The sequence below is a fragment of the Centruroides sculpturatus genome, unplaced genomic scaffold, assembly GCF_000671375.1.
Source record: "Centruroides sculpturatus isolate CEXI.00-Female unplaced genomic scaffold, Cexi_2.0 scaffold1493, whole genome shotgun sequence".
Classification (NCBI taxonomy): Eukaryota; Metazoa; Arthropoda; class Arachnida; order Scorpiones; family Buthidae; genus Centruroides; species Centruroides sculpturatus.
In genome coordinates this window covers 26,701-98,789 of record NW_019385718.1, presented here as the reverse complement: position 1 = coordinate 98,789, position 72,089 = coordinate 26,701, and the positions used below count along the sequence as shown (strand labels likewise).

At 32.4% G+C, this 72,089-nt stretch overlaps 8 protein-coding genes and 1 long non-coding RNA gene across 10 annotated transcripts; 5 read left to right on the top strand and 4 right to left on the bottom strand.

Moving 5' to 3' along the window:
- Positions 1-7,145: 7,145 nt before the first annotated feature.
- On the bottom strand, positions 7,146-7,472 carry LOC111641505. The gene has a single exon (XM_023387678.1). It carries the CDS (start codon positions 7,470-7,472, stop codon positions 7,146-7,148), a length of 327 nt encoding a protein of 108 aa, XP_023243446.1.
- A 4,729-nt stretch (positions 7,473-12,201) lies between these two features.
- Positions 12,202-13,979, top strand: LOC111641498. Its single transcript, XR_002759416.1, has 3 exons — positions 12,202-12,270; positions 13,301-13,387; positions 13,478-13,979. It is a non-coding gene; the product is annotated as an uncharacterized LOC111641498 (long non-coding RNA).
- A 924-nt stretch (positions 13,980-14,903) lies between these two features.
- On the bottom strand, positions 14,904-15,584 carry LOC111641504 (C-reactive protein 1.4-like). The gene has a single exon (XM_023387677.1). The coding sequence runs from the start codon at positions 15,582-15,584 to the stop codon at positions 14,904-14,906; it is 681 nt and encodes a 226-aa protein (XP_023243445.1).
- A 1,770-nt stretch (positions 15,585-17,354) lies between these two features.
- Positions 17,355-18,252, bottom strand: LOC111641515 (C-reactive protein 1.1-like). Its single transcript, XM_023387686.1, has one exon. The coding sequence runs from the start codon at positions 18,133-18,135 to the stop codon at positions 17,467-17,469; it is 669 nt and encodes a 222-aa protein (XP_023243454.1). The 5' UTR covers positions 18,136-18,252; the 3' UTR covers positions 17,355-17,466.
- A 5,277-nt stretch (positions 18,253-23,529) lies between these two features.
- LOC111641509 (clotting factor B-like) lies at positions 23,530-36,662 on the top strand. The gene is made up of 6 exons (XM_023387681.1): positions 23,530-23,642; positions 35,568-35,674; positions 35,758-35,867; positions 35,943-36,181; positions 36,263-36,426; positions 36,504-36,662. The coding sequence occupies exons 1-6, from the start codon at positions 23,588-23,590 to the stop codon at positions 36,660-36,662; spliced, it is 834 nt and encodes a 277-aa protein (XP_023243449.1). The 5' UTR covers positions 23,530-23,587.
- LOC111641510 (lactosylceramide 4-alpha-galactosyltransferase-like) lies at positions 29,347-30,498 on the top strand. The gene has a single exon (XM_023387682.1). It carries the CDS (start codon positions 29,682-29,684, stop codon positions 30,399-30,401), a length of 720 nt encoding a protein of 239 aa, XP_023243450.1. The 5' UTR covers positions 29,347-29,681; the 3' UTR covers positions 30,402-30,498.
- Positions 36,663-38,897: 2,235 nt separating the features above from the next.
- Positions 38,898-41,175, bottom strand: LOC111641500 (clotting factor B-like). The gene is made up of 6 exons (XM_023387674.1): positions 41,034-41,175; positions 40,006-40,100; positions 39,802-39,893; positions 39,474-39,604; positions 39,235-39,398; positions 38,898-39,162 (listed from the first exon to the last, which is right to left on the bottom strand). Exons 1-6 carry the CDS (start codon positions 41,089-41,091, stop codon positions 39,007-39,009), a joined length of 696 nt encoding a protein of 231 aa, XP_023243442.1. The 5' UTR covers positions 41,092-41,175; the 3' UTR covers positions 38,898-39,006.
- Positions 41,176-42,060: 885 nt separating this feature from the next.
- Positions 42,061-54,062, top strand: LOC111641499 (clotting factor B-like). 2 transcript variants are annotated; one of them, XM_023387673.1, is made up of 6 exons: positions 42,061-42,103; positions 52,973-53,061; positions 53,181-53,290; positions 53,360-53,598; positions 53,671-53,834; positions 53,907-54,062. In XM_023387673.1, the coding sequence occupies exons 1-6, from the start codon at positions 42,091-42,093 to the stop codon at positions 54,060-54,062; spliced, it is 771 nt and encodes a 256-aa protein (XP_023243441.1). In that variant the 5' UTR covers positions 42,061-42,090. The 2 variants fall into 2 exon arrangements, with proteins under 2 accessions (XP_023243441.1, XP_023243439.1); XM_023387671.1 differs by lacking the exon at positions 42,061-42,103 and adding an exon at positions 50,263-50,325.
- Positions 54,063-55,749: 1,687 nt separating this feature from the next.
- LOC111641503 (transmembrane protease serine 9-like) lies at positions 55,750-68,791 on the top strand. Its single transcript, XM_023387676.1, has 13 exons — positions 55,750-55,871; positions 56,436-56,651; positions 58,936-59,042; positions 59,155-59,264; positions 59,334-59,572; positions 59,651-59,814; positions 60,128-60,275; positions 61,347-62,105; positions 65,930-66,048; positions 66,124-66,218; positions 68,070-68,326; positions 68,389-68,531; positions 68,609-68,791. Exons 1-13 carry the CDS (start codon positions 55,817-55,819, stop codon positions 68,789-68,791), a joined length of 2,595 nt encoding a protein of 864 aa, XP_023243444.1. The 5' UTR covers positions 55,750-55,816.
- The last annotated feature ends 3,298 nt before the right edge of the window (positions 68,792-72,089 follow it).

The window sequence follows — 72,089 nt, the reverse complement described above, 5'->3', positions numbered from 1 at the left end:
TCCCTTAGTAGCGATACGAAGAACATGACGACACAGCAGTACATTCAGGAAATTCCGTTGCCTTTCGTATCAGGACCCCAAACAACCATTATCGTTGGTATTAGGCACTCGTTCTGGATGGCAATGTAAAGTTTTAGGAAGTTTCTTCATGTGTTAAACAACTAAATGAGGGCATTTCCTACAAAACGTCTTGCCGTAAAAACTCCACTTCTGCTTCAATTATTTTCCTCTAAGCTGTTATTGTTTCACAAAGACAATAAGTTCCTTAAAACAATCTTTGTTACATCACGTCGCATTCGTTTTCTGCAAATTGGATTCACAAACGTCTGGTTGTACTGTAAATTATAATTATATTTCTAATCATATCACTAACAATGCACGTGTAACAAGACGTGCCAATTATTTCAGTAATATACATAACTACGGTATAAGTATACCACGTTCATTATTGTAAAATATCCAGCATTTATTCACACATTACTGTTGAAACGACTAAAGTGATTTTATTCACTTGCAAATCTTTGGTTTCCTCGCATCTTGTATACCTTTCAAACTAGAAAAGAAAGAAATTCCACTATCCAGCATCTGAAAAAACATTTTATTTTATCACAAACTTTATAGAATATAAATTTTCTGACATTTTAAAAGAATATATAAAGGATTTATCTATACTTACGCGAAGAAAAGATGCCTTCGTAAATACAAAATCTAAACATTCTAATCCGATTTGAGGTCCATCAAGTAATTTTAACGAACAAATTAACTAGAAATAATAAATCATTGTAAAGCTAAGGGGTGTAAAGCTAGTTCGCCTCCTCGTGGTGCACCCTGGATAACGTCTATTCGTGAACTAAATGAGCTAGCAACTTTTGGCGTCCAAATAATCCATAGGATCTCCTGGACAATACACNTTTTGAATTTGTTCAAAAAATAATTGATAATTAAATTTAATCTGGAACAGTTCTTAATCACAGAAACATAACTGATTTGAAAAAGTAAAAATACTTCAATAGAAACATTGTGTTTCTAAATGAGCGAAGAATAATTATATATAATAATTATATATAATTATTATATATAATTATTATAAGAATCTTAAAGAGAGATATTCGTTGTTCTTTGTTTATATCTTGAAATATTGTAAATCTGGATTCTTTGTAAAATATAAGCATCAGCAATCGGCTTATAAGAACGAAGAGAATTTAAAATGTTTCATTTCGGATTTGATTTACACGTAAAACATTATTTACAGAGAAAAACGTTAAGATAAAAACTCATTTTAGTATTCTCTCAGTAAAAGAAATATTGTGTTCGGATGAAAACAAAATAATATTCTTCTAGCTAATGTGACTTCTATAACTAAAGAATCAAAGTGTTGGAATCATTGAAGAGACATTAGCGATAAAACTTCTTTTCTGCATTTTACATTTCCAATAAGTAGAGATACTCAGTACACTAGAGATGCATTAAAAGGACTTCAATTAAAGGTGTAATTTATATGGTCGTTTAAACAAGGAGTGTAAACGACACCGCTATCAATAAATTTCTAAAATATATCGCATAATTAAACAAAGCAAAGTAAATTATATCTTTCCACTTTCCAATAAAAGGCCCTTTTTTATATAATGTAGAAACGAGCAATTATTTATTGTGACGTTGTCACAATGTCTGGCTGCAATTTTTAATCATATTTTTAATTTATTTTATTTAAAATATATGCTCTCCACCTCAAATTAGTACTGTAGTATCTTGCCCCTGTACATTATACTTTTCCGTTATTAATGGAGTCGTGCCGGTGATCTATTAACAGTTTTTAGGGGAAAGGTTTTAAATTAAAATAACTNATGACATTCGATAAACCGAACTTTGTTCAGTTTTATTGAGTCTCTGACACAGAGCCTTCGAAATGGAGATGCTAGAGAATTTATCTCGTACTCGAATGAAATTTGGGGATCCTTAACCGTTCTTATCCCTAAAAATATAATTGATTTTTACTAAAAAAAAAATAGGCCTAACAATGGCCAAGCGGTTCCGTTCCCTGAACACTGGGAGTCTGGTCGTGGGTTAGCCAGGAAACTCAACGGGGCTGGCCACGTTGAGTTTCCTGGATTTTTGCACGACTGTGATCACCCAGAAGACATCCCCTAGGCAGATCGCCCAAGTGTTGCGTTGCCATAACTTAACAAAGTAACAAAAATAAAATCTTTAACTCTACACTTCATTAATACAGAAATATTCAATTCATATTTTAGAAGAAAGCATTGCAAAAGGAATCCGCAACGAGAGAATGGGGCCCACTGTATTCTGGCTTTTAACAAACGCTCGAACGCCTGTTTCGATGTAACTACATGCACTTTAAACTAAATGCATTTTCTGCGTTTAACAGCATATTTCGCATATGTATTGCATATTGAGTATGCACAATTGCATACAGGGTTACTTGACATTCTTAGCGCTTGCCAAGCTTTGGCAAACAACTACAAAATAAGTGAGGACATTCTTCCATAAAATAATAAATCGCCAAAAAAATTGGCTAATTAAATATTCTTTAGAAATTTTTGGAAAACACAAAAGACTAAATCAAAATGTTTCCCAATGAATCAGCAGATTGAATATATTGTCTTGCAAAAAGCAACGGACATCAGCGTCAAACACTCGTAACAGACTTCTTAAGTGCTAATGAATGTTTCATAACTTTGTAAGTTTGTATGTACGAGTCTAACAAAGTATTTAAAACCATATAGTTTATATATACATTGAGTAAAACTACGCTGTTTTTATCGAGATATTCATGATCTCATTAACATACAGTAATTTATTCAACAAGAGTATTCAATCTTTCTGTTCTTTCTACTTTCGGCTAATGAGTGTAAACTACTAGTGGTATCGCATTTCTGATCAGAATACTCGGATCAAATTTCAGTTCAATTCCCTGAATTTATTACAAAAATGACTTTGATCTTGTTTTACGGCTTCCAAATGAAATTTTGGTTCGGCCAGGTCTTATCCTGGTCTATTCCGATATGAGGAGCACAATCGTTCTTCATCCATTGTCAAAGACTGGAATCTTCCTCGTTGGGTTTTTGTCAACTCGGGCTGAATCAAAGTTAGCTGAAGCCGTAAAAGGATCAAGTCATCTTTATAAATCAGTGTAAAATATAGGCGAAAGTACAAATTATACTTTACTTTTTCAGCGCTGCATTTGTAATTTTTGTGTAATTATTAGTATTAAACTAGGCAAAAGGTTTCAAGCTACTTACAGACTCTGAAACAGCTGCTGCAGACGACGTTATTATCAAAGTAACCAAAATACCTATGGATATAAGAAAAATTAACGTTAAAAGATGGTGAACGTCTTTAACAAAATACATAATGACATATAGAAGAACACATATAACTCCAATTGCAGAACAGTATGAAATGGTAAGTATTCCAGTACATATAGAGTTAATGTTTGCCATCTGACGACGGCATTCGTTGTAGCTCTCACGAAAGTATTTAAGAAACTGCTTCAAATCACACGTAGCTAATCGAAAATTAAACACTTCTTCCGATAAATTGTCAAATTTCATTTTTATGATAATTGTATTCAACACCATTACTTTTGCAAGTAATAATCCAATTCCGTCAATGAGAATATAATTAATGTTGATGAAAAAATAACAAAGCCCAGCATTGTATATATTCGTTGATTTTGCTACAATGGGCAATAATTTAAATGTGTGGAAAATACTCAAGTACACACAAATGCCCAAGAACGTTGTGAAAAAGTAATCAATTGCCGACATTTGCAATCTTTGTACCGAGCGCATCGTTTCATTGTAGAAATAGCCGAAATTAATTTTGTATTTTTCGACAAACAACATGTTTAAGTATATACATAAAATGAGATATTGGTAAATAATGTGGGCAATTGCAGCTGTTGCGTTGTCCTTTCCAAATAAATCTAAATGATTTGAACATATGTAAACCGATTGCGATTTTGGAAGATATAACATCAAATGTAATATAATATTCCAAGCCACAATGATGATTACACTTATACTTTGTTGAAATTTCACCCGAAAAGATTTTCTGCATTCATTATGATGTCGGCATTTATAAATGTTTTGTATTCCGAATAATTTCAGGAAATTTATAGTCGGAGAAAGAATTTGACACGAACAACTTCTGATGGTTCCTTCTTCGAAACACCGTTCCATGTTAAATAATCTAAGTGTGTGACACTAAACAAATAAAATTAAAATCTAATGGGCTCAAACAATAAAGAAGGAAAAGATAAAAGAGTGGCAAAATTAAATACGTTTCGTTTTCAAATATATTTTCTATTAACTTAGGAAAAGGCCTGTGAAAATGGAGCAAATTTCTGAAAGATATTCACATAGAGTCGCACAGATAAACTATTCTATTTGTTCGAAGTGTTTCGCTACAGATATAATTTCATTTTACCTGTTTTCTCTTTCAATGCACAAATCCTTCCTTTTATGTCTTAATATTGCATTATTTTTTTATGCATAGNCATTTCGTTGTAATAATATTAAATGGGTGTTGGATTTGTATTTCTTTGTTTTAATAGTGAATTCCAACTTATACATTGTTAATAACATAATTTTATATACGTGCCTATCTTGCCCCATTACTGTTGCCCCTATACCAGGGGCAACTTTAATAAAAATAATTAAAATAATTACAACTTTACAAAAAGAGAGAAGTTGCCGATCTTGCCCCTATACCCGGGGCAACTTCGTCAATTTCTCTCTTCTTGTAAAGTTGTAATTATTTTTATTATTTTTATTTCCAAACTGATTTTAACCAGTTCTATAGTAAGGTAACATTCCAATAGACAATATGCAAAGCTTTTTTTTCAGTTTACAGCAGTATTTATTACACAAAATTTAAGTAAAGCTTAACATGCCGATCTTGCCCCGATCTCCCCTACATAAAATGAGATATTGGTAAATAATGTGGGCAATTGCAGCTGTTGCGTTATCCTTTCCAAATAAATCTAAAACATTTGAATATATGTAAACTGATTGCGATTTTGGAAGATCAAATGTAATAATATATTCCACGCCACAATGATGATTATACTTATACTTTGTTGAAATTTCACCTGAAAAGATTTTCTGCATTCATTATGATGTCGGCATTTATAAATGTTTTGTATTCCGAATAATTTCAGGAAATTTATAGTCGGAGAAAGAATTTGACACGAACAACTTCTGATGATTCTTTCTTCGAAACACTGTTCCATGTTAAATAATCTAAGTGTGTGACAAATGAAATGAAAATCTAATGGGCTCAATCAATAAAGAAGTAAAAGATAAAAGAATGGCAAAATTAAATACGTTTCTAGTACTTCGTTTTCGAATATATTTTTTATTAACTTAGAGACAGGCCAGTGAAAATGGGGCAAATTTCTGAAAGATATTCACATAGAGTCGCACAGATAAACTATTCTATTTGTTCGAAGTGTTTCGCTATAGATATAATTTCATTTTACCTGTTTTCTCTTTCAATGCACAAATCCTTCCTTTTATGTCTTAATATTGCATTATTTTTTTATGCATAGAAACTATATCCATCAAATTTGGTCCTCAGCACACTAAAAATAACATTTTTAATCTCCAACTTCTGATATTTTGGGAGTTACTGTTCTGAAATTGATGTACAGAAATATGATTCACTCGTTTCATTCAATTATAATAAGTGGTTTGGTAGTAGCTGTAAGGCATTTCTGATATATTATTCTGTGTAATTTATTATTGCCTCAATTTTATACTATAAGAATATATTATTTGCAAAGGACGATTAATAATAGCTTACAAATTCATTTATTTGAATGTTATTCTGATATTTTATATTGTATCGTTTATCTATTTTAATTTATTGTCTGAATGGATAGTATAATACAAAATATCTATTGATATAATGCATTCATTTGACTTTTATACTGACATTTATACAATAATGGATAACATAAATTCTTTTTTTATTTTTGTCTGATAGTACACACTTCCAATTATGTAATTCCATTTGCAAATGCAATATCATTGCTAATGATTCACTCGTTTTATTCAATTATAATAAGTGACATTTGCCAGAAAACTTCAAATATAATAAATGACATTTGCCAGAAAACTTTTATTCTTTATAAGTAATTTGTTTCCAAGATAATACAATGGAATTAAATTTAATTAATTGAACTGATGTCGATTACTTGAATTAGATGATAAATTGATAAAATTATTAATAAATTCAATTGTAAAACTGCTTATGATAGCAATTAGCAAATAACTTGAAAATATTTCACGGATATTTCTTCACTTAAGTGGTTAATTAATCATTATCTATTTCATAAATAGTATTGTGTGGCATTCAGTTCTTATGTTCTTTGTGTTGTTTCACTTTGAAATAATGCCTTATATTCTTTTCTAATAATCCATGAACTAGACCATGATTCACAATTTTTTAAATAAAATTCATTGCTATTCTTAAAATTAAGCTTTATTCATTTTATAATAATTAATAATATAAAAAAAGTTATTTTAATAAAATGTCATAACAGATGGCGCCACACGCAGTTTTAAAGGTCCCGAGAAAGTTAAGCAACTCTTCGCTGGAACGACTTTAAGAACAATGCCCGAAGATCGAAGGTTTTTTTGTAATTATGCTTTATTTTCGTGATGTATTGTCATAGTGACACTGATTTATCTAACACTTCCGTAGTTGTCTGTCTAATGTGCACTTTATTTTCATCTTGAGTCATATTGTCAAATCTGCTTCCAGTATTCTTGTCACAGCTTTCAAAAGTTTCTTTTATTTAGACGAATTTTTTGAGTTTTACTATTAACCTGGTTCCATCAAATTTTTATAGGATTTAAGTATTTTTCACTCATTAATCCTTCTTTATCCTCGTCTTTTCCCATGTTTATATATGGTCGGCGTTTCTTCTCTAATACGTCTCTTCCATTTCTCCCTATCAAGGGTTTATTCTCTCTTAAGTCCCCCTGGTTCAAGTCTTCTTCCATCTTATCTTTCAAACGTATCTTTGGTCTCCTCTTTTTCTCTTTCCTTTTATTACCAGTTTTTCGATCCTCTTTCAACATAATTGTGGCTTTTTCGCTCTACGTGGCCAAACCACCTCAACTACATTCTTGCATCTTTTTGCTCAAGGGGCCCATCTTAACAGAACCTCTAATAAAATCATTCCTTATTCTATCCTTCCTTGACAATCCACACATCCATCGCAACATTCTCATCTCCGCCACCTCCATCTTTCTTTCTTGGGCTCTTGTTATTGCCCATGTCTCCGCTCCATATAACATTGCAGGTCTAACAACTGATTTATCCAATTTTCCTTTCAGATTGCAGCTAACTTTCATGTCGCATAACCCACCGCTCGGCTTCCTCCAGTTCATCCATTCACGTTGAATTCTATGCTGCACCTCCGAGTTCAATTTTCCTCTCATCTCGACAAATGTCCCAAGATATTTAAAACTCGGGACCAAAGGGAGCGGCACGTTTAATATTACACTCGTCTCTACCATTCAGAGTCATATAAGCTGTTTTTAGTTCTGTTAGTCTTCATGCCCTTTCTTCCAAAACTTTCCTCCAATCTTCCAGTTTCTTCTCAGCCTTGTTCCAGTTTCGTAAATAATCGTATTGTATACGATTATTTACGAACAAGAACAAATCGGCAAAAGGTGGCAGTTTGTTCTAGCGCCGTACTTTTCTTAAATCTACGTTTGTTTGGTGCAATTTTGGAAAAAAAATATAACATCATGGATGCCATAGGGAATATCGACTTGGCTTGGCAAGAATTAACTGATAAATGCAAGAACGAAGTGTGGAAGAAGATATGGCTGAAGGTATACAAAAGTTCTCAACGATAAGAGCCTATCGTTGACCAAATTGTTAACCTAATCGATACAGCAGGACTAGGAGATGTAGACGAGCAGGATATTGAAGACTTACTGCAGGTTTCTGCAGGTTTACCACGACGACCTTCAAGAACATCGTTGATCAAATTGTTGCGAATTGTCCAGATTTAAAAGGAGTGCAAAAGCAAGACGAAGCATTTTGGATGCGATTTCCTGCTACCGACATTTGCTTAAGAAAAGAAAAAGAAAGCGACAAATAAAACTACACGGCTTGATCACAAAATACAAGAATTTCACAAAAGCCGGGGCATTTCATCACAAAAAATGTACTTTATATTTTGTGTGCATATATTTGTGTTATTTAACGTGTATTATTATGCAAATGAATATAAAAATAACTTAAAATTGAAGTAAAATCTGTTTATTTTTGGTCGCATGTAGAAAATCCCGTCTTACTTATTGCAGACAACCATTCAACACATTGTTTTCTTCCTGGAATTTTATACAGCCGAGAGAATTTTTAACATTTCCGCCTCATGCAAGCCATGTCATTCAGCTTTTAGACAGGAGATTTTACGGTCTTCTGAAAACTGCGTATGTAGCTAAAGCAGAGAAGTGGCTAGTTCAACATCCAGGTCAGATAATTAAGCGCACAGATCTAGCAGGAATTATTAAATAAGCCTATTCTGCTACAGCAAAAGTGAAGCTTGCGGAAAAAGCTTTTGAAGTTACAGGAATTGAGCCATTTGATCCTTATGTCCTAGACGATGAACTTTTTGTCTCTTCATTAGTGACCGATCAACCACTAAATGAAGCTCCAGCTGAATCTGAAGACCATAGAACAGAAATCGACAAATCTTCACGTCTATCAGGAATAGAATTGATTTCTTCGGAAAATAAGACTTCGAGTAGCCTACCACTAGACCTATTGTAGATAATCGCAAAATTTTTCCACTTTCACAAATCAATGTAGGATAAAAAGAGGATGAGACCCGCACGAAAATAAGAAATAATTAACCATGCCCATTAGCTTCAATAACAGCATAACGCCGGGTTATGCAAATTGAGCGAGGATACAAACGAGTACGAAGTATGCAAGTATGAAGTTTTTCTTTATAAACCTGATTATTATAGCCAAACGAACTGCCGAATTATTGGGGTATAAGCTCAATGCCGATATTAAAACACCGAGATAGACAAATCAAAAATACTAGATGACAAAAGAAAACTAGAACTAGAAATCTTCCAGGCTACAGATGAAAAACACATAACATCTGTCTTCTCCTAAATGCATTAAAAGACAATTGAATCGATAAGGGCAATTCTCAACTTTAATAAATTTTTTTAATGAGAAACCCTAATTAATACACAATAATTTATATTATTGTACCGTTAATACTAGTGCTACAATGGTCTTAGTATATATATATATTTTTGATAATATTTTTTACATACACTAAAATTTACATTTAATAAAATTTAAATTGTATTATCTTAGAAAAAATTACTTACAAAGTATGAAAGTTTCAGGCAAATCGCATTTGCAGTGATATTACATTTGCAAATGGAATTAGGCCTACACAACTAGAAATATGTATTATCAAATAAAAATAATAAACGATGTTATCTATGTATATATGTTATCCATTATTGTCTAAATATAAAAGTCAAATGAATGCATTATAGATATTTTGTATTATATCATCCATTCAGACAATAAATTAAAATAGACAAACGATACAACATAAAATATCAGAATAACATTCAAATAAATGAATTTGTAAGCTATTATTAATCGTCCTTTGCAAATAATATATTCTTATAGTATAAAATTGAGGCAATAATAAATTACACGTAATAATATCAAAAATGCCTTACAGCTACTACCAAACCACTTATTATAATTGAATGGAACGAGTGAATCATATTTCTGTACATCAATTTCAGAACAGTAACTCCCAAAATATCAGAAGTTGGAGATTAAAAATGTTATTTTTAGTGTGCTGAGGACCAAATTTGATGGATATAGTTTCTATGCATAAAAAAATAATGCAATATTAAGACATAAAAGGAAGGATTTGTGCATTGAAAGAGAAAACAGGTAAAATGAAATTATATCTATAGCGAAACACTTCGAACAAATAGAATAGTTTATCTGTGCGACTCTATGTGAATATCTTTCAGAAATTTGTTCCATTTTCACTGGCCTGTCTCTAAGTTAATAAAAAATATATTCGAAAACGAAGTACTAGAAACGTATTTAATTTTGCCATTCTTTTATCTTTTACTTCTTTATTGATTGAGCCCATTAGATTTTCATTTCATTTGTCACACACTTAGATTATTTAACATGGAACAGTGTTTCGAAGAAAGAATCATCAGAAGTTGTTCGTGTCAAATTCTTTCTCCGACTATAAATTTCCTGAAATTATTCGGAATACAAAACATTTATAAATGCCGACATCATAATGAATGCAGAAAATCTTTTCGGGTGAAATTTCAACAAAGTATAAGTGTAATCATCATTGTGGCTTGGAATATTATATTACATTTGATGTTATATCTTCCAAAATCGCAATCGGTTTACATATGTTCAAATCATTTAGATTTATTTGGAAAGGACAACGCAACAGCTGCAATTGCCCACATTATTTACCAATATCTCATTTTATGTATATACTTAAACATGTTGTTTGTCGAAAAATACAAAATTAATTTCGGATATTTCTACAATGAAACGATGCGCTCCGTACAAAGATTGCAAATGTCGGCAATTGATTACTTTTTCACAACGTTCTTGGGCATTTGTGTGTACTTGAGTATTTTCCACACATTTAAATTATTGCCCATTGTAGCAAAATCAACGAATATATACAATGCTGGGCTTTGTTATTTTTTCATCAACATTAATTATATTCTCATTGGTGGAATTGGATTATTACTTGCAAAAGTAATGGTTTTGAATATAATTATCATAAAAATGAAATTTGACAATTTATCGGAAAAAGTGTTTAATTTTCGATTAGCTACGTGCGATTTGAAGCAGTTTCTTAAATACTTTCGTGAGAGCTACAACGAATGCCGTCGTCAGATGGCAAACATTAACTCTATATGTACTGGAATACTTACCATTTCATACTGTTCTGCAATTGGAGTTATATGTGTTCTTCTGTATGTCATTATGTATTTTGTTAAAGACGTTTACCATCTTTTAACGTTAATTTTTCTTATATCCTTAGCTATTTTGGTTACTTTGATAATAACGTTGTCTGCTGCAGTGCTTTCAGTGTCTGTAAGTAGTTTGAAACGTTTTGCCTAATTTAATATTAATAATTACACAAAAATTACAAAGTAAAGCATAATTTGTACTTTCGCCTATATTTTACACTGATTTATAAAGATGACTTGAACCTTTTGGGCTTCTGTCAATTTTGGTTTAGCCAGAGTTGACAAAAACCCAACGAGAATGTTTCCACTCCTTGACAATGGATAACAAAGGATTTTCATATCCGGGATAGATTAAGGTAGGATTTGGCCGAACTCAAATTTTTCTCGAAAGCCGTAAAACTAGGTCAAAGTCGACTTTGTAATAAATTCAGGGGATTTCACAGCCGGATTTGATTCGGGATTACCTAGTTGTAGTTTACATTCATTAGCCAGAAGTGAAAGTCTGTTACGAGTGTTTGACGCTGATGTCCATTGCTTCTTGCAAAATAATATCTTTAATCTGCTGATTCATTGGGAAACATTTTGATTCAGTCTTTCGTGGCTTTCAGAAAGTTCTGAAGGAAATCTAATTATCCAATTTCCTTCGATAATTCCTTACGTTAGTCGAGAAATCTCCTCACTAATTTTGTAGTAGTTTGTCAAGGCTTGGCTAGTGCTAACAATAGCAAGTAACTTTGTACACAATTGTGTATACCCAATATAGGCTACATAATTAAATGTTTGTTTTTATTTTAAGTCTGACTATACGTGGTTTGTTTCCTTGAAAATATAACTTAAATCATAGAAAATTAGAAATTAATTAATCACCGTAGCGAGTTTCTTTTGCCATGCTTCCTCTTAAAATATGAAATACGTTAAACGTGTCTGTGTTAATTAATTGTGGTCTTAAAGATTTTATTTTTTGTTGGTAAAAATATCATTAATATTTTAGGGGTAAGAGCCACTAACGTTTCCGAATTTCATGCGAAAACGAGGAAAAATCCCTAGGTTTAAAGTTCGGTTCTTTTGATATCGCTGGAATAATTTATATTAATTTATATTTAATATTAATTTCATATTAAGTTTTAAGCATTTCTTTTTTTAATTTTAGGTGATAACACCGCTAATCAATCTAAGGAAATTTTGTTTTTATAACATGACAGCCATGGAGAGATTAAAAGTAAGTGTCGATAATATAAAAACTACCTTAATTAAATTGTTCGTAATTTAATTAAATTACTAAATTATTTTTTCTGCTTTTTGTTAAATGACGGCAATTTTAAGTTGTTTTTGCCTTGTGGGCGCTAAAAATGGTTTTTTTATACTCATCGTGAGCCCTGAAAGAGGACGATTCCATCTATCTCAGACTCACCGCCGTTAAAAGTTTTCGGGGAGTTGATAATATTCACGAACATTATTTTATGTACAGTAATTTCTTCAGAGTAGAGTAATTTAAATTATGAACATTGAAGCAATACGCAAAACTAATCACTACATTTGTAATCCACAAATATCTTCTATAAACTGAAGATCTGACATCTCACTACCACACTGTCAATTTCAATTATATTATGAAACAAATATATCAGATATTTTAAATGAAAAATTATGAATTAAAATCCGGAAAACTCCACGTAACCAGCGCATAGGTTAGTGGCGAACGCACCACAAATGTTAGTGCTTCCGAATTCGCTTCAAACCGCAATCGGCTAGTGTTCATTTTCATACAATGGTTTTATCTATTCGATCACGGTGTGATTTAATTTATTAATGACAACGCAACACGTGTGTTATATGCAGAAGGGATTGCTTCCCGGGACAACTTTCTATTGGAATCTGATTTATTTCGATGTTACAAACTCGAAGAAAATCAGGAAAACTTGGCCAACCCGTTGGCGAGATGCGAACCCACGAACTACCAGTGTTCTGCGGTTTTTTATCAATTAGGCTATTGGTGGGTAAAGAACATATCATCAAATTGATTATATGTTATGTTAACAAATAATAACAAATACGTCAGATTAAATATTAATTTTGAAGTGTTTATTTAACGAAATTGTTATATTAAGCGATTGTTATATATTTGATATAGTGTATATTTAAAATTATTCAAACTGTATTTTTGCCTTTAATTCTTGAACGTATTAATTTCATTAAAATGTCTTTAAAATTTATTAATTAAATTAATTTAATTATAATGATATTTCTAGTTAATTTGTTCGTTAAAATTACTTGATGGACCTCAAATCGGATTAGAATGTTTAGATTTTGTATTTACAAAAGCATCTTTTCTTCGCGTAAGTATAGATAAATCCTTTATATATTGTTATAAAATGTCAGAAAATTTATATTCTATAAAGTTTGTGATAAAATAAATTGTTTTTCAGATGCTGGATAGTGGAATTTCTTTCTTTTCTAGTTTGAAAGGTATACAAGATGCGAGGAAACCAAAGATTTGCAAGTGAATAAAATCACTTTAGTCATTTCAACAGTAATGTGTGAATAAATGCTGGATGTTATGCAATGATGAACATGGTTTACTTATACCGTAGTTATGTATTTATCTATATTACTGGAATAATTAGCACGTGCATTGTTAGTGATATAATTATAATTTACAGTACAACCAGACGTTTGTGAATCCAATTTGCAGGAAACGAATGCGACGTGATATAATCAAGATTGTTTTTAAGGAACGTATTGTCTTTGTGAAACAATAACAGCTTAGAGGAAAATAATTGAAGTAGAAGCTTGAGTTCTTACGGGAAGACGTCCCTTTTAGGTGTTTAACACGTAAAGAAACTCCCTAAAACTTTACCTTGCCAGCCTGAACTATCACAGTGATCGTTGGTATTAGCCACTGGTCACTGATGGATTCCCAGAATAATAGACAGGCGCCTTGACTACTGTCTGAGAACACGTGATATCAATGGCATTCTTTGCAATTGAAGAAATTCTCCAATCATATCAGCAGTATTATCATGGTTTGAATAACTTTGTTCGACAAAAGTTCAGATTAATGTAGAACCAACATAAAACAATCGCGTTGTCGTATAACATGCGATATCTTGTGGTTTTCTTGTTGCCATATAACACTTGTATAATGTAATATTCATACTATTCAAGTTTGTGTCTAAAATCGTATATGAATTTAAATTTAGAAGTTTGCTTCTTATGTACTCTGATACATTACATTCTATTTGTTTTCTATAATTAATAGTAATCTATTGTTACTATTAATTAATACGAAAAGTATGATGTACAGAGGCATGCCACTACTTTAAAGATTAATAACTCCTGTTTCTTTTATCGAAAATTTCGGAAAATTTGTAGCGAGATTCATAGTAGGAGCATTAATTCTATTTAATTTTGGTGATTAAAGTTCGAGTGGTGTTTAGATAGAAGAGTGTCGTGTGGGATCGAACTTAATGAAGATTTTACTCGTTATTAACATTTACCATTTTTTTTTATTATTATAAAACTCATTTTTACGCTTAAAATTAAGCTTTTGCCATTATATAATAATAAATTACATAAACGTTTTTTTTTAATAAAATATCATAACAGATGACGCCGGAAGCAGTTTTAAGTGTTGTTTCGTTTAAAATTACACCACTTATTGATGTATTTTTTAAAAATATATTTCATCGATAATATAATAAAAATGATAACAGATTACAGTTAAAATCATAAAAATTATTTATTTATTATTTTATTACGAAACGAACATAAAATTACAAGTTTAATATTAAATTTAATACAGTATTTTTATAACCTAATTTTTCATATTAAACTTTATCATGTTTTAAAAATCTATTTCAATTCACATAATTTTGTTTCAGAAAAAATGACACCATCAAATGCCATCATAGGTGTTTTCATCATGGAAATTACGTTTCCATCTCTATACTTACCATTGCATTTTCCAGTTTCCACCGTCTGCTCGTACGAAAGTACTTCGTTCCAGACACGAAAATTAGCAATTTCTCCCTCCCAGGAATGATTAGAATGAAAATTAGAATCTGGTGTTTCACGATATTGTCCAATAATAAATTTTTTTCCACCTCGAATAATTTCGCCAGCAGTTAGAAATGTATGATAACTATGCTCACACTTTTCATGATTTAAATAAATATTCACAAATCCAGTAGGTCCAAACCACACTACACATAGATAACTCCAAGTTCCAATTTTTGGAAAATAACACATTGAATTCATAGTTTCGTTTGCAATGATCAATTTGATCCTTCCATTCTGTAAAGAAATATGAAATCCATTAGTATCAGAAGTGCTGTAGGAAATTAATGTCATGTTCTTAGAAGAATGTAGCCTTATCCACGAACATAGCGTCAGAGCATTTAACGTTGGTAATTTATCTCTTGAAACAAGTCGAGGATAATTAGAGTTATTCGATGGTAAAAAGTAAAATTTAGTCACTCCACCTAAGCAATATCCAATCAAGATAATAGGGATTAACACCAGACACGAAGACATCGTAAAAAATGATAATACGAAATAAATTGTTGATGAATTTATCTAGAAAAATAAACGGAAATACAGTTTGGTATCCGGATGAGATATAAATTTCCTGTGATACTTCCTCACAAGAATTAGAGATGAGTATATCAATAAAAAGAAAAAAATATATATATATATATAATTCTTTTGTTTTATGTACATTAATCTATATTATATTTGGAATTGCACATTGATAGTAAACTGATATAGAACATTAATTACCTTCAAATTTAACTTCTTTTTTTACTTTTCCCTGTTATATATAACAGAAAGGTAAACATGGCACTCATCCCCTCCATGATTTTTTATTTTTGAACTGAAAGCGCATTGAAACATCAGAAATACAAAAAATTCGGGGGTTTTTCTGTATGCATGAATGTTAGTGTATGAAGAGTACGTTTTTGTGTTCATCCAATTTGAAGCTTAATAACTTCTCTGATTTTTGTCGAAAATTTCTGAAATTATGTAGGAAGATTCGTGTATTAAGGGGATTGATGCTGTTAAATTTCAGTGGTTAAAAGTCTAGGGGTTGGGAAAATAGAGACGGATCGTGTGGCATATCACAGTAGAGACGGACTTGATAACGATTTTACTCGTTATTAGCATTTACAATTTTTATAAAATTCATCGCTCTCAAAATTAAGCTTTTCTTTTTTCATTTTATGATAATTATTTATATAAAACGTTTACTTAAATAAAATATCATAATGTTGCTGCCGGAAAGTTATGCAACTCGTTTGCTGGATTTCTTTTAATAAGAAGTTTTGGTTTATAGGTTTCTTTGTCTTATGTTATCTGAAAGAAACTATTCTATATGTTAAGGAAAAAGCTATGTTATACTTACTTATTAACATATATATAAAAGGTAGACAGGAAAAAGGAAGTGTGTTATTCCCTAAAAGTTTAACTGCTAAGTTAGCTCAGTTTATAAGAATTAAAAGTATAAAACACTATTTAACTTATACAGTAAAAAGTTCAGTTTATTTCGGTACTCGAACTTTCGTTCCAGAAGTCTGTTCGAGTTCGGAACGGTTCGAGTAACGAGGTACCATTGTAATTACTTCTAAAAATTGCATTAATAATGTTTATGTTTTACATGTTTTATGTTTACATGCTATTATACTGTTATTATGTTTACATGTTTTATTATACTAATTGAAGTTTACTCTTTTTAACGGATCATATAAACTGCATTCAGTATTTTTGTGTATTCTGTGTGTCAGGAGAAGCTAATAAAAGCAATCTGCTATGTTCCTGCCTTTCAATTTAGAAACATACGAGTGAACTTGTTGCATATTATTAATAAAATTATAAATTATCAATCATCATCCTAAAGAAGATGCATAAAAGGTATCTTATTAAATAATTTTTACATAAGACCAAGCCTTCTGGCAAGACTTACAGAATATGATTTATATATAATGACAGGAAAAGAGTATAGAAATAAGCATTAATTTTAATTGGGAAATTAAATAAGACAAAATTTTTACAGCATTTATTATAATCAAATGAAATACTTTATTAAATTTTATGTCAAATAATACATACGGTTTATATATATGAGTAGAATACTTATTAAATGCTACAATATAACTACTGTAACTTAAATAATCTAACGTTATGACCAGTGGCGTGTTATAGCTTTATGGAGGACCAGACGAATTTGAATTAGAGAGCCTCATATACAGTGTTGACTTCAGACACTGTTCTTCGGGTTCATTTTTGAGGCAAAAATATCTTCTTTACGAAAGATTGGTTTGGTTCCCTTGTTAATGGCTCCCTTGTTAACCCAATTGCCCTTCTCGTCCATAGGATAAAGCGCCTCTGGTTATGACACTAAATTATAAAGTTAAAAATATTATTCGCATAGATCTGTTTTCGAAAATATCACTCCATCCATTGCACTCATAGGAGTCTTCATTAGAGTAATTATATTTCCATCTTTTAGGTGTCCATTGCACTTGCCAGCTTTTACAATCTGTTCAAATGTTAACACCTCATCCCAAAGGCGAAGAATGGCGATATCACCAACCCAAGCTTGATCGGGATCAAATTTCAGATCTGTATCATGTTGATATTGGCCAATAACTAAAGTTCCACCTTCGTGAATACGTCCACCAGACGCAATCTGAGGTCTACTCGCCACATCACATATCTTTTCGTTCATGAATATTCTCAGACGTCCATCTTGTTCAGTCCATACGATGCAAAGATGATTCCAGTATCCTTTTTTATAATTCTCACAGTTCAGCTTGATGGATTCTGATCCAATGGTTGTTTCTACATTCGCACCCGATATAGTTACAAGAAATCGATCAGAGGTCGATGTTCTATACGAAAGTAATGTTCCATTCTTTGGCGATTTTATCCAGGAACATAATGTAAATTCGGTCAGGGTAGGTAAAGTACCTAGTAAACGAAGTCGAGGATAATTTGAAAGATTGGGTGCTTCAAAATGAACTTTGGTGAATCTTGCGGTACAAAAACCATTCAATAAAATTATTAGTAGAGTACGTAAATGCGACATGATGCTAACTAAATACAGGAGAATAAGATTAACAATAGTATCGTATTTCTGAAAAATAACCTCATGATATATACACGTACTTCCTCAGGAAGTGTGCACATACGTTATCTAGGAAACCTGGTGCCTATTTCCTGTAAATTTTTTACTACTTTGCAAAATTAAATTAGAAAAAATTATTATTTAAACTAATATAAATATCTTAACTATACCGTAATTATTCACGTATAAAACACTAGATGTAAAAGACCCCACGATTTAATACTGATGTTAGCGCCTAGTCAACTGACTGGTCAAATCGAGTTTTCCTAGTTTTCTTTACGTGTATAACACCTAAATAAAGACCACTTTCCCGTAACTTTCCTATAGAAAGCCTTCCTGTGTGTTTCGTTGCCACTTCCATATGTCCCAGATGTACTGTACAGTACATGATCTTTATATAACAAATAATATCTCATTACACATGCATTTTGGGATTTTTATTGCCTTCTCAGCAAACCCTCCTTCAAATTCTGCGAATTACAAACAGTACTTATATGTATCGAATTGTAACAGACTATGAATGCCTTATATGGTTTCCTCGGTTATTTATTCTTAATATAGGTACAAAGCAAACCATCTAAAAACAAGTTTTTAAATAAAATTATACAATAAAACTGCCAAAAAAATATTATTAAAACTGTTACAAACTATGAATGAAAGTCATAATATATTTAAGAGATCGTCTTAAAAGATTTAAGAATAAAATGAATTGTTATTTCTAACAGAGCGTGACATAACTTCTATTATAATATCTTAGCTCTTCGCAAGTAACTCTCATATTAAATTAATTTCAAAGTAAAACAAATGATTGTATTTTAAAAGTTTAAATGTATTATTTGTATTTAAAAAAAAAATAATAATAATTTGTTCAGGAAATGCGAGAAACTCCGCATTTCCTGAACAAACGTAGCTTACTAATAATCTGATATATTCCACAGAGAGGGGAGTATGGCCACCCAGGATGCTAATTAAGAAAGGAAACTAAAAACTCTCTTAATAGTAAATTATATTTAAAAAATTGGGTTTTCTCTACGTGTATAACATCTAAACAGAAACCACTTTTCCACAGAAAGTCCTCCCGATTGGTATCCTCCTTACAGATTAATCAAATGTTACCTTAAATAGCCTTATTTTCTCTTGCAGTGAGTTAAGTTTTCAAGTAAATAAACGGACAAGTCGCAGGGAATTCGGTTGAAAAACTTTTAACTTTTATGTAGCAGAATACAGAAACAGAAAGTTAACTGTTGCCAAGCTATATGACATCACAACCGTTTTTATTTGATTCTTCTAATTCGTCTCACTTTCTGTAGACGTAACAAAGGATATGTCTATTGTTACGTTGGAATGTAATTATCGTGACATTTTATAAAGATTGATGGCGAATGGAGGAGGAAGTAAAGGCATTGGCCTGTAGAAAATTTGAGTTCGAGTTCGGATTAAAATTTTCTCAGGAATTTTCGATGAAGCCGGATATGTCAGGGCCTATCCCTCACAGTCATTATGGGCCGTGCTGAACTCATAATAGTACTGGAGCCTATTCCCTTAGCGTCTAGGAGAGGAAGCATTCAAAACCAGGGATGGAGAGTCGGCGAAAAAATACACGACTCTCGACTCGGTATATTTTTAAATCTATTGAAGACTTATCTATGGCTCTACGGAAGACTTAACACACAGTATTGACGTAGGCGGAGAAATCACAGAAATGGGTAAACACTGGTTGATCTGTGTGTTTTCTCCGGCTCCGTCAATAATATGTGATAGAGCCAAAACTTAGTGCTCAATTATTGCAATATACGAACAATAAGCAAATCACTAATAACCATTCTTGCTGAGTTCCTACCAACTCGGCATAAAGATGGTACTCTCAGGTACATATTCCAGTCTAGGCACCCACAGGAATGTATTAGAAACTCGAGAAAACAGGATGTTTATGTGGGAGAAGGAATAGCGATGACACGGACTGACTCAACACAAGTTATCAAATTTTTAAATTTCCTAATCAAGATAGGAGGAACTTGTGTCTTAGTTTTCTCCGGGTGACAAAGAGCTTAGTTATATTCCTGGGCATCCATATAGGGACTAAATAACTAAGTAAGTAGGCAGTATCAATACTTAAATTAGAGATTTCATAGAGGTTTCCTCCTAACCTCTCTTAATACATAAATAGAAAGAATTATTAAACAATAAAAACAAAAGGTAAAATACCACCATTCAACAGTTAAGTAATTAACTAATAAATAATACTGTTTAATAAAAGCTTATAAAACGACATCATTGTTTATTCAAGTGTTTAATACGAGTATATAAATATTATTATTATAAGTAATATATCTAAATTAATAACCTTTATTTAAATTTATTTGTGTACAGGTTTGACTTATAAGCTTATAAACTGACATTAAATTGTATAAAAATATAGTCTTTAGAATATGATAACTGAATGTTTATTTCATAAATGAATTATAAAAAGTAATCATAAGTATTCCTTGGAGTATTAGTTGCTTGCTCCTGTACATCATACTTTTCCTGTTAGCAATGGAGTCATGCCAGTCATCTATCTAACACCTTTTAGGGAAAATTTTTGAATTGAAATAACGTGATTTCCGGTCCAAAGTGGACGTTCGTGTACAGTTAATTGGGGGCTTCCTGTTCTAAATCTTTCCATACCTTTTCTCGTTTTTTATATATCTAACTCCGTTCTCGAGATTAAGAAAGGACAGACAAACAGACGGATGGCAATGGGAATATATAAGGATATGTATATATGTCATTCAATATGTACACCTTTAATTTTTTCAGTGATGTGTGTTGTGAATTCTTACGTAAGAGTGTTGAAACCGGCTTCGTGGGCTTACAGTCAAATTTTAATTATGGGCTCCATACGTGTTAACTTCAGACACTTTTCTTCGGTGAATTTTTTAGGAAAATAATTTATTTTTTTACTTTAATGCATGCGGAACTCAATTAACATGTTTTTCCATCATTTCAAGTCGATGAAGTGTTTCAATAATACATGTCGATGGCACATTCCCATTATCATTTGTTTCGAGTTCACGAATTGTTATTTCTCGATTTTCTAACAATTTCTTCCTGCAAATTTCCTTCGTCGACCTTCCTTCAAGTCAAAACTTCCAGAACGGAATGTTTAATCCATATTTGATATGTTATAAACAAAGAATAGTAATGATTTGTGACTTGTCATAACTGTTAGTGATCTACATAGGGATTCCTCGGAATCCATCTACCTTTAAATTTATTAATATATAGTGTATTTTGTATAATAATTTAGCATTGCATTTATATTATTTCTATATAAACTGTACGGTGGCGCGTTATCTCATGGGCAAAAAAGCCCTTTTTGCCCATAAGATTGGTTTGAGCTCCTCTGTATTTTTTCGTTTACCATATATGTAACTCCTTTCTTGAGATTAAGGGAAGACAGACGGACGAACGGTAGTAACTTATAGATCTAGAATATATATTTTGCTGTTAAAATTTTACTTTTTTAAAGTAATTTTTAAATTAAAATTGTTAAATTATATTATTTTTTTTCCATCCCAAGCATCTCGCGCCGTAGCCAATCAATTTAAACTGTTATTTGTTTTATAAACATAGGGCTGCCCATAAATTACTTAACGTAATATGGGTGTGTTAGTATGCAAATAATCGTTTCCATGCCTTACAAGGGGTAGGAGTGTTTACATTATAAATTCGCTTGTATCCTCTCCAATTAAGAAGAGATCACCACCAGTGAAGAGTGATTAAAACCATTGAACAACACCTGTCGCGGATTCGCACCTGACCAAACACCTTCACGTGAGGTTCTTGGTTATTTTAATGATAACACGTAAATAGGGGTTCAGTTTCCCATGGAAAATCCTACCAGGAGTTATTTTATGTTGCCATCTTCCTCCAAACCACGTAAGAAGAGCCACTTTCATTAATATTTTCAGGGCATAACGAGGCTCTCGTTTCCTGAGGTTTGGAGCCCCAACTTGTTTCTAGGGGTTTTGGGCTCCTCCTCGCTTATCTTGAATCCAAGGCACGGTTCCCCCAGTTGGGCCTAACATATTTATATTAAATTTTCATTAACATAGGTATTTTAGATACGTATTAATGAGAATAAATCCTTTCTCAAGACGTCGAATGGTAACGGATATTTAAGAATTAATAAATCTATAAGATGAAATCTTAACTATTTAAACAATACTTTACAGTATTTAGAAACTTTAAATTATATAAAGCCGTTTCACATTAGTTAAGGGTTAATGATTCCCACCGATACGCCTATTACTGTGTACATTATCAGTTTCCTGTGTCGTTAGACTGGAAACAGGTTAACACAGGTGTGTTTAAAGAAAGGATAGGAGGGAGCGACTGAAATAGTTTATCATAAATACACTAGATGGAGTTTTACAATATATAAATGCCCGCTATTTATATTACATGGTGAATTTTACTGGTGCATGCAGTATGTTAATGATTCTCCATTAAAATATCAACAGATGGTTTCTGAAACTTTACTGTCGGATAAAGGTCAGTTATTATTATATTAACTTTAATTTTTTCTTTGTTAAATAAGTAAATATCTTATATTAGACTTAAACTTTTCTGNTGTTAAATCAATAAATTATCAGCGAAGTGACAATGTTGTATTTTATAAATTTATTAATTTTGTATTTATTGGATATTTATAAAAATACGCAACTTTATAAATGAGTGTATTTTTAAGCCATTTTTACTTTCCCGGCTATTGTATAAGTATGGTGATAGGTCAAAAAAATTACCCCACAAGATTTTTGGACTTAGGACAACTTAAAAGGTCGAGAAATGCACAGGAGTTTAATAACTCCTGTGTTTTTTGTCGAAAAATTTTTGACAAAAAACAGGAGAAATTTTTCAACGAGGTTTGTTTATTAGATGATTGATGCCTTTAAATTTTGGAGGTTAAAGGTTGAAGAGGTTGAGAGATAAAGGGAATCGTGTGTATCTCTATTAGAGTCAGACTTAATGAAAATTTTACTTGTTATTAGCATTTACAATTTTAATAAAACTCGTCCCTACCCTGTTTAATAGTCAAAAATATAAAAGGTTTCTTAATTAATAAAACATGTTAACAGATGGTGCCACCAAATGTTGCCGGAAAAGTTAAGCAACTCGTTGCTAAATTTTTTAAAATATGATCTGACAGAATTTCTGAAATTTCTAGAAACCTCTGAAAGAGGATTTAAAACGTTTCTTGTTATTAAAAAAAAAACACACATTGATTTTGCAATACTTAATTCTTCTACGTAATACTTACATTTATAAAAAGGGAATTGTCAAAACAGGTTTACAGACACGACAGATACTTGATTGGAGTGATCGTCAATAATTGTATCATTGCTATCATTTAAATTATTTAAAATTTGTCATGAAATTGTTACTGGTCCTACTGTTACTAGCTGTGATAAATATCGAGACGAAAGGTGAGTTTAACTCCGTTTTTTCCCCACTTATTTTTTAATTAAATTCCCATACACACGCAGACCGACAAACAAACTGTTCTTTGTCCTCTGGCTGATTAATAGAACATTGATTTTTTTAACATATTTTCCTCTAAAAACTATCGACGAATACAAACAATAACCAATTAACAACTAAAGTCCTTTGCCGCGGTACATCGTCAATCTAGTGTCTTCAGATACGGCTCAAATTTAAATTTCTGTATTATTGCTTCATTAATTAAATGAGATTATAAATTATTGGTTTGAGGTCCCCTGTTGGTGGAGGNAGTATATAACACCATTTTCTTATTTATTTTCAATAAAATATTTTCCTATAAACTTTATAAGAAATTAAATATTTTTAAAACTGAAATTTGAATTTAATAAACCCATTATTGTCATTAGAAAAAGTGAAATGCTAGAATGTTACATGACCTTGACCTTGATAATCTTGACAATGAAATAAGTTATACGTGATATGCCTGATGGTATTATTTGAATTTTTTTATTATTATACTTATAAAGCACGTATTTATATAGTTAATATATAAAAAAATATTCCAGATTATACTCTAGCAAACTAACAATTCTCTATCAAAACTTTATCCAACGTTCTTTGCGCCTCAGAGCACATTCGATTCGCGTGAATGACGGCTCTTGTGTACTGTACACCTACTACAAAAACAGAAAATCATTTAGTAATTAGTATATTAAGTAGCTCCATTATATGAAAATAATGGCGTAACTAGAAATTTTAGTCCCTTAAAATATGGTAAAGGGACAAAATACGTTTAATTTTAAAGGTAGAAAATTAGTTATTGTAAGATAAATTTATCATATTTTCTCATATTATTTTTAAAAAATTTATACTATTAATTATTATAAAATGACAAAAAGCTTAATTTTGAAAATATAGAGATGAGTTTTATATTTAAATATAAATGATAATAACGAGTAAAATCGTCATTAAGTCTGATCTCACTGGAGATACGACACAAGTACGCATTTATCTCTCCACCCCTTCAACCTTTAACCACCAAAATTTAACAGTATCGGTGGCCCTAATACGCAAACTATCCTGCAAAATTTCATAAATTTTCGACGAAAGGCACGGGAGTTATGTTATGACAAAAGGCACGAATTCGAAACATGATCCCCTAAGAAAAAAATTTAGATGTCTTTTTGAATGTTTTCCTTCATTGAAAATTGACATACTAGTTATTATTTTAAAGATGGTGATTCGATTTAAGCTTTTAAAATACTATTAACATGATTTTTTTTATTAGAAATTGGATAATTTATCTGATATAGTGTACTGTTCTGTTGGATATATCAGCATCCAAATTTAGCTATTGGGTAACCTTCTTTGGCTTTTTCTATGTTAATCGTGGGTTCCTTTTGTTCTTTAAACAAACGAAATAAAAAAACAGCCTTAAAGATGTTATTTTCTTTTAGTAAAAATCCCATTAGTTTCTTTTAGGGGTAGGAATCACTGAGGACCACTAAGTTTTCCTCTGTCCTAGGAAAAATCTCTAACTGGCCTGTACAAATCAGACACTAGTGCAGCCTATTTAGTACTTACCTTTACGATAATTTACGCTTAATGTTATCTTATAAAATCCTTTTTTAGCACGGAAACTTAATCAACTTCCTTTGTCAGGATCTTCAAATCGGAGGGAAGATGGGGATTTTTCTCCACTTCCAGAAAAAACTTGAGACACGTAATGGTTCCTATCCCTATAAAATTAACTTTTTACTTCACGTAGTGAAGAAAACTCGAGTGTATAACACCTAAATAAGGGCCAATTTCCCGTAGAAAGTATCCCTGAGCTATCGATTTCCTCCACTTCTAATTAAGATAGAAGGTTGATCTTTGAGGACTTATCTAATCGATGATAATGCATTTTAATGATGTTTTAAGGGTTGGCCCTACCCTATATCATCCTCCCTACTCCGATACTAGATAAAATCTATATAAAAGTTTGCGTAAATGTACTGTACTGTACGTGGTAGGGGTGTAAACAATGTATACTTGTTATTATTTATAATAATGATCATTTGTTCTACAACGTATTGTTCTAACCGTTACTTCACCACTAACTGGCTACTGTTTAGGTGTCAGACACGTAAAGATATTTATTTTTAAAATTTTTACATTTAAGTATTCAGCAGTTTTAACCTTGATTTAGTTATTTATATGATGACGGTAAATGTCCTTAAAGGAAGAAGTCAATTGAAGGACAGTCGAATATAAAATAAGGAATTTACCTTGATTATTTTTAAGTAAAAATTCCATTTAGAAACACATATTATACTTTAATTTTTACATCTAATTTCCTAATAAATTTATGTAACTAAATTTATAATTGGTAACTTAACACATTCTTAAATTAAATTGTTAGCATAATTATATCCAAAAAATGCTTAATTTTTAGAATTATATGAATTAAAATGTTGTTTTTAAGTACTGTTTAAATACAGGAAGAATTATAATATAATTAAAATGGAAGAATACAATCGAACCTTTAATAAAGACCATCTGTAACCGACGAAATTATAACAATTGGCCTTTGTTAGGAGGTTAATTTATATGAATTTCAAGAGAAAACGTTCCTTAAAAAGATGGCCGCAATTTAAAGGTGTCCGTTGTTGGGAGGTTCGACTGTGGAAACACAGTCGAACCTTCCAACAGTAATTGGATGAGGGCAGCATCCTCTGTTAATGATGTCATATCTAGTAACATATGTAAACGAGTTTGGTGGAAGGACAACCACTGAGGTTAGTGGACGAGTGAGTTAACATTAGACATTTCTTTATTCCCTGTTACTAGACGAATTAGTAAGCATTGTGGCTTCCTTTCGATGACACAGAATATGGAATAAATCCACGAATTCAACGTTAACAAGTAGGTCAACAGGAATGACAATCAAGGTGAGCTTTCATAAGCGGTTTAAATTACATATATAATTCGATACATCATTGTTAAATATAGGCCTATATCAAATTATAACTCTATTAATTCTTAAATGTTTCTATAAAGGGTAGGTCATGACTCAGATCAGTTGTAGCCTTGATCTATAACATATAATAAGCCTTTCCTTTTCACTAAACAATGAGGCACGTAAAAATGTGAGGCTCTAAGCTGCAGATTATTTGAATTATGTGAGAATCTGTCCCTGATAAAAGGGTTTTCAAATAAATTAATCTTAATTAAAGCTTAAATTCTGTAATTTCGATGCTTTTTATTCGATTAAATGTGGGAAATTTTCGAATTATAAGCTGTTAATTCGTGTCGTAAGTCAATATTTGACTCGAATTTATAGGATTTTTCGTTTTTAGAATATATAAGAGTTTGTTTAATGTGAAAAAAGAGTTGTTAAATGTCTACGATCCTATACAGCCAGAAAGTCTCACTTAAGGTCACATTAATGGAGCCAGACGGATGAATGAGAGTCTGAATTCATGTTGAATGAACCCATTAATGTTACTTTGTTTAAGATTAAAAACTCTTGATTCACTTTGTTATGAAAAGTGTTATGAGCGGCCATCAGTTTGTCTGTCGGTTTTCATTATTTTTAACTAGAAAATTTGAATATAAAGTCGAAATTCTATAGGAAAATGTAAGAAAGTTATCACTTTAATTAATTTTTAAATTAAAATTTTTAGCTTTTTTAAATTAAAGAATTTTTATAACTCTTTCTAAAGCGTGTTTCCTTCTTTGTTTTACTTTAACGTGCTGTTTTATATTTGAAATTTGCATAGTTTAATTAAAATTAATTTTTTAATGTTTAATTCGATGCAAATTTTGATATATTTTTGACACATTTACACTTTTATAACTGAAAACAGAGTAAAAGAACTTATTAAAATTGATAGAAAACGTGGGGAATTTTGCATTTATAACGAATAAATTAACAAAAAATAAAGAATAAAGTTTAATTTTTATATTAATTAATTAACTTAAATTAATAAAAGAATATTAATTTAAGGCTCTCTTGAAGGTCATTCAGGCAATATCTCAAAGGGATATCTGCATCTCCCGCGAAGACTTTCTAAAAGAAACTGATCCCTACTTACGTGTTAGACACACGAAGAAAAACCCATTAGTTAGGCACGAACCCGCGACCAAACTAACATTTTTATTCACATTTGTGGGTCTTTATTTAGCATTAGTAATGTGATGTGCTGTATGATTCAGCCGTCGTTTACACAATACTTTCTAATGAAAAATGCCTACATTATATTCTATTATGTTCTTTCATTGAATAAACAATTTTATTCACAATCAATGTGTTATAGGTATTTATATTTAAAAACATATATAGGGCTTGATATTATCTAATGTTACTAGCATTTGCAGGGGGTGCTTAGAATTTATCTCTGAAAATGGGACTACTGTAAGAACCGAGATATTACATAAATATACGTATGTATGCCCACACAGGGCCTATCAAATTCAATCAAGATGCATATACACAGAGCTGTCAGTGCAAATGCCATTTTTTGGCACCCTTTCGTAGATACTACATATACAAATAACATAATAATATTGATAATGTAGTACAGTACAAATAAACTTTTAACGCCATTTCCGGAGTTCGCGTGCATAATTAAATAGTGTTTCAATCCATCTTAATGCTCAATAGAATCTTTATTTTGTATTGTTAAACTCCAATTGACAAGTCGAAGTTTAATTTTAATAGTAATTAGTGAAATTATATGCAAGGATTTACAAAGAGTTATTTATTTATTTATTTTTTCAGGGTGTGCTGTTTGAAAATGAAAAATTATTGGAAATTTTTCATCGTTATTTTAACTTTATTCACGTCTTTAGGAATTTTAATTTTCTATAGTTCAGGAGGTAGGATACATTATTTTATTTTATTTTATTTTTTTATTAAATTAATGACGTGTGTAATTTATTCACTTCCGGCTGTTACATACAACAAGGGCGATGGAAAATGACCTTCAAGATTTTTACATTTTTTTGGACTTCAAACGTCGAGAACTGCGAAAAAATTCGGGGGTAATTTTTGTATGTATTTGGGGGGGCACAATTTTGTTTACCCATTTTGAATCTTAATAACTCCTGTTCTCTTTGACGAAAATTTACGAAAATTTTCAGGGAAGTTTGTATATTATGAGCTTTTATGCTGTTAAATTTTGTGATTAAAGGTCGAGGGGGTGGAAAGATAGAGTGTGGTCACGTTTCATATCTCGACTAGTATCGGACTTAACGAAACTTTTTCTTATTAGCATTTACAAATTTCCAGTATAAAAACTTAAAATTGTGTGTGAAGCCATCTGTTACGAGATTTTATTTTTAAAAGGTTTTATATTATTAATTATTACAAATTGGCAAAAAGCTTAATTTCCAAACTTACTCGAGATATGACAACACTCTCTCTATCTCCCCAACCCCTGGACCTTTAACCACCAAAGTTTAATAGCATCAAACCCTCTAATACATAAATCTTCCTACAAAATTTCAAAAATTTTTGACAAAAGGTCCAAGAGTTGTTAAGCATCAAAGTGACTGAACAAAATTGTGCACCCATACTTACACCATACATACAGAACCCATTACTGTACAGATTTTTATAGCCCATCACTCGGGGATCCGAGATCGAATTCTGGTGGTCAAAATAGCCCTACTTCCTGGGTTTCGGGGAGTGGACCGACTCAGATACGTCGGCCGCTGTCCATTGCCGCTAAATTAATTCCACGATGGACCTGAAACTCTCTTTTATGCCTATACGGAGGAAACTATTAATATATGTCATCCACATAAGCATTTCATTGTTTTTAATATTACAGTACCATTTTAATTGAGGATCATAATTTTTTCTTTTAGATGACGTAATTATTGTGGCCTACGATTCAGAACTTCCATTAACCAATAAGTCTTCACCTTACATTTTTTTTATCGAAACATCCGGTAGGAATTTTCTGAATGATCGCCAAGCTTGCGCGGTGGAGTCAACAGCAAGACATAATTCTTGGTCAAAAATACAAGTGATCATGTTTACAATAGATTCAATACAAGATCATTACGGATTAAATAAATCTTTTCCTAATATCGCCTTTCTTCAAACAAACGTTGAGGACGTGTTTACGGACACTCCATTAGAAGAATGGTACGAAGAAGGATTGTGGAAGAACAGTAGTAATTCGTTATTACACTTAAGCGACTCTTCGCGACTGGCTCTCATATGGAAATTTGGTGGAATTTATCTAGACTTAGACATTGTTATGCTAAAATCAATGTTGGGGTTAAGAAATTTCCTCATAAAACAAAGCGAAGAAGATTTATGTAATGGAATCTTTGGTTTCGATAATAACCATCCATTTATAGTTAATTGTATGTATAATTTGGGTAAGCAATGTAAGAAAAGCAACAATTCTTTCGGTTGTGGAGGTCCACCGATGTTCACTGCAATTTTCAAGACCATGTGTGGAGACAGCAAGAAGATAAAAGAAGAAGAAAGTTGCAATATTAAGATATTGCCTGTAAATTCTGCTTTTCCGGTTCCTTACAAAGAGTGGAGAGATTATTTCAACAAATCGTCTAAGGTTAAAGTTAATCTGAAGATGAAATACAGTTACCTCATTCATACGTGGAATTTTTTGAGTTCCAAAGAAAAATTAAGAATAGGATCAGGAAGTGCTTATGAACAAGCGATACGATCTAATTGTCCTCTTGTATACGAAAAAGTATTAAAAGATAATGGTGTTCTTTAACATTATTTTTTAATTAATGTTTTTGTCGCATAATTTATATAAAAACGTGTGTGATTGTTGTAACGTTTTTTAAATAAGGCTTTTATTCGTTTAAGAATAAAACTATTTCAATACTCTTGTGCACTTAAAAACTCTATGTAAAATGCTAAGCACAACAATATATATACATAATAATACAATATGAAACTTTTCAGCGGCTTAATTAGGATTTTGAGAATATGGATGCAGATGCGATGGGACCAAAACACGTGCCCCTTATTATTTTTTGAAGAATGTTATCCAATTACCTTAGAATTACTTTATTTACTTAATCTCACCTATTAAACATAATGATCTGGTTTTCCAACATTAATTAAATTCACGCTACGACTGCCTGAATTTTCATGAGCACTGTCGACAGAATGCTGTCCTCTTGAGATCCTGCATTGCATGGCTACTGATTGAAGAAACTGTGACTGCTACGTTTATCTTCAGGTAAGTGACTCACCGCGTTTGCTGGTGGCCTTCAAGAGATCTTTCAAGCATCAGTACTGAGTAGACTCTTTGTAAACCCTCTACAATCTACAAAATTAAATCTAGTTTTTGAATTAATATATTTTTAATTACACACCCGTGTACAATGCATATTACCAGCAGATAAAGGGTACATTTTGGCATTTAATTCTCAATGAGATTCTCCAACATGGATGAACAATGGCAATTAACCATTAATAAATAAAGGAAATCGGAATCAAGCTCTCTCAAAGGTAGGTAAGTTTTACCATTGATCATTTGATACAAGTTCGATAATGGATTTTAAACTTGAATTCTGTAATTCCTTGGGTACATAAAAATCACATTCAAAATCTTAAATTTCATAGTCTACATCATTAAATTTCCTTTCCGATTATTTTAAAATTTCAAATACAGTAATTTAATTTTTAAATTATATAATTATTGTATAATATATAATTTTTATACCGGTACAAATTATAAGCTCGTAATTTTTAATTTTAAATCGTTTCGATCTAAAAGCACCAAAAACTTAATATTTTTACCATGCCTATCGTGAGTTCGACCAAATTCAAAATGGTAATAGCCAATAGTCTGTAACGAGCCCTGAAACATCCAAGTCAACGTACTCATGAATATTTCTGAAAATCAAATTCGAACTTAAAATTAAGTCCTGCAGAAGCTTGTCCATTTTCTGCCTTAGTCATCTGGCCTTCAAATTCATTTGAATATATTAATTGGATTGAATTGGATTCATCATTAAGGTAAAGCAACACATGGGTGTTTTACCAAGGAAGGACTTTTATACGAATGTGACTACAGGTCGGCACCAGACCGGTGATGCCTATGTCAGGACTGACACCACTGTATCCTTTAAGGCAGATATGGAAACCTTGTTGGATGCTGTTCCGATTTTGCGCGTATGTAAACACTTGCAGCCGATTGCAGAGACAACGTTTAGACGCCGATAACGATTTATTGATCGTGTAGACCGCGGTTCAGAAAAATTTCATTGCAGATACGGCGTTTCTCCCTTGCCACAGTTTAGACAGTGATTAGAAACAAGTTATTTGACCTACTTTCTAGACTCCCTCGATAGCACCGTTTTACTTGAGTAGAAGTCGCCATATTTATTTGTTGGTTGCAAAGTTTGTATTATAATAGATATTGTTCATTTAATAAATATTGCAAATGGGACGAATCAAGAAAATTATTCATCTCGACAATTACGAAGAGAGAGAGAGAGATTAATACGAGATCGGAATAATCCTTTAGAAATTTATTTCGAAGACGAATTTCGAATTTGGTGTAGATTTTCTAAATCTGGATTTGTTCGTATTTTAAATCGTATTGGCGAGGAAATTAAGCATTTAGATGGAAAAGGTTTGCCATTAACTACCGAACAACAGTTGTTGACGGCATTACGATTTTATGCCACCGGAGGGTAGCGGGTGATCTTATCAGAGTTAACGTCTCTACTGTACGCAGGTATCTATCAAACTACCATTAAATAAATTTAAAAAGTTCTTTATATAGTAATAGAGACGTTTATAATAAGAATCAGGTCTTTTTAACGAATGAGAATAAGGTCTTGCTTCGAGCAGACCGACAAGGAAACGAGGAAGAAAATTCGTTTTGTATCATTTCCCATGCGGTTTTTTTCATCTCCAGAATACGATTGTTGTAATCTTTCTCCTCAACTGTAGGTTAATATTTTATAATTTCCGCCAGGACACTTTTTCTTCTTCGGAAAAATTCCGGCGTTATTTAAACACGTTGTTCGTCGCCATTTTTCTGACGTCATAAACGAATGACCTGACTGGTTAAACGACTCCCGAGAGAGGGGAATAACAACAAAGAAAGTAATAGCCAACGTTCTGACCAGGTTTGTTTAGATGGCGTTCAGAAATAGACGAGCGACATTTTAAACCGCGGTTCAGCCAGTTAACGTCTACACGTGGTTCGGCTGTTAAACGTCGTTTAACGTAAACTCTGTCTCTACAATCGTCTGATAGAGTTTACAATATTACGCGCGATGCGAAATACCTTGATTGGTGGTTGATTGTCGAGGTCGTATGTCGAAGATCGTAGATCGCTTGATAAACGGATGGTCCTGGATCGCTGAGGGAACTTTGGCTGTTTATATCAGCTTGTCAGGATCGGAGAATGATACCAATGGACAGAAACGGCGGTCGAGGAATCGGTGGAAAAGGAGTTAGATCGGCGAACTGTCGGACTCTCGACGACCTTCTGGTCCCCGATTCAATCTTTTTTAATCTCGGGGGTCCTTTCCCTTTGGTTTCGATGCCCTCTTTTTAGCTATGTTACCACCAATAGTGAATATTTGTAGTTAGTTCCCTGTGACACATTCGATGAGTCCTCTGGGAAAGGAAGTGACTCCGGGGAGAGAGTTGCGATCATCCTCCGGTAATTAAATTGAAAATTTTATTTTCGCTGGGGTTTGAACGAATTTAACTCTCGAAAGACGAAAAATTTTCTCTCAAAAATTTCGTCAAGTCCAGCTCTCACGCGAAAATTGCCCACATTTAAATGTTAGGCACGTGAAGAAATCCTGGAGAACTTCACGCGAAAAGCCGCACTGTGGCCTTTACCCATTTGATCACTGTTGGCCATTTCATTGATTGATTTGCCGAATTACATCTATCGAGCCTATCTAGACGATCGTTTCTTTTGAATAAGAGCAATTTAATGATTAATAAAAATAGTAAAATAGTATGGCTGAGGTTACGGACGATCTCACTTTATTCGTTAACCATTTATATTACAATTAATTATTACTAAAACCACTTCTCATTGTTTCATAACAATTAAATAAAGTATCTCAGCAATTTAAGGTGTTATTGAGAAAATTAAGAAGCATCTATCTGGGTATTAATTAATTATGTATTGAAAGCAAAATACCAAAGCGAATTTTATTATAAGTCTGATTACACTGTTTACTAATTAATAAACGGAATTTGGCATGGTATTTTGTATATAAGGGGCATTGATGCTATAAAATTGTGGAGTAAAGAACTCGTGGAAGTGGGGAGTTTATGTGTCGCTCTCGAGTGGAGTAGGACTTAATAAAAATTTACTTGAAATTGTGAATCACCTTTATTTAATGAGAAACACTTGTTTACATGTAAAGTGAATCCTTATATTTCCCCATTCATTGTCCTTTAACCAACAAAATTTAATAGAATTAATCCCCTTAATACACAAATCACGTGAATTATAAAGTTTAAAAAGGGGTGAACAAAAAAGTCCGTATATATAGATGAAACTCTCTCGAATATTTTGAATTTCTCGACATTTCAAAGTCCTTTGAGTCCAAAAAAATGTAAAAATCTTGGGGGTTCATTTTTGACCGATTGCCACACTTTTCCTCTGTTATATATAACAACCGGGAAAGTAAAATTTATTATAATAATAACTCATTTTATTAAAAATTTATTTAAAGTTTCATTGATAAGAGTCAATGACTTACTTTAATAATGTCATTTTTATTTTGCAACAGAGGTTCACTCTGTTGCAGCATCATTTGCAAATTTTTTAATTAAAAAAAAAATTACATNGTTAATGATTCTCCATTAAAATATCAACAGATGGTTTCTGAAACTTTACTGTCGGATAAAGGTCAGTTATTATTATATTAACTTTAATTTTTTCTTTGTTAAATAAGTAAATATCTTATATTAGACTTAAACTTTTCTGGTTTACTAGACACAATTCAAGGTTATAAGATAGCTTTCAAGTATGACTCATTCATGCACAAACCCCCTTTTTATTTTCGATGGACGAGACAATTTATTTTTCATTTATTTATAAGGTTTTCTCCTAATTATCTTACTAAAAATGATAATATAAAGCTTGATAATTCAAAAATAAATATGTTTGTATGTTAATAATTATAAAGGATGGTAAGTGTCAATTGGAGATTAACAGTTTCCTGTTATTCCTTTCCATAAAAATATTATTTATTTGTTTTATGTCAAGGAATATAAAAGATAAAGGGCCCTATTGAAAAATAGAGTACCCAATAGAGTATACTATTCAACTCAATACGATTAGTATATAAACACCATTTTCTTATGTCTAGGCACCCACAGGAATGTATTAGAAACTCGAGAGAACAGGATGTTTATGTGGGAGAAGGAATAGCGATGACACGGACTGACTCAACACAAGTTNATATATATAAAATAATAACAGGGGAGCCAGGCGATCCTCGTCTCCTTATCTGCGTAAATAAATAAAAAAAAAAGGAAAAAAAATTGAATTGACAAAGCTCCTTTTATACATGTAATGAAACTGGATGAAGTACAATACAAGTGTTCTAGTGTTCTACTACATTCTAGTCTACTACCAGTATACACCAGTTTCAATACCCCAGCGTTTCTTTTACAAATGTACTCTATTCAGTTTTACTACTAGTGTTCTAGTGTATTGTAGTGCATTCTACGATTCTAGTCTATTACCAGTATACACCAGCTTCACTACCAGTGTACTGGATGTATGTGAGTTTGAAGTTCTCAATATCGGTTCCCAGTGAGGCTGATATTTTAATTAAATGAAATTTTTAATTAAACAAGTACGAAATAAATAAATATATATATTAATTCATACGAAGGCAGAGTATGTAGCTGTATTGAATGTTTATACATTTTACAGGAAGTGAACGTAATATACGCTATTCAAAACCTATATTAAAAAGAGAATTATCAATAACGGAGGTTGTTGGAGGGAAAACCACAAGTATACTTTCTTGGCCTTGGATGGTAAACAATTTATTTTCATTACAATATATTTATATTTTAAAACTAATATTAAATACTTGTATATGTTTAAATTAATTTTTCAGGTATCGCTACACAAAAGAGGTAGGAGAAGCTTTAATTATCAATGTGGTGGCTCCATTATTACAGACAAGTATATCTTAACAGCTGCACATTGTTTCGATTCGTGGTCTAAGTAAGTTAAATACTGTATAAATTTAATTACGTTTAAGCTTTGAAAATAGATACTAACAGAACCTTTAATTATTAGAAGAACTTCTGATTATATCGTTAGAGTTGGAGGCCATAAAAGAAGCGAAGGAAGGAATTGTGGAATTTCAAAGATTGTAATTCATCCTCACTACAAAACTGGGCAATATTATAATGACATTGCTATATTAAAGCTAAATTCGCCCATTCCCAACGTTACTCCCATCTGTTTGCCTTTAAACAATGAACGTTACGATGGGAAAACTGTAACAGTTATCGGTTGGGGGGATACGTCATACAGTAAGTTACTAAATTATATTAATTTTTGTTGAGATTTTTCAAGCTTATGATAATTTATAGTTAAGATTATAACTATTACAGATGGACGTCCTGCTGATGCACTTCAGGAAGCTACAATAAATGTCATACCTAACCATCAATGTAATGCTTCTTACACCCGATTAAAGGACTCGTCAATACCTAGAGGAATCACGTCAGGATTTTTATGTGCAGGAATCAGTTGGGGAGGAAAAGACGCCTGCGTGGTATGTTAACATATTTTTATGTTCTTTAATATCCAAAAAATTTATAATGATGCAAATCATGTTGTGTTCTTTTATAGGGTGATTCTGGTGGTCCTCTTATGATGGCTTCCCCTTCAGGTTGGAAAATCATCGGTATAGTTTCTTTCGGTTACCAATGTGCTAAACCAGGATTTCCGGGTGTATATACAAGAGTATCAAACTATTTACAATGGATATATGATAACATTAAATCATAAATATTTTTATTTAATTTAAAATAAATTTTATATTTTATCAAGTCTGGTTTATTTCTTATTACAATAAATAAGTTATTTAAATGATTTCTAACGATGACAGGGCGTATATATTAAGTAGAAACTCTATTATCCATTCGAGAATAGATTGATAATAGGATTCTCCTTACAGTATAGTTCATTTATAATCCACAATTACACAATCCTATATGTACTGTACTGTACTGTACAATTAACCGTTTATTTACTATACAGTACTATATTTATATCCGATGCAATACTACCTTAACTAGAGTACAGATCATAAATAAAAGTAAATAAAAGCAATGAACAGTAGTAGTTAGTCGCGGGTTCACGCCTGACCAACAGTAGAGATTTTTCGGTTTTCTTCATCCACATAGTGGTCAATTTCCCATAGTTCTCACGGATTGATGCAGTAAGCTAACGCAACATACAGTACGAGCAATATGCTAAGAGGGAGTGCCTGGGGCACTCCCTCCTAGCGTATTGCTCTTATGTTGCGTTAAGGGCGTCTACGGAAAACGGAGGGCAGTCAAAAGGATCGGTAACATTTTACATTTTAGTTGAAAGAAGGGGCTGCCTCCTGGTTCCACTCAAAGGTACAACTAGGAGTTTGAAAAGATGGTGAAAGAAGAGGAAGAGAGAAGAAGATAAGTGATTAAAAGGAGGGCAGGGTGATGATAGGATCATAGGGCACTGCATCGGTAGTTTATTAAGTACAAAACAGAAAACATATGTACTGTACAAATTATATACAATATGCACGTAACGCAGGTGACAACAAATAATGACTAATACAGTTTGAACAAATATAAATAGAGAACATTATAACGTATTTACAATAAATATGTAGATGCATTCGACCGGTGAAGACCAAACCACTTGTTTGGTCAAATACAAAAAGAAATCACTATTACATCACTACAAAATAAATGAAATAATGCACCGAACTTAGGTAACGAAATTATGACAATATCAGGAATGGTTATGTACTGTACATAAGGAAAATGAAAACATGGATACAATGTATATTATATATGATACTTCCGATTGGGGTATTAAGACTATTCCAAAAGTGGTTAGTGACCGACAAGGCAATTCTGGATTTTATAACGTATTTCTAATTTACCGTGCAACAACCATTTGGTTGACGTTAAAATTAAAGATATACAACTAAGGATGATACTATATTTACCAGAAACTATACATTGATTGCAAAGCATTAACGACATAAACCACTAATAAAGAGGAACAAAAAATTATATGCTTGCCGAAATCAACAGTTTGTTCACATTACACACACCGCTTAGTAACAATTATAAAATAAATGTAACCAGATCGCTTCCCGTTTAACACTTAGTTTCACAGCTGAAGCCTTAGTTTCCAACATCGTTTCTGTTATCTTGGAGGGAAAAGAGCCTTGGTTTCGTTGATGAATTTTTCAAGAGCCTTGTAAATGTTTTTATTGTCTATGATGGTGCACAGTGAACAAGACCAATTGAATCCTTCGTTTAGCACGAACATAATGAGATTTGCCCTTTCTGTGTTGAAGAGAGCACAGTCAAATAGGAAGTGATTAGTGTCCTGTCGAGAGACGTTGTCACAGTAGCACACTTCGGAGTCACGAATATGAAATCTCTTAAGGTAGGGCATTAAAATTGTCATGACCAGTTAAGATCTGAGTCATGGAAAAGGATGAGGTGAAGTTTCTCCATTCAAGGCGATGAACAATACTTGGTATGAAACTGTGGGTTTGTCTACTCGTGGTGCAACTGTCCCATTCTTCCTGCCACGAGGATCGGTAACAGAACACGGTTAGAATACACTGACACGAAAGTGGAACAAGGTTGATCGGCAAACTCTCGTTATCGTCATCTGTTCTATTATTTTTGGGGATCCTTCCTTTTTTCCCATGCCCATCTTTGGAAACGTTAGGTTTTGCGACCAATAGATGAATTTCTGTCGTGAAGTTCCTGTAAGATGTGTCACCTTTGAAAGGAAGTGAATCCAGAAAAAGAGGCAATCACATCCTTTAACATTTTTATGTGTTGAGAAGAATTTTTAACGTTATTTTATTAGGTTCCTTTTTTCTTCGAAAAATCTTATTCAAAAAAATTTTTTATAAAGTCCGGGCCCTCTCAATATTATAAAAGAAAACGTTTAATCACATTTATTTATTTTTGTATTCTAGAAAAAAATATAATTTAACATCTCGCAAATCATACGTATATACGTATTGTTATCATTATACATCATTGTATAATTACAGGTAATATTTACTTTGACAATAAATAAAATTGTATCGATACAAGCTTAAACCATTCTTTTATTTAGTGTTATCAGATATCCACTTCAAATAGTTTGATACTCTTGTATATACACCAGGAAATCCAGGTTTAGCACACTGATAACCGAAAGAAACTATACCGATGATTCTATACCCAGAAGATGAAGACGTTACAAGAGGTCCACCAGAATCACCCTGTAAGATAATATAACATTATGTAAATTTTGATTTATTAGTATTTTAGAATATAGAAATTAATCAAGATACCTGACAGGCATCTTTCCCTCCCGTACTGATCCCTGCACACAAAAATTCTGATGTAATCCCTTTAGGTAATGAAGATATCTTTAATCGAGAGTAAGAAGCATTACATTGATTATTTGGTATCACTCTTATCGCAGCTTGCTGAAGTGATTCGGCAGGACGTCCCCCTATAATAATTGCAATTTATTTTAATTTCTATTATTATATTCTTAAAAAATAACGAAAACAATTCGATGACTTGCCGTATGAAGTATCTCCCCAACCAATAACAGTTGCAATTTTTCCATTGTATCGATTTTTTCTTGAAGGCATGAGAACCGGAGTAACATTGAGAATAGACGAGTTTAACTTTAATATAGCGATGTCATTGTAATATTGCCCAATTCTGTATCTAGGATGAATTGTAATCTTTGAAACTCCATAATTCCTTCCTTCGTTTCTTTTACGGCCTCCAATTTTGATAATATAATCAGAATGTTTTCTGTAAACATTGGCTCTGTTAGATTGTTTATTTTCCAGATTTAAATGTGAATAAATTTGTATTTAACTTACTTTGATCCCGAATCGAAACAGTGTGCAGCTGTTAAGATATATCTGTCTTTAATGATGGAGGCACCACATTGATAATTAAAGCTTCTGCTACCTCTTTTGTGTAGTGATGCCTACATGTTTTTAAATTTATTTAAATTAAGTTAAATATATTTTTATATAAGAAGATACAATTTAATACAAATTTGCTAAAGATATTAAATTATTGTAATTTAAATTATTTACCATCCAAGGCCAAGAGAATAAACTTGCTGTTTCCCCTCCAACAACGGATGGAGCATTTGCTGGATTCGTTAAAATTCGTGTAAGATTTTTATTTTCTGTAAAATAAAAAAATTTTAATGTATTTTTCTTTTATTATATTTTTAAAATATTTGATATTAAGAGTCGGCAGTGACTCCCCGCCAAGTAAAAAAGACATCGACTGATTACAGGAATCAGTTGTCAATTTTCGGGGTCGATTTCTTTGCCACAAAACTTCTAAATATATTCCGAATATCTCGTTCGGAAGACAATTGTTTTCTTAGGTAGCTTGCAAAATTTCAAACTTTTTTATAAAGCGGTTGCCGAAATATAAGCAATTGAAAAGTGCATAAATCGCCAAAAAAGCTGTATTTTCTTTTTGTTCTTCTCCTGTTTCTTAATACGGCACTGCAGAAGCTCGTTGATTTGATTGGCAGCAAATATAACAGTCCTTTCCAAACAATTCACTTATCTAGGACGAGATAAACGGCATACTTTTCGTCAAAAAGCAACAACACCCTACTCACAAACTCTTCTATCAGATTCATGATTATGGCACTCCATATTATAAGAGGACTACCGAGTTATAAAGCAAAACGCAAATACAAATCTTTGATCTATTTTCTTCTAAATCTGATTGTTTGGTCAATTACCAATTGAATTCATCTGCAGAAACCACTAAATGATCATACTTTAATTCATCATTTAACCCTTTAACCCTACATATATATATACATACATCGCCTTAAATCTGTAACTTCTACTTACTGTGCAGTTGTGTTATCAATTACCTACTCTAGTAGTCTATCATTTAATTGCTATAACTTTATGTGGGAATAACCTACTGATTATCTGTGTTGGAAAAAAAATTAGAAAGATAAAGAAATGCAAACTATCCCGAGAGGATTTAATTTCATTGTGAAAAGTATAGAAGATAAAGTGTACTCTATACTCTATATAATGACCTAGTAAACCATATTTAATAATAAAAACGAAACAATTAAACTCACCGTTCATTTCAATACTCTTTGTCACCACTACTAAAATTACTATAGATAATAATTTCATCACGAATCGCTTCAATTTGTGTAATATTAACAATACAAACAAGAATAAATAGATAATAGAAGTATTAATGAACACTTCAATCGAGTGACTGTCGAATCTAAAGCTGTATTAGATAATTCCCATTTTATACACGTAGCTCATCTTTAATTGTCCGAATTACCCATTTCAAAATATCATTCTTTTCAGAAACAGCCGAGTGGATAAAACCCTCGAACACTTATAGTTTGACGTAGGTTGGAGCTTGACTAACGTGAAGTTTTCCTAATTTTCTTCGCCTAAGTTTGGCATAGAAAGTCCTAACAAAGGGTAAATGGCTTATGTATTGCCTCGCCTTATTCCATTAATACTTAATATAGCTAAATATACTGTATAAAATAAATAGGAATTGAGAAAATTTCGCACAGAAAGCTAACAATGAAGTTAATTCATTAAATTAAAATAATTAAATTGTTACAAATTCTAATAAAATATTGCAATTTTTAGTTATTAAATAAGCAATGCGTGTTGTAATTAGTATAAATTCGAGTTTATCAAATAAATAAATGTAAAAAAAAAAAAAACTAGAAGTTCTAATGTGATGAAATCCGCGGAAATGACGAGTAATATTTCCTGTAAGAATTTCATTTAGAAGTTTACCGGTAGGTTAATTAAAATAATAAATCACTAGCATCTGTGTTCGAGCCTACAACACTGTGGACTCAAAATCGAATAACACCGGTAAAACACAAGGATTTTTCACGGACATTTTGGCACAGTGCTTAATGGAGTCTGTCCGAATCCATGATGAGTATTTCTAGAAAAAAACCCTTCCTAGTGCTCAGGAAAGTCAAAAAGAAAAGACAAAACATGTTCGTATTCATAAACAAGGATCAAGGGTTATAGTTAGAAGATAATTAGCAAGCATTCACTAGTGGTCGAGTGGATAAAACCACCGAAAACTGGTAGTTTGTTTGTGAGTCTGACCAACGTGAACTTTCCGGAATTTCTTCATTGTATCTAATGCTTAAAAAGGGTAAGTTTCTCATAGAAAAGTACTCTACTCGCTTGTCAGATTGCTTATGTATTGATTTTGTTTTCGTCAATCCAATCGTAGCTAATAAATGTTCACTCATTTAAACTTTAATAATTGATCCTTTTATGTTTGACTGAATACGAACGTAGCAGTTTAATTGCTATAAACACTGCGTTATTGTAGCGATAATGATGAATGTTTGTGTTTAATGACATTGAACTTACGAGATAGACAGAAAAAACAACCGTTTTACCTATTAAACCAGTTTAATTGTGACACAAAAATAGACTTTGCGTGATTCTTTCAGTATCTGTAGGTGTTTACTAGTAGAATTACTTACTTTTCACAGTAAAATAAAAAATTGTGATTTTTTTCTTACCTACTTTTTCAATTTTCAAAGAAAATCTCTGTTACACAATTATAAATGAAACGAAAGAAATAGATTTCTTTAAATAAATGTCTACAAAATATTGCAAAATTTATAAATCGTTGACCAGTAGTGTAATTAGAGCCGAATTAAAACATGCAAATTCTACATTTAACCCTGTCATTGTAGTTGTAACCACTAGCGCTTTCAGGGGTTCCTATGTTATGCACGACTTTAGGGGTACCACAGTATAACTTTCTATACTGTTAACATTCTCGTTATTGCTGACTTCTTAACTTTTATTCGTAAGAAAATTTGAATTTTATACGAAATTTTTTGTCTTCATTCATTAAGGGGTACACCAGTGGCCAAGCGGTTTGTTCCCTGTACACTGGGAATTCGGTCGTGGGTTCGAGCCTCGTTCGAACGGGCTGGCCACGTGAAATTTTTCGGGGTTTCTTCATGTCTGTATTACCTAAATAGGGGCCAGTTTCCCTTAAAAAGACCTCCCGGAAGGCACCCCCTAGGCAGATCGCTCAAGTGTTGCGTTGCCATAACTTAACCAACAACAACAACATTCATTAAGATCAATAATGGCAACGATAATAGGAATAAAAAGTGGAGTACATTCACACTACTTTGCATAGGGAAATTACTCCATGTTTCAAAAAAAAAATCGTGCAGGTAACAAGGTCAGTTAATAATTTACCTAATCAAGTAAGTGTTAGAAAAAAATAATAAGGAAAAACAGGTAAAGTGAATTATTCTTAGAATTCCTCCTTTTTTAATTCCTAAATGTGGTTATTAAGGCGCCAGTTTATTGTAACCGGGATCGATCCAGGCGGGTCGAATAATTCTAGGAATTTCGTGTCTCGTCAGTGAGTTGTCCCATTGTGGGCCTGGATGAGCCCACGATGGATCTTACAGAAAGGTCGATTTGAATGACAATTTAGCATCTTATCGAACTTATCGCTCTCTCTCTCTCTCTTTAAACCAAGATCTTAAAGATTTCAGAATAAATTCTACCATAAGTTAAAAACATGAGTTAAGAACATGAGTACCAAATTCTCATATTATTTACTGAAGAATATTTGAAATTTTGTATAGGAAAATTTTTCAAATTAAGCTTTTCTGTAGGGTAAAATAACAAGAGGAATTTTAAGTTTGTCCATACTGGCAATACTAATTAATTGTTTTGATCGATGCTATACGAATCTTGTGGAGGAATATCGAGTTTCCGTAAATTATGAATTTTTCAATTAAAACATGATTATTTCAATATCTTAGTAAAATTTTCAACCATCTTCCTGAATACTTTATAGCTTTAAATAATGAGTACTCAGGTTTTCAAAGTGGAAATGATGATTTTTCTTTGCTGAAGTTACTCTGTTAATTTGGCTTTGGAGGAATTTGCTGGAGCATGATATAGTTTGCTGCCAACTACTTGTTTCTGGACAAATATATTATTGAGTACCCACGAATTGGGTTTTCAAGAGTCTCACAAAACTCTTTCGGCCATTATTCAGTAGATGTATAATTACTTGCAAATTGTTCATTGTATAATTACCATTATTATTATTATTATTNTTAATTAAATGAGATTATAAATTATTGGTTTGAGGTCCCCTGTTGGTGGAGGCCCCATACAATTTCCCTTTTTGCCCATAGGATAACGCGCCACTTGATCGATTCAAATACCTCTATTTGATGATGCGATCCATCGTGGCTCAATTCTTATTGTTCCCTATGATCGTTGTTCATTGTTTTGTAATTCTTAATGTCATTTAACTTCGTTTGGGTAGTAAATTCTTATTCCAGTCACTAACTATTGAAAAATCAGGCGAAAGATTCAGGAGGAAAGGAACCTTCTTGAGAACGTGCGATGACCTGACTCGAACTCTCCTCGCCGACATTTTCTCAATTTAATTTTATATTCGGTTCTTTTCCACTACATCCGTATGCCCAAATTTGGTAAAAATCGTTCGGGCAGCTGAATCATTGTCCAATCCAAGATTTTCTGCGAAAACTTCCCTAAATGAGTCCAACTCAATGGATGATTGCGTTATATAAATAGGAAACGATGTCAAGATAAGATTTCATGAACTTCCCTGTCGACTTCCCAAAAAGTTTAATTTAGTTGCACTTTATAAAATCGTAATTATTTAGTGTATGAATAAAATTAGCAAAAACTGCTCTGGTTCTCACGTATGTATAACGGAGAAATATTGAAAGCGTGTCAAATTTGAACCCCAGATGCTTTGCAAATATCGACTGTTTTCGGACACCCTGAACCCAGAAAAGTCAAAATAGTGAAAAAATTTTGTGGGTACCTGTGTGTTTGCGGTGTAGCAATTGAGTCAATTAACACCTCAGCCTACCTCTCTGGAGAACCCTCGATATTTGGGCACTTGAAAACCTCCAGTTTATTTTTCCAGGGTGCTCTACTGATCTCTCTGTTATGTAGGGCCCCGTCCCTTACTTTCCGGTATTGTGGGCCTTGACAAACTCACTTTGGAAATAAACAAAAAGGCCCTCTTTTTGTGTAGTGGGCAAAAAATGCAAAAAAAAATTCCCTAAATCTTAGTTTTACATTTTCTCAAACAAATTAATGTGAAAATTTTAATTTTTACTTTACGAATTTTATGAATACTTTATCAATACATTGGCTTTCTTATCCAGCTGAATGAAGGTCTCTTTTCAGGCAGCGTGCCCATTATTTTCGAAGAATTCCAAGTTACAAGGAATTTTATCATAGATTTATTAATATAAAATTTAATTTATATCAATTACAACAATAAATCTATTGCTACTATCTCATCTGTATTGTGTAATAATTTCCTAAGCGCTCCTGCTAGTGATAAAACCACTAACCGCTTGGAGCGAACTCGTGTCAGTGGTTTTATCACTGCCTACCTTTGATGGCCACGTGAAGTTAACTGGTCATCTTCCCGTGTTTAACACCCAAATACAAGTTTTTTTATGGACCAGGTTACCATAAAAGACCTCCCAAGAAGCATCTTTTACTTGAGAGAGTGTCCATGATGCCTTCAATCTAATAATTTCGTAATGTTAAATCAATAAATTATCAGCTAAGTGACAATGTTGTATTTTATAAATTTATTAATTTTGTATTTATTGGATATTTATGTAAATACTCAACCTTTTAAATGAGTGTATTTTTGAGCCATTTTTACTTTTCCGGCTGTTGTATAAGTATGGTGATAGGTCAAAAAATGACCCCACAAGATTTTTGGACTCAGGACATCTTAAAAGGTCGAGAAATGCACAGGAGTTTAATAACTCCTGTGTTTTTTGTCGAAAAATTTTTGACAAAAAACAGGAGAAATTTTTCAACGAGGTTTGTTTATTAGATGATTGATGCCTTTAAATTTTGGAGGTTAAAGGTTGAAGAGGTTGAGAGATAAAGGGAATCGTGTGTATCTCTATTAGAGTCAGACTTAATGAAAATTTTACTTGTTATTAGCATTTACAATTTTAATAAAACTCGTCCCTACCCTGTTTAATAGTCAAAAATATAAAAGGTTTCTTAATTAATAAAACATGTTAACAGATGGTGCCACCAAATGTTGCCGGAAAAGTTAAGCAACTCGTTGCTAAATTTTTTAAAATATGATCTGACAGAATTTCTGAAATTTCTAGAAACCTCTGAAAGAGGATTTAAAACGTTTCTTGTTATTAAAAAAAAAACACACATTGATTTTGCAATACTTAATTCTTCTACGTAATACTTACATTTATAAAAAGGGAATTGTCAAAACAGGTTTACAGACACGACAGATACTTGATTGGAGTGATCGTCAATAATTGTATCATTGCTATCATTTAAATTATTTAAAATTTGTCATGAAATTGTTACTGGTCCTACTGTTACTAGCTGTGATAAATATCGAGACGAAAGGTGAGTTTAACTCCGTTTTTTCCCCACTTATTTTTTAATTAAATTCCCATACACACGCAGACCGACAAACAAACTGTTCTTTGTCCTCTGGCTGATTAATAGAACATTGATTTTTTTAACATATGTTTTCCTATTAAAATATNCTCTTTGTCACCACTACTAAAATTACTATAGATAATAATTTCATCACGAATCGCTTCAATTTGTGTAATATTAACAATACAAACAAGAATAAATAGATAATAGAAGTATTAATGAACACTTCAATCGAGTGACTGTCGAATCTAAAGCTGTATTAGATAATTTCCATTTTATACACGTAGCTCATCTTTAATTGTCCGAATTACCCATTTCAAAATATCATTCTTTTCAGAAACAGCCGAGTGGATAAAACCCTCGAACACTTATAGTTTGACGTAGGTTGGAGCTTGACTAACGTGAAGTTTTCCTAATTTTCTTCGCCTAAGTTTGGCATAGAAAGTCCTAACAAAGGGTAAATGGCTTATGTATTGCCTCGCCTTATTCCATTAATACTTAATATAGCTAAATATACTGTATAAAATAAATAGGAATTGAGAAAATTTCGCACAGAAAGCTAACAATGAAGTTAATTCATTAAATTAAAATAATTAAATTGTTACAAATTCTAATAAAATATTGCAATTTTTAGTTATTAAATAAGCAATGCGTGTTGTAATTAGTATAAATTCGAGTTTATCAAATAAATAAATGTAAAAAAAAAAAAAACTAGAAGTTCTAATGTGATGAAATCCGCGGAAATGACGAGTAATATTTCCTGTAAGAATTTCATTTAGAAGTTTACCGGTAGGTTAATTAAAATAATAAATCACTAGCATCTGTGTTCGAGCCTACAACACTGTGGACTCAAAATCGAATAACACCGGTAAAACACAAGGATTTTTCACGAACATTTTGGCACAGTGCTTAATGGAGTCTGTCCGAATCCATGATGAGTATTTCTAGAAAAAAACCCTTCCTAGTGCTCAGGAAAGTCAAAAAGAAAAGACAAAACATGTTCGTATTCATAAACAAGGATCAAGGGTTATAGTTAGAAGATAATTAGCAAGCATTCACTAGTGGTCGAGTGGATAAAACCACCGAAAACTGGTAGTTTGTTTGTGAGTCTGACCAACGTGAACTTTCCGGAATTTTTTCATTGTATCTAATGCTTAAAAAGGGTAAGTTTCTCATAGAAAAGTACTCTACTCGCTTGTCAGATTGCTTATGTATTGATTTTGTTTTCGTCAATCCAATCGTAGCTAATAAATGTTCACTCATTTAAACTTTAATAATTGATCCTTTTATGTTTGACTGAATACGAACGTAGCAGTTTAATTGCTATAAACACTGCGTTATTGTAGCGATAATGATGAATGTTTGTGTTTAATGACATTGAACTTACGAGATAGACAGAAAAAACAACCGTTTTACCTATTAAACCAGTTTAATTGTGACACAAAAATAGACTTTGCGTGATTCTTTCAGTATCTGTAGGTGTTTACTAGTAGAATTACTTACTTTTCACAGTAAAATAAAAAATTGTGAATTTTTTCTTACCTACTTTTTCAATTTTCAAAGAAAATCTCTGTTACACAATTATAAATGAAACGAAAGAAATAGATTTCTTTAAATAAATGTCTACAAAATATTGCAAAATTTATAAATCGTTGACCAGTAGTGTAATTAGAGCCGAATTAAAACATGCAAATTCTACATTTAACCCTGTCATTGTAGTTGTAACCACTAGCGCTTTCAGGGGTTCCTATGTTATGCACGACTTTAGGGGTACCACAGTATAACTTTCTATACTGTTAACATTCTCGTTATTGCTGACTTCTTAACTTTTATTCGTAAGAAAATTTGAATTTTATACGAAATTTTTTGTCTTCATTCATTAAGGGGTACACCAGTGGCCAAGCGGTTTGTTCCCTGTACACTGGGAATTCGGTCGTGGGTTCGAGCCTCGTTCGAACGGGCTGGCCACGTGAAATTTTTCGGGGTTTCTTCATGTCTGTATTACCTAAATAGGGGCCAGTTTCCCTTAAAAAGACCTCCCGGAAGGCACCCCCTAGGCAGATCGCTCAAGTGTTGCGTTGCCATAACTTAACCAACAACAACAACATTCATTAAGATCAATAATGGCAACGATAATAGGAATAAAAAGTGGAGTACATTCACACTACTTTGCATAGGGAAATTACTCCATGTTTCAAAAAAGAAATCGTGCAGGTAACAAGGTCAGTTAATAATTTACCTAATCAAGTAAGTGTTAGAAAAAAATAATAAGGAAAAACAGGTAAAGTGAATTATTCTTAGAATTCCTCCTTTTTTAATTCCTAAATGTGGTTATTAAGGCGCCAGTTTATTGTAACCGGGATCGATCCAGGCGGGTCGAATAATTCTAGGAATTTCGTGTCTCGTCAGTGAGTTGTCCCATTGTGGGCCTGGATGAGCCCACGATGGATCTTACAGAAAGGTCGATTTGAATGACAATTTAGCATCTTATCGAACTTATCGCTCTCTCTCTCTCTCTTTAAACCAAGATCTTAAAGATTTCAGAATAAATTCTACCATAAGTTAAAAACATGAGTTAAGAACATGAGTACCAAATTCTCATATTATTTACTGAAGAATATTTGAAATTTTGTATAGGAAAATTTTTCAAATTAAGCTTTTCTGTAGGGTAAAATAACAAGAGGAATTTTAAGTTTGTCCATACTGGCAATACTAATTAATTGTTTTGATCGATGCTATACGAATCTTGTGGAGGAATATCGAGTTTCCGTAAATTATGAATTTTTCAATTAAAACATGATTATTTCAATATCTTAGTAAAATTTTCAACCATCTTCCTGAATACTTTATAGCTTTAAATAATGAGTACTCAGGTTTTCAAAGTGGAAATGATGATTTTTCTTTGCTGAAGTTACTCTGTTAATTTGGCTTTGGAGGAATTTGCTGGAGCATGATATAGTTTGCTGCCAACTACTTGTTTCTGGACAAATATATTATTGAGTACCCACGAATTGGGTTTTCAAGAGTCTCACAAAACTCTTTCGGCCATTATTCAGTAGATGTATAATTACTTGCAAATTGTTCATTGTATAATTACCATTATTATTATTATTATTGTGAATGAGGTATCAGGTGGTAAGCTATTGTATCGACTAAAACAAGCATCGCTTAAGATAAGTTACATGACATTTGCTTACAATACTCTAATGTGAAGTAGAAATTGCTACCACTGTTATAATATTTACATAAATTAAACTAATTTATTAGCTACTTGTTGTTTACTTGTTGAAATAAAATTATGAATTAAATTCAAGAGTAAATATTATTCATAAATTTCAAGAATTTCATGGCATTGGTATTTCTACTTTTCTTGGATTTACTTGAATGAACTTGAATTTATAAATTACAATTGCAATTCTATTGCTGTTTTAACAAGGAAAACTTGCAATCATTCGTTAGAATTTATATTATCATTTTAATTTAATGACGATTTCTTTGTTTCCTGTATTAAATAATCTTACAATGAATTCCTTACCCCACTATTACCTTCCCGTTTATTTTTTCCGAATATAAAAAAATAATAATTAGAATATAATCTCATTTATTAATAATTTTACATAATTTAATAATGATTTTATGAAAGGAGAAAATTACTAATGGAAAAAAGGTTTTGCTTAGTAAAAAATTAATTCGTCTGCGTTTAAAAGAGGATTATTAAAACAGGTTTAAAGGGCCATCGGTTACTCAATTGATGTGTGTTCTTTAATACACCAATGCTGCAGTTCATCCACCTAATATCTTTCGTTTGGTGTAAATATTATCTGAGTTATAGAAAATCTGTGATGAAGGTGTTATTTATATTATTATTCCTGGCTGTGATAAGGAATGTCGAGATGAATAGTGAGTTTAATTGCTTTGTTTTCTTCTTTTTTACTTTTTCAGGCTGTACTCAAGCTAATGATAGAGTACAGTGTACTCTATAAGATGAGTCAGACTAGTCATTTCGTTTTTATATGTAATTTTTATAATTTTAATCTGTCGGCATGGACAGGCATTGTATATTACATATATAATCGTTGCCTTTACTGAAGAAACTAGTCAGTAGGATAGAGTGAAGGTCATTAGCCTGTACTCTACAGAATAACTAACAGCTTCTTTAGCAGAGACGACCTTTTATTATAGGTTAAAACTCTTCTACAATAGGCAAAACAGTTAAAAATATTGATAATAAGTCACAAAAAACGTGTAAAAATTGTATACGTAATTTAAAATTTGCATAATGTAGCAGAGTCGTAACCTATAATAAAAGGTCATCTCTGCTAAGAAAGGTTGTTAGTTCCTGGTGTTGGAAAGGACAGAAACGAAAACATTTTAGTATCTTCTGTATTTTATATAGGCTATATTGTAAATTTACCGTCTGCCATTTTTAAATCTCATTAATAGTTTATATACACATTAAACTGTATTGTTATGGACTAATCTATAAATGTAGTACAAATGTAGGCTGTAAGTAGAGGATTTGATCCCGGGATCTCGAAAATCGGGATCCCGGGATCCCGACCACTTTTCAGTCCCAAAATTTTCGGGATTAAGTTTTCCTAATCCCGAGATTTTCGGGATTGACATCATTTTAAAAAAAGTTGCAAAATAGACTGCATGAAGCGAAACGTTCAGTGCCAGTGCTTTTAACAGAATTGCTTGCCTATCATTTTAATATAAAATACAAGAAATTTTATTCCAAGCAAGCAGCAGAAATTAACCTAGCGGGCTTGCGATGCTTGCTTGGAATAAAACTTCTTGTATTTTCAACTAAAATGATAGGCAAGCAGTTCTCACTGGGTTACTTGGTAATATACTTCATTTTTGTATTTTTGAATTTTCGCGGGCGCCAATCGATTTTCTGGCGCAGTCGAGAGCACTACTCAGTGCGTTTTACCTGTCAATGTGTCAGCCATCTTGTTTTGCCAGTGTGGTTAATATAGACCCGACGCCTCTCGCTTAGGGGGGTCGACCTTAGGTGAAAAGGTTACGACCCCCGCCTTGCCCGTGATCTGTCAGGATGATGCGAGAAAGTCTTTTTACGTTTGGGAGTAGTGGTTTGCTGGATGCTGAGAGACTCACACAGAGACCGAATTTACAAAATTAACGTGTTTATTTTTAGAAAGGCATGCTTACAATGATCGAAACAATCGGGATTGTAGCCTTTACTCCTACAATCCCGATCTGTGTCGACCGGACTGTTTTCTTCCAACCTCCCCGTGTCCTCGAAGCTATAACTAGAACGGGCTTATAAGTATTTACTAACGATTCCTCCAACTTCCATCAAACCTAAACGCGTTTTCTCAGCAGCTGCATATATGTGCAACAAATTGAGAAGCAGACTTGGTGATGAGACACAGGATGCGTTGTTATTTCTCAGATCATATTTTCGCAATTCAAATTAGAATGTTCCTATTAGATTAGTTTTCTTTATATTTAAGAAAAATGTGACTGATTAATATTATTTTTAAATACTTTTTGCTAAGAAACTTATCTTACTACCTACTTACTAGGTTGCTATATGAAAGTAGTCTATTTAGTCGATGTTAAGAGAGATTTTTGTTAATTTTCAACGTTTATTTGCATAGTTTGTTACATAAAGGTTTTTTCAATTTATGTGAGTTTAAAGAGATCTCAGTGATGCTTAAAAAAGAATAAATTTAACATGAAGACTGAGTGATTTTAAGTCTGGTTAGTCTGACTCTGAGTCTGATTAGTTAGAGTGATTAAATTAGCTAGGTGTATACTGTAAAATATGTTGATTTTTGTCTAAATTTTGATTTGTTGATTTCTGTAAGATTTTCTTATTTTTTATTAACCCTCAATATTGGAATAATCCCGGGATCCCGGGATTGACTAAGTATAATCCCGAAATCCCGGGATTAGAAATAAGGACCGGGATCGAATTCCCTAGCTGTAAGTTATATATTTATATACTGTATATACACAGCCTTTAGCGTAATATATATATAGTTATGTCCACATTCTCCTTGAAATTTTTATTCCCCACCCTCATTGTCCCAAGTTTCTTCAAGTTTCATTAACTCTTCCCCTTTTCGCACGTCCAACAAAACTCAACCCGCCCGAAAATCTTTATCACTTTATAAAATAATAAAATGTATAAACTGTTTAAAGTTTAATTAATTAATGAAATAAAACAGACGTCCATTGAAGTTCTTGAAGGAAAGAAGAAAGACTTGTCGTAACTTCCTCCCTCCCTTCCAGTGCGGATGCCATTTGTGGACAGCTGTATTTGTCCTTGACGATTGAGATAATGAGGTTTCTGTAAGGTTTTATTACGGAAAAAAAGTCCCGATCGACATTACGTAAAGTCTATAAAAAAATAGAATTTTAAGAAGATAAATGGTATAAAACATACACCAATTATAAAACAGGGGAGAATTTAGAAGGTGAGGAGGGCGTAGCTCTACCCCACTTCCTGAGGATTTTCCCAAGTAAAACCTGGAACCTCATGTAGTAAAATATTAAGTCTTGCTTTATTGTTCAGGATGTGGTCGAGACCCTTTTATACAATCTTTTGGACGTTTTGGAGTTGTTGGAGGACGAACCACGAGTAAATTCTCTTGGCCATGGATGGTGAGCAATTCATTTTACATTTATTTTAATATCTTTTGAAAACTAATATTAAAATCATTGTTCTACACGTTTACGAGCACCTATCAAAATATATTAACGCTAACTTTAATAATTTTCAGGTATCATTACACAAAAGAGGTAGCAGAAACTTCAATTATCATTGTGGTGCTTCCATTATTAAAGATAAATATATCTTAACAGCTGCACATTGTTTCGATTCGGAATCTAAGTAAGTCAAATACAAATTTATCCACTTTTAAGCTTTGAAAACAGATACTAACAGATCCTTTATTATTAGGAAGTCTTCTGATTATATTGTTAAAGTTGGAGGCCATAAAAGAAACGAAGGAAGGAATTATGGAGTTTCAACGATTACAATTCATCCTAGATATAGAAGTGGGCAACATTATAATGATATTGCTGTATTAAAGTTAAACTCGTCTATTCCTAATGTTAAACCCATCTGCTTACCTTCAAACAATGAACGTTACGATAGGGAAAGTGTAACAGTTATTGGTTGGGGAGTTACTTCTTTCGGTACGTCACCAAATTATTGTTTAAATTTATCAAGCGTATAATAATTTATACTTAAAATTATAATTATTGTAGCTGGACGTCCTGCTGATGCACTTCAGGAAGCTAAAATAAATATGATACCTAATAGTCAATGTAATGCTTCGTACACACAGTTAAAGGTATCGTCATTACCTAGAGGAATCACATCAGAATTTGTGTGTGCAGGAATCAGTTCGGGGGGGAAAGATTCGTGTCAGGTATCTTCACACACACTTTTTACATTCAATAATTTAATATAAATATATTCATAATGTTATGTTCTTTTATAGGGTGATTCTGGTGGTCCTCTTATGATTCGTTCTATTTTTACTTGGAGGATCATCGGTATAGTTTCTTTCGGTTACCAATGTGCTAAGCCAGGATTTCCGGGTGTATATACAAGAGTATCAAATTATTTACAATGGATATCTGATAATACTAAATAACGTATTCATAAATGTTTTTATTTAAAATAAATTTTAATCTTATAAAATAAACGTTGTCTTCTATAAAATTCATTGTAATAATGTCAATACGTATAATAAACGATAAGTATATACTGTACTTATCTTTTAATGTGTCTTTATATAAAACATGAAAAGATACCGTTACCGTGGATCCTATGACTCGGCATGAGTAACGTTCTGGCAGCAAGCAGAATGTTATTCATGATGGCCAAGGACAGATCCCACGGTTGCAAACTCCGGTGAGAGCAATCAGCGAAGCGATTCTTAGTATTTCAATACATATAGAAAGAATTTTTGAGGGCACGAGATCAGAATCGTGCCCTGGGCGCCAACAACTCTAGCTACCACACTGTATGCTTGACATGTTGGTTGAGAAAAGCCAGACAAAGCAGTGATTTATTGATTCTACAAGTTGGAAATTTGGCACGGAGCCACAGGTGTTAATTCGTTTGAGACATCGGGACATATTCCCCCCAATATTATTGAAATTAATCGATATTTAGCGTGTATATTAAATGGACTTTAATATTTGGACATTAAATTTCTGTATAATAAACTTAATTCTCATAAATTTAATATAATTTCATTTATATCACTATATAATAATTCAGAAACGAGATGCTTATTTTTCTCTGCATCGAGACTTAAAGCTGCTTGTAGTGCCATCTTTTATGAAATTTTATTAAAAACCTTTTTATATTATTATTAATTATTATAAAATAGAAAAAATACTTAATTCTGAGAATAAGTATGAATTTTATTTTTTTTAAAAAAATGTAAATGTTAATAACAAGTAAAATCGTCATTAACTTTGACCATACTCGAAATATGACACACGACCCCATTTATCTCCCCACTCCCACGACCTTTAATAACCAAAATTTAATCGCATTAATCTCCCTAATATACAAACCACCCTGCAAAATTTCATAACTTTTCGACTAAAATCACAGGAGTTATTAAGCTTCAAACAGGGTGAACAAAACTCGTGCCCCCCATACACATACAGAAAAAACCGAATTTTTCTGTATTAGTGATTGCTCTATAAGTATTGTTTATGATAAATTAGTATATTTCGGTGTCATAAGCAAAATATCTATAATAATTTTAATGTTTTAAAAAATTAAATAACAATTTTTATTAGTCACGTTTCTTAGATATTGGAGTTGAAGATGTTGAGGATGGGTACGACCTCACACTTAACAACCTCACGTGCGTACTTCACTACAGTGCATTTACACATAACACGATTAAATTCTACATTTGGTTATGTTTATTGGCATTTCGTCTGGGGTGGTGAGGTGAAGTCATCCCCTAAAGCCAGTGGTGCTTCATGCCCCCCTACATACAGCACATTTTTTTTCGGGGGGAATAGTTTTGGGAAAATATTACTTTATAAAAGACTGGTTTTGAGTCCCTTGTTGTTAGAGGACCCGGGCAATTTCTTTTTTTTGCTCATAGGATAACGTGCCACTGTCCTAAAACATCATTAAAATATTGATTTATTAATAATTTTATAATTATTTTATAAAAGAGAACTTTCCAAATATTTCTGTCGTTTGTAAAAAAACCACTTGATTTTGTAACAGTTAAATATGTTAAGTAAAGGTTATTTACATTTATAAGAAGGGAATTTTTAAAACAGGTTTAGTAGAGTCGTCAGTTACTCAACACGATTCATTTTCAATAGTTCTGAAGCCTTTTTCCATTGTAAATATTATAGAAAATCTGTCATGAAGTTGTTATTCATGTTGTTATTTGTTACAGTAATAAAAAACGTTGAAAATGGTAAGTTTTTTTTCTTTTATTTTTAATTGTTTCCTGTGTGTTCTCCGTCTTTCTGTGCGTATTAAACTATGATGAGCTAACATAGGTTAACTGCATTTGTTGTTCTTTCAATAGAACGTAAAGGGGATCGTGTAAAACTAGAAAAAAGTCCTTTCAGATAGCACTGTATGATGTTAATTACTGTAGATTACCGAAATTCCACATTCGAATTTTAAGCAGACTTGTTTTATTTAATACTGTACTAACATTTCTATATCTTAGAGGAATTATACAAAAATTCATATTAATAAATGTGACAGTTGTATTGACTTAGTCATGGCGTAAAGACCTTTCTGCTCATCCTTTGTTCTGGGTTGGAGGGGGTAGAGTTTGGTCTGATTTTAATGGTATATGACAACTCATCGCACGAGGGGTAATGCCGTCTGAGAGGAATTCTTTGGTATATTAGCCCCTATTTAAGTGTGACCCCACATCTGGGGCGTATGTATCCAGCAGATACATGACTTTATTTTATTGAATTTTTTCAAAGATAAATAATTAATTTTCATAAAAATTATTTTTCAGGTGGTATAGCATTTCTTTTAGATGATAAAAAAGAAAATCGCACCTGTTCCATCTCACCTAATATTCGTGGAATTTGCAAACAGATTACAGATTGTAAAACTATGGGAAATTTATCTCAATCTCATCCAAATATCTGTACCTGGAGAAACAAATTGCCAATCGTTTGTTGCCCAATTTTAAACAATCAAAATTCGAATATATACGTTCTTCATAGAGGTAACCTTTTCTCATTACTAACGTTGTAAATATATATACAGAGTGGGTGGAAAGTAACTAGGCATGTAAAAATCTCTATAATTTCTATATTTCTAAAACAAAGTGAATGAAAATTATTTAACATATACGTTATTAAATGGAAGTACGGATGCCTGTTTAAAATTAAATACTGGTACTGCTGCTATTCACCAACGATATGTTTTCTTCGAATTGTATATGTGAATAGACGGCCACTTTTCTGCCCGTAAGTAACCGAACTTGTGATCTTTTACCTTTCGAATGACAATTCTTGATTGCTGGATTATGGCATGACGTTCATTCACCGTACATCACTATCTCTATTCAGCAACCACTGATTTCCACAACTAACGTGCAGCAATTTAAGCTCGCTCCTGAACAGACAAGCGGTCGGCCATTTTTCTTTCCACTGCAGGTGCAGCTTCTTTCGGTCAATATACGCAATAAAAGTGTTGCAGTTATAAACTTTTGTTATCGGTTGTAAATCAGACATAAACTTTATTACGATTGTATTAATATTACGAAAATTACATATAGTTTTTAATGCCTAATTACTTTCCATCCACAAGTACAATAAATTATAAAATTTTTACTGTAATTAAAAACACAGATATCGTGTAAATACTACAATTTTAATATTTTTGTCATTTATTTTCACTGAAGCAATACCTATTTATATATATATTAAATAGTTTCTCTAAAAATTTTTTAAAAAGTTACGTAACAACCAGTTGCCGAACTTACCTCGCAGAATGTTAAAATTGTGTGTGACATCATCTGTTACGAGATTTTATTTTTAAAAGTTTAATATTATTAATTATTATAAAATGGCAAAAAGCTTAATTTTAAGTGTAGAGATGAAAAAAAAAATTGTATATGCTAATAGCGAGAAAAACCTTCATTATGTCCGTCCCCACTCGAGATACAAAACACGATACCTTTTATCTCCCCACCCTCTCGATCTCCAACTACCAAAATTTAACAGTATCAACCCTCCTAATATACAAACCTCCCTGCAAAATTTCAAAAATATTCGACAAAAGACAAAGCTTTAAAATGGATGGAAAAAATCGTGCTAACCCACACACACAAACAGGGGAAAAAACCCAATTTTTTTTGCATTTCTCGACATTTCAAGGTCCCCCGAGTCCGAAAAATATAAAAATTATGCGGTTCATCTTTTGACCTAACTAAAAAAAATTAAAGATTAACATAAATTCTGTGGCTCCAGATTTCGAGTATACTCTGTATTAATTAGATACAGAGTATACCGTAAGTCTGGAGTGACACACGAGTGTTCTAGAAGGCATTTTTCGCCTTAAATTGGGTGATTCGTCGATGTTGCAGGAGTAAAGTACATCTTTACAGTAACACTAACTCGTAAGATGGCGGACATACACTTTGCTCATGGGACATCGAACGGAAACGGGCAATCCCGGTGCGGTGTGAACGGTTCCCAAACAGATGACTGCCCCATCCGGATCATTCGAAGTAACCAGCCATTGTGATAGGACCGAACGACGTGCCACGTGCCATAGAAGAAGCGGTCGTACACTAAATTCAACGTAATCCATATACAATTAGCCTACAAGTACAGTACATCGGTGTATCTCAAGTGGCACACTGGTGTGATGTTTGCGGCTATATGTTTCTAGGTTAAAATGATTTGTTTTTATTTTCCTGGCTCTGTTATATATATCAGAGGATATGTTTGGCAATCGGTCAAATAAAATTACCCCTCAGGATTTTTCAATTTTGGACTCAGGGGATTTCGAAACGTCGAAAAATGCTAAAATATTGGGGGAGGAGGGTTCTGTATGTATGAATGTTTGAAGCTTAATAACTCTTGTGCTTTTTGTCGAAAATTTCTGAAATTTTGCTGGGAGGTTGAAGAATTAGAAGAATTGATGCTGTTAAATTTTTATGATTAAAGGTCAAGGGATTGCGAGATACAGAGAGGTCGTATGTCATATCTCGAGTAATGACAATTTTACTCGTTATTAGCATTTACTGCTTCTTACAAAGCAATAAATGCTAATAACGAGTAACTTTTTGCTAGCCTTTATTTATAATTATTATATTTAAGAAGAGATGACAGTCCGACCCTGTCTTTTGCCAAATTGCTTAGTAATTATTTATCTTTGTTAACCCAAGAAATGAATCCGGCTGTTGGTTTGGTATTGTATTTTAAATATGTATCACGTATACAAAATATTAAAAAATATAGGCCTATATATATGTAGCAATCTTAAATCTTTCTTTACAGAATGTGGACGACAGCCTACACAATCTTCAAGACACCTGGTCAAGAGGGACTTTAAAATTACAGTAGTTGGAGGGAAAGATACAAAACCATTCTCTTGGCCTTGGATGGTAAACACTTCATTTTCATGTCTTTATTTATTTATATTTTAATTATATTAAACAATTTGAATATATGTTTAGGACATATAATCCTATAATATTAAAGATAATTAATTTATAGGTGTCACTACATATAAGAGGCACCAATGGTTTCAATTATCACTGTGGTGCTTCCATTATTAAAGATAAATATATCTTAACAGCTGCACATTGTTTCGATTCGAGATCTAAGTAAGTTAAATACGAATTTATCCACCTTTAAGCTTTGAAAATAGATACTAATAGAACCTTTATTATTAGGAGACATTCTGATTATATTGTTAAAGTTGGAGGCCATAAAAGAAACGAAGGAAGGAATTATGGAGTTTCAAAGATTACAATTCATCTTAGATATAGAAGTGGGCAACATTATAATGATATTGCTGTATTAAAGTTAAACTCGTCTATTCCTAATGTTAATCCCATCTGCTTACCTTCAAACAGAGAACTCTACGACGGAAAAAATGTCACTGTTATTGGTTGGGGCCAAACTTCATACAGTTTGTATTATATTAACTCTTGTCGGATTTATTAAGGATATACCTATTAAAAAGTTAATAACATTTTAATTATTATAGCTGGACTTCCTTCCGAAATACTTCAGCAAGCTGTAATAAGTGTTATACCTAATCGTCAGTGTAATGCCTCTTACACACAATTAAGGGCATCTTCATTACCTAGAGGAATCACATCAGGATTTGTGTGTGCAGGAATCAGTTCGGGAGGGAAAGATGCGTGTCAGGTATCTTCACACACACTTTTTACATTCAATAATTTAATATAAATATATTCATAATGTTATGTTCTTTTATAGGGTGATTCTGGTGGTCCTCTTATGATTCGTTCTATTTTTACTTGGAGGATCATCGGTATAGTTTCTTTCGGTTACCAATGTGCTAAGCCAGGATTTCCGGGTGTATATACAAGAGTATCAANGATTTGTGTGTGCAGGAATCAGTTCGGGAGGGAAAGATGCGTGTCAGGTATCTTCACACACACTTTTTACATTCAATAATTTAATATATAAAATTTCATAATGTTATGTTCTTTTATAGGGTGATTCTGGTGGTCCTCTTATGATGACTTCTTCTTCAGGTTGGAAAATCATCGGTATAGTTTCTTTCGGTTACCAATGTGCTAAGCAAGGATTTCCGGGTGTATATACAAGAGTATCCAGCTATTTAAAATGGATATCTGATAACACTAAATAATGTTATTGTAATTGTCTTTACTTAAATTAAAGCTTATGTTTCTATCAGTTTTATTAACAAGTGTTGTGTTTCTGCAATTTAACAAAACAAACGGACAAAGGGTACAAGAGTTAAGCTTCAAAGTGGTTGAACAAAATTGTGCGCCCACCCATACTAACATCTACACATACAGAAAAAAAACCCTCAACCTTTGTTTCTATTTGTCGACGATTCAAGTTCCTCTGAGTTCAAATGTTTTATGTTGGGGGTTATTTTTTTACCTTTCGCCATGCTTTTCCTCTGTTATGTATAACAGCAGAAAAAGTAAAATACAGTACTTTAAAAACTATTATTTTATATTCTAATGTTTATAAAACTTATTTCTGAAGTGAATTCCGAAAATTTAACTTTATATTTAATGATTTAGTTCCAGCTGAATAGTGAGTCACAAGTACGATGTATTGACTGACGTAATAAAGCCACATTTTAACAACGCTATATTAATCAAATAGAAATCGGGCGGAGGTGATTAAAAAATGAATAAAAAATATTTTTTACTTTCTGTGCCACTTTTATTAATTGCAGCTATTGGTATAAAGTTATCTTTATCTCCAACCAGTAAGTACTTTTAAATTTTCCATAGATAATGGTTTGGTTTGATGAAATCGTTGCAATCAGCCAAAGGGGAATACTTTCTAAAACGACTTTTTAAGGTAAACTGTCCCCTATTTAGGTTTTAAACGGAAAAAAACCCGAAAAACTCCTTGTAGATAGTCCGTTAAGGAGATGCGAATCCACGATCAAATACTAGTGTTTAATGATCTCATCCACTCGGCAACTGTTGTGCTTCTAGGTGATGTCATGAGATAGAATTTTTTTCTTATTTTTAATTTTCTGAAATTTATTTTACCGCTTCATTTATCGATAATTATTTTGTTTCGCTTGTATAATATTATGCTACACATAAAATAGCAATATATCATGAAAATTAAAGACATTTTTATTCTGAATTTATGATTTAATGTATTGAAAATTTATTTTTCAAAATTAGACGGAGCTTTCAAATATTTCTTGTTTCTGAAAGACGAAAAAGATATTAAATCTACGACTATTGCCACGACTGTTAAACCTACGACTATTCCCACGACTGTTAAACCTACGACTGCTGTACCTACGACTATTCCCACGACTGTTAAATCCACGACTGCTGTACCTACGACTATTCCCACGACTGTTAAACCTACGACTGCTGTACCTACGACTATTCCCACGACTGTTAAATCCACGACTGCTGTACCTACGACTATTCCCACGACTGTTAAACCTACGACTGCTGTACCTACGACTATTCCCACGACTGTTAAACCTACGACTGCTGTACCTACGACTATTCCCACGACTGTTAAACCTACGACTATTCCCACGACTGTTAAACCTACGACTATTGCCACAACTGTTAAATCTACGACTGCTGTACCTACGACTATTGCCACGACTGTTAAATCTACGACTGCTGTACCTACGACTATTGCCACGACTGTTAAATCTACGACTGCTGTACCTACGACTATTCCCACGACTGTTAAACCTACGACTATTCCCACGACTGTTAAACCTACGACTGCTGTACCTACGACTATTCCCACGACTGTTAAACCTACGACTATTCCCACGACTGTTAAACCTACGACTATTGCCACAACTGTTAAATCTACGACTGCTGTACCTACGACTATTGCCACGACTGTTAAATCTACGACTGCTGTACCTACGACTATTGCCACGACTGTTAAACCTACAACTACTACCACAATTGATATAGATTCAACACCTGGCAGTGCAGGTGACTTAATAGGAAACGCATGCTTTAACAAATGGATTGAGGAGAAGTGATTAATTTTCAGTATTTATTGTATAAGTGTTTACGTGAATACCAAAGATAAGATGTAAATAATTATTTTGGATAGAGTATAGATGAAAATTTACTATGCCCTAAATAACATTATTATAGAGTAGAATATGCCTCAGTAATAATATTAATTTAGTAATAATATTAATTACCCATAAAATGGTATTTAAACACTTCAAAACAAAACTTTTATGTTTTAATGTTTCATATTAAAACAGTAAAAAGTCTTTAAATTATGTATTAACATGTACAAATGATGAGTATGTTATAAAGAGCAATTACTTACAGTAAATAGAAACAATGTCTGGCTTCAATTTTAATTATATATTAATAAACACTATACAGTTAATCGGGGCCTCCGGACTCTAAGCTTTACATATCTGGTCTCTATTTTTATCTATCTAACCACGTTATTGCGATTAAATAAGGACGGGCAGACATCGTTTTCGAGATATAAGGAGTCAAAATGGCGATGTCCACCCTCTTGACGTCACTGAGCACTTCTAATATAATTTAGGGGCAAAAATAAAACAAACATTACGTGCTCCTAACGAAAAATTGGGGCCTAAAACTAACAAAAGAGATGTATATTACTTAGTCCTAAAATTTAATAATATAGTAACATTTATAATTTTTAATTAATATTATTTAGGCGGGTAACAGTTTCACTTTACGTAATACGAATTAAAAAACTTTTAACAATAGAAAAACACGTAAAAAAATAGATTCAATTCATTCATACTAGACAATTACGTACATAAAGCTGCACGTCAACAAACATAACAATAAAATCCATAAAAGATCTTTGACGTCAAACACCAATGTTTGATTTTGATCTTTGTTCGAAGGGAAAGAGAAAAATCGACATAAATTCACATTTTATAGGCATATTTAATAGGCATGAAGGCACAAAGGCGTTCATTGTTGGTGACTTTTCATTGTTCTTTAGGTTCTGAACCCGAAATTCTTAATTAAAATTAAATGATTAATTAAAATTTGTGAGTGCCTTCGACTTAAATTATACTTTAAAGCCTAAAAAAGTACTCGATTATTTTAAATTTGCGTGCGTTAAGTACTCATACAGCTACGTCACGTGTTGAGTAGTAATTATATTAATCCTTGAACTGCATATCGCATAAATGTAAGGGAAATGCTTTACATTTTTTAACATTGGTTTAGTTTATAAAAGGATTACATAAACGCTTACAAGCATTCTAACATGTTCCTTTCTTCTGTTTAAGCTTGAAGTTACAGTTTACAGTTAAAATTTCAGAAATATGATAGCGATTTCATTCATTATTTTAATACTAGCTTCTACTGCGATTCTTCAACACTTACCACACAATAGTAAGTATTTTTTTTAAATTTTATTTAGTTTATAATTCTTATATAAACTTCATATTCTCTTTATATACTCTATAATATAATAATAATTAACTTTACCTCTTAATAAGTTTACCTGTATTATTTCGTCACTCCTTAGTCTCGTTAAGGCAACTAGTAGCGTAACTAGTACCAGGGCCTGCTGAGACGTTGGTTTTTGGCTTAGAGGGTCCCACAATTCCAAATTTTTAAGAAAATTTGATAAAAATATTTTGGATCCTCTAATAACATTTCCAGAGGCCCCACAAAATCTCCAGTCGACCCTGAGTAGAACCGATGGTAGAAGAGGGCCAAATTTTACACCCAGGAATAAATTATTGGGGTATAGAGGGAAAAATTCTATTTTTTTAGGCTGTACTATGTCTATGAGCTACACTTGGACTGATAGCCTCTTTCGCTTTTATCACGTAAACTACTTCTAGACTACGTTTACAAGATGAAGGCGAAAGGGTCTATGTGGTGGTTAAGGCTTTCAATTTACTTGTCTCATTGCTACAGATCTGGGAAAGAAGGGGGATGGCCCGTATTAAAACGTGCAAACCGACACTTATCTCTACTGCTATGAATATGCCACCACTATAGCTATGGATAAAGAGTAAACTCTTTGATTTTTCAAAGCTTCTGAGCTCGTCTCTTATTATTACGATACCATAGAGCTTTTTTGGCCACTCATAGATTACTTTTTTGGCCACATAGATCATATATATAAACATGATCTATATATATATAGATCATATCATATGTGTACATATAAAAAACACGTTAAAAATTCTATATTTATAGATATATTTATTCAGTTGAACTTCGCTTTAAATTATAGTTAAATATTTATTTAAGATAAATTGGATTTAATTATTTTTGTATTTCTAAATCTAGAAACGATTAAATTCTTTGCTTCTTTTGTTAAAAATGAGTGCAGAATAACGTCCAAACAAAATCTACTCCGAAATACGGCCGTTATAACTTCACGGGGCCCAGGAGAATTTAAATTAGGGGCCCATGTACAGTGTTGACTTCAGACATTTTTCTTCGGGTAATTTTTTGAAGGAAATAAAAAATTATTTTTTATTTCCTTCCTTTATTTCCTTTATATTTTTTTTAAAAATAAAATATTGGTTTGTGGTCCCTTTTGTTGCAGGCCCCAGGCAATTACCTTTTATATGTTCGCATCACTGGTCTTTGTTCACAGGTTTTTGATCTTATTAGCTAACTTCCAGTGTAAGAATGCATTATATTCCCTTTGGCTTTTCCTTATAGGCGCACTTGAAGCCAACAGCATTAATTAATTACTGTTTGCCTATAGGGAAGGTACTACTAGTAATTAATTATAACTATTTGATTTAATATAATAATACTCGATTATTATACACTTTCCTTCCATTTTAATTGTTTAAATTAATTCATATGGTTTTAATACCTGTAGTATCAGTTATAATATACATGAATACAGTTGTTATTGAAAATATATTATTGTTATTAATATGTCATGTCAAAGTATCATAATTATAGAAAATTCTACTGCATTAAAGTTGTGCTTCGTCATTTCCTATTTTTTCGGAACTTCCTGTTAATTCTTTGTAATAGAAAGTTCAGAAAACTGATGCCTTTATTGAATCGTGATGCTCACGAAATGTTTATACTGTATTTTATTTAATTTTCATGAATTAAAAGTAAGCTTTTCATATTCAATTATAACTATTTTCCTTTATTATTGTTTGCTTCTTTTAGATAACTCTTATTTAATAATTTAATAGTACAATAATAAAATAAGTTATGCCAGATGAACCTGTAAACAGATGTTGAATTCCTCAAAATGTCGAAAAGATGTTCTTTATTGAAGAGATAAAGCAACATAACAAATGAGGGTTTCTCCTGAAGGACTTTCTACAGGAAATTCCCCCTAATTAGGTGTTAGACACATGAAGAAAACTTAGAAAACTTCACATGGCTAGTAGTGTGTCTAAAGTCCGGCTTAAACGAGTCGATATTGAAAAGATACGACGTAGAGTAACGTCGAATCTATGACCGCGTGATTGATGATCGAACCTGTGACTTTCGTACGAGTAATGGTATTCGACCGATTTGCTGTGATACGAAAACTTTGCCCTTAGCTTAACACGTGAATAAGACCCAGTTTCCCATACAGTGGCACCCCCTGACAAATCCCAAGTGTTCCTTGCCTTATTCCATCAAACCCATCTAATTCTTCTTCTACGTCCTTTCTCTTTTATCTTCAGGGTGTTCTTTGTCATCCTTTGTCTCTCCCTTTAGACATTTCACCTTTAGTTATTATACTTTCAGTTTAGACTCCCCCCAAAATTAGTTAATGCAAAATATTTAATAAGAAAATTTTACATAAATTAAATATTTCTTAGTGTGTGGAAGAAGCTACTATTCAAGAAGGTATTACAGAGATGTGAATGAAAAATTTAATTTAACAACTGAAATGATCGTTGGAGGCCAATATACTGATACCACTTATATACCCTGGATCGTGAGTATTATTAAGCTATTAAAAATATTTGATTTACATTCTAAGTGTTGTACATTTAAATATTTTTATTTATAGTGTGGACTTTTTAATGGTAAATCTTCTCGGTGTATCTGTGGATGTACCATAATTTCTGAACATTTTGTACTGACTGCTAGTCACTGTTTGCAATCGTAAGCTCCATTTATATTTAGGCTCTATATTATATGTATTACATATACAGGGTTATTCAAAAAGATGATGCAAATTTTAAATAAATTGTAAAGGATGGACACACATTCTGCACATCGTTGAGTAGAGAAAGATTTAAAGTTTTAAATGCTCGAAGTTCCATTCAACGCAACACAACGGTGCTGGTTCTTTTTTATAAGCAAATGGCGACGTCACAGGATGAGAAATTTTGTGTGCTGAGGGGAAATGTTTTCTTATAAAAGATTGGTTTGGAGCCTCCCTGTTAGTGGACCCCCAGGCTATAGCCCCTTTTCCTTTAAGGCTAAAACGCCGCTGCTTTTAAATTGTCTTCTTCCATATCATGCACCTTACTGGTTGGTGTTTACTTCATCTCATTATATAAGAATGATGCTGATTTTCCAAATCTTTTTTATTATCACTGCATCATTCGTTCATCAACAGGCACTATGTACAAAAGTATTGCATTACGAACATGTCATGAAAGTTGTTCTAAAAATTGTAAATTCTATTCGTGCCAGACCACTTCAGAGCAGATTATTTAAAATACTGACTGATGAACTTGATGCTGAGTTTGTTACATTCCGAAATTAGATGGCCTAATAAGGGAAAAGTCCTACATCGATTTGTAGAACTTAATTTTCTCTAGTTAGACTAAAGTTTGGGCACCGCGATGTTATGGTCTCCAGGATGCAACGCTTGCAGTAACTGCTACTTGTACGGCTACATTCATTGTTTTTTCATTCATTTTTATTTACTATGTACTATCAAGTACATTACTGGCCCTTGTACGGCTACAGACGGTTTTTAAGAACACGCCATACTTGATTGAAGAATTGCAAGTAGCTTTGCAATTATGTAATTATCTTTTACAAATTTTTTGGCCATACGTAAATTTTCTTATAACAAGTCGGCTGTTTGTTGAACCGACGGCGGAATTCACATTGCGCTTCAACGATGGATTCATACTTCGCAATTTGCAGCACATAAAATGACTTCTCCCGTGGCGTCGCCATTTTGCTATAAACAACATTCTGTGTGGCATAGAATCGAACTTCTAGGCGAGAATTTAAAACTATGAACTTTTCCGTATTCAACGGTTTGCAGTCCATCTATTCACAGTTTGTTTAAAATAAAAATACAAAAACTGCTCCATCTTTTTGAATAACCCTGAAAATACAAGCATTACCACTTCTCACTAAGGTAGAGTAAATGCAATTTTCTATTTATTAAACAGTAATTACGTGTTTTATTTACTGATTTCGTTTTCTAAATTTATTATTAGTCATTTAATTGTGTTATGTTTGTCTTAAATTATGTATATTTGTTGTCTAAGGTCAGTATTGCTTAGGATCTGTGATCGGATAGGGGCCAGTTACTCTTAAAAAGACCTCCCGGAAGACATTCCCCTAGGCCATTACTTAACAAAAACAAATCAAACACAACAGATTACGGTCTTCCAGTTTATAATTCCACATGGTTTGTAAGTTACAAACTTTATAATATGAAATATTCAATAAAATAAGTCGATCCCAGTCCTCTACATAATTAATAATATAAAAGTTATTTTTTAAATGAAATCTCGTAACGGATGGCGCTACACAACTTTTTAAAATTGAATACTGAATTTTTTTATAATAATTTACCATAATTTAAGAAAATTACTAGGTTTTAAGCCTTTATTATTATTTAAATTTAATATTGTTATATAATTGAAAGTATCGGACTTACTTCTTGGCCCCATTAAACTCCTGTTTGAGTACTAGAAAAGTAGTGCAAGAACCTTTTCCATCTTTGTATTTAACATTTTCAAAGATTCTTTTAAAATTTTATAGCGTTCAGAATGCAAGAAAAATAAAAATTAAAGTTGGAAATGCTTATATAAACAAAGGAACAACCCATTCAGTAACGAGAGCGTACCATTATTTTAGTAAATGGTCAACAGATTACGACATATGTCTTCTTAAAGTCACATCTCCATTTACATTCAACGCACACGTTCAACCAGCTTGTCTTCCTACAAAAAAAATGTGCGAGAAACGTTACGAAAATTACCCAGCAATGGTAGCGGGTTGGGGTGTAACCACTGCAGGTACGTCGTAACATTTTAAGTAATATTTAAGCCCATAATTTAAAATACTTAAAATAAAACAGGTGGGACACCATCAAAACACTTAAAGCAAACTACAGTAACAATTAAAAACCGAGAGAAGTGTGCAAAGAACTATAAAATAATGGGATCGAACATTCATTCGTGTCATATTTGCGCTGGAGGAAATCACAGAGATTCTTGTCAGGTAAATGAAGTGTTCAAGCATATCTTTCATAGATAAGATCGTTCAATGTATAATTTATTTTATTATATTTTTTCCAGGGTGATTCTGGTGGCCCATTGTTTATTTATGAAAATAGTAGATGGTATCATATGGGAATTGTATCATTTGGATTAAGTTGTGCACTTGAAAACTATCCGGGAGTATATACAGCTTGTTGCTGTTATTTATCATGGATAAATTCTACTATTTACCGTGATTATCGCTACTCTCGAAAAAATTAATTGATTTTTAATGAATTTTTTGATGGAGAATATCCGTCAGAGTATAAATTAAGAAAATTCCATGAATTATTATTAATATTTTTTTTAATTTCTGTAAAACAGAAATATTATATACGATATTCAGATTAGTACATAATGTAGTAAAATCTCGTTAAGAGGTGACAAATCCCGACTTCGAGTTAACGAGCTTAATATGCTATTTCCTCGAATTTTTTATGAAATTTCTCGTTATCAAGGAGTTTCTCAAGAATCTCTTCACAGAATGATTACAAAACTCTATACAGTTTATGTCATTTTTTAAGACGTAGAGATGATCCTGTCTCAATCAGAATGCCGCGCCGGGAACAATACAAGGATCGACATCCTTTTATTGATAACCTATAGTAAGTTTGTATTGTAATGGTGTATGTACTCGATCCTTCCACTTAGTGTTGTATGTACTGTATTTGATCCTTCTTCAGGTTTTTGAGGAAGGGGAACGGTTTGTTCCCCTGTGATACTAACGAGAACGAAGATTCAATACACCTAATCTTCATCTGCCCGGTTCACTCACGCCACCGTGCAAACCTTCATAGGACTATTGTGGAACGTGGTATTGTATCCTTGGCCGTGCGAACTATACACCCTTATTGAGGACCAGATAATCTATCAAGTATTCAAGACCTTCGTGGAACACCTGAAACTTACGCACTATACTGCTACCAGCCCAAGTGGCATCTAATGGACAGCTCATCTTCTGTGTCAACAAGAACCCCTCCCGAAAAGGGACTCCTTACCGCTTCTTTTTTTTTTTTTTTTTTCAAGTCGGCCTCATCTGTCCAACTCCTCATGGTATTACGCTATGAGCCTTCTCCTTCCCTTCCCAGTATATATAAATTGTTTTGCAAGTGTCTACCATTGTATTTCCAAGTGCTATCCAACAGCTCCCCTTTGCGGCTCATGTCCTCCTTTTTCTACTTTCAAACTTCCAACCCCATCCTCCTAACTTTTCCTCAAATTACTCTTCTTCCTTTCTTCATCCATTTTTCTTATCTTTTAAGGCTACACCTTTGAGTACAGCCTTTTCTTTCACATGTATGTATGTATTTAATCCTTGTAATGTAATGATGAAAAATACCCGAGGTGCGGTGTTGTATTCAATATGGAACATAGTGTTTGTTTATCGTCTGTATTCACACGTAAATATAACAGAAAGACAAAAGTACTAACAATTTCGACTTAACAAGATCATATTATATGGGTAAAATCCATGCCTGGAACCTCTAAAAAAACTTTGAGTTAACGCATTTCGACTTAGCGAGGTTTTACTGTATTTTAACTGTTAAAACATATTATTATCTTAAATTTATACTTGAATACAATTGTGGCATGTTTTATATATATCTTCAAAATAAAATATATTTCAGATATATCATAGAGTTTATATTAAATGTAATTTTATTTTGTGCAATATTCAGTGAAATTTATATTTGCTTTTCTAAAAACGGAGCATAACAGAAATTAAATTTTCTCTCGTATAATAGCATGGTATGAGAACCATTGGTGCTATTAGTAAGATCAATCCGAAACACTCTTTGCATATAGGGGAGATCGGGGCAACTTCGGCATACGGGGCAAGTTTGTCAAGCGCTTTTTTAAAAACAAATTAAAAGGAGACTTTGCTTATAGGTTAGGCAGTTGAGTTTTATTAGTGGCTTGTTCAGTGTAGTGTTTTTATTGTTCTCCAACAAGCGTAGTTGAATTATCAAACAAATTTTCGTTTTCGTTCAATTCCATATAATATTTTGCTTCCAATTATATTGAATTGGCAGGTTTTGTTATAATTCCATGATAACGAAAGTTACTTTTCCTGTTAGAAGGATGTAACTTCAACTTATTCACGTGGCCAGATCGTGGCTTGGCATTCTGTTCTCAGGGTTGTACTTAATGTTTCGAAATCATGACTAGCGGGGTAAGATCGGCAACATAAAGCCACATTAGAAGCAAAGGATAAAAATCAAACAGATGATAAATGAAAACATGTTTGCATTTGTTATTCATGTATATATGTCTTTGAACTTGCATTTCGTTGTAATAATATTAAATGGGTGTTGGATTTGTATTTCTTTGTTTTAATAGTGAATTCCAACTTATACATTGTTAATAACATAATTTTATATACGTGCCTATCTTGCCCCATTACTGTTGCCCCTATACCAGGGGCAACTTTAATAAAAATAATTAAAATAATTACAACTTTACAAAAAGAGAGAAGTTGCCGATCTTGCCCCTATACCCGGGGCAACTTCGTCAATTTCTCTCTTCTTGTAAAGTTGTAATTATTTTAATTATTTTTATTTCCGAACTGATTTTAACCAGTTCTATAGTAAGAAAACATTCCAATAGACAAAATGCAAAACTTTTTTTTCAGTTTACAGCAGTATTTATTACACAAAATTTAAGTAAAGCTTAACATGCCGATCTTTCCCCGGTCTCCCCTATACAAATTTTCCACTAATGGGAGTAACTGAAAGAGTTCTAAAGAGGTTAAAAAGATGAATTATTACTACTGTATACTTTTAAGGAAAAAACTGTCTTACTATCTAGGACAGGGATGGCAAACTTGTAATCTATGCTTTATCACAATACAATAGAGATACAGTACAATACTTCGAAAAGGTACAAAAAATAGCAAATATTAGATTTTAAAATTTTAATTGAAAGTTTTTGACGCCATTTAAAGAAAAAAAATTCACATAATTCATTGGAAATCGCCTTCCATTTCTAAAAAAGTGTATAGGCACATAGGACAACGATTATGTCGTTTAGATCAGTGTTTTTCAACCTTCTTGAATACGCGAGCCCTTTACAAGTTAAAAAATTCTGGCGACCCCCCCAGGGCCATATTAAAACTGTATCAGTGATTTTAAAAACTACGTATTTAATTTTCTTTCTTTAAATATCTATCGAAAAACCAATTGTACTGTAAAATAAACAGACACAGCCTTCTCACTGAAATTCTAATTTTTATTGTAGTGTAGGACCTACAAACACTTGTCTTTTTCTTTCACCCGCGACCCCCCCGTGTAAGGCTTTGAGACCCCCCTGGGGGTCGCGACTCACAGGTTGAAAAACACTGGTTTAGATCATCAGGTAATCGTGCTAAGTGGAGAGCCAGCAAAACGCGTAAAATAATGCATAAAATCATGTATTAAACAGGAAATAAATAGATATTAATTTTCACAAGTGATTTCGACGTTACAGAAAAGTGCCATTCATGATCCTTTGAAATTTTTCTTTGCGGGTTGAAAATGTGTGA

Excerpts from the sequence above, each read along its gene's own strand:
- LOC111641505 (XM_023387678.1), bottom strand. The coding sequence starts at position 7,472 with ATGAGAGGAAAATTGAACTCGGAGGTGCAGCATAGAATTCAACGTGAA.
- LOC111641504 (XM_023387677.1), bottom strand. The coding sequence starts at position 15,584 with ATGTCTTCGTGTCTGGTGTTAATCCCTATTATCTTGATTGGATATTGC.
- LOC111641515 (XM_023387686.1), bottom strand. The coding sequence starts at position 18,135 with ATGTCGCATTTACGTACTCTACTAATAATTTTATTGAATGGTTTTTGT.
- LOC111641509 (XM_023387681.1), top strand. The coding sequence starts at position 23,588 with ATGAAATTGTTACTGGTCCTACTGTTACTAGCTGTGATAAATATCGAG. Across the intron at positions 35,675-35,757 it reads TACTTTCTTGGCCTTGGATG|GTATCGCTACACAAAAGAGG; the intron begins GTAAACAATTTA and ends TTAATTTTTCAG. Across the intron at positions 36,427-36,503 it reads GAGGAAAAGACGCCTGCGTG|GGTGATTCTGGTGGTCCTCT; the intron begins GTATGTTAACAT and ends GTTCTTTTATAG.
- LOC111641510 (XM_023387682.1), top strand. The coding sequence starts at position 29,682 with ATGTTTACAATAGATTCAATACAAGATCATTACGGATTAAATAAATCT.
- LOC111641500 (XM_023387674.1), bottom strand. The coding sequence starts at position 41,091 with ATGAAATTATTATCTATAGTAATTTTAGTAGTGGTGACAAAGAGTATT. Across the intron at positions 40,101-41,033 it reads AAAGAGTATTGAAATGAACG|AAAATAAAAATCTTACACGA; the intron begins GTGAGTTTAATT and ends TTTATTTTACAG. Across the intron at positions 39,605-39,801 it reads ATCTTAACAGCTGCACACTG|TTACAATGACATCGCTATAT; the intron begins TTTCGATTCGGG and ends AATTGGGCAATA.
- LOC111641499 (XM_023387671.1), top strand. The coding sequence starts at position 50,268 with ATGAAGGTGTTATTTATATTATTATTCCTGGCTGTGATAAGGAATGTC. Across the intron at positions 53,291-53,359 it reads TGTTTCGATTCGGAATCTAA|GAAGTCTTCTGATTATATTG; the intron begins GTAAGTCAAATA and ends CTTTATTATTAG. Across the intron at positions 53,599-53,670 it reads TTGGGGAGTTACTTCTTTCG|CTGGACGTCCTGCTGATGCA; the intron begins GTACGTCACCAA and ends TAATTATTGTAG.
- LOC111641503 (XM_023387676.1), top strand. The coding sequence starts at position 55,817 with ATGAAGTTGTTATTCATGTTGTTATTTGTTACAGTAATAAAAAACGTT. Across the intron at positions 56,652-58,935 it reads TATATACGTTCTTCATAGAG|AATGTGGACGACAGCCTACA; the intron begins GTAACCTTTTCT and ends CTTTCTTTACAG. Across the intron at positions 68,532-68,608 it reads ATCACAGAGATTCTTGTCAG|GGTGATTCTGGTGGCCCATT; the intron begins GTAAATGAAGTG and ends TATTTTTTCCAG.